This window comes from Nelumbo lutea, chromosome 7 (genome assembly GCF_056320005.1).
Source record: "Nelumbo lutea isolate HS-2025 chromosome 7, American lotus-T2T, whole genome shotgun sequence".
NCBI lineage: Eukaryota > Viridiplantae > Streptophyta > Magnoliopsida > Proteales > Nelumbonaceae > Nelumbo > Nelumbo lutea.
The window spans coordinates 18,625,566-18,697,654 of NC_142690.1; the positions used below are offsets into that span (position 1 = coordinate 18,625,566).

The window sequence follows — 72,089 nt, forward strand, 5'->3', positions numbered from 1 at the left end:
AAGTACTAATTTAGTATAAAAATAGAATATTAGGGGATAAATAATGATAGATTTTATTCTCATCAATTTCGATTAACATGAATTATCCAGGGATTTTAATGCTTTTAAGACTAGTGATAATAAGTGGGGAGGAAGGAAGGTCTCTCCTAGCCAAACTAAAGATTTCAATGATTGTATTAACCATCGTGGTCTCATTGACTTAAATATGAGGGGTATGCAATATATGTGGAAAAACAAGAATGTGAGGGAGCGTTTGGACTGGGTTCTCACGAATGTTTTATGGAAATCTTATTTTCCTGAGGCTTCCCTGTTTCTTGGCTTCGGATCACTCTCCCCTAATCCTTCAAACTAAAGACTCCATGAATTTAGGGCCTAAACCTTTTCGCTTTGAGGCCATGTGGTGTCTTGACCTCGAATTAGAGCATGTGATCCAAAGGGCGTGGAATCTTGAGTTTGATGGTTCCAAGGCCATTCAATTCATAAAAAAAAAAAAAGAAACACGTTGATTCAAGATTTGAAAAAGTGGAATAAGAATAAGTATGGTAATATATTCCCATTAAAAGAAAGCATTCTAAGTCAATTGGGAATTTGGGAGAAGTCCAAGAGAAGATTATTAAAGATCCAAGTAATATAATTTTAGTGAATTGTGAAATGGCCCTCCATAAGAGGCTAGATACTGTTTTAGCCCGTTAGAAAATATATTGGGCCCAGAAGTCCATAATTGATTGGATTAAGCTTGGGGATAGGAATAATTCCTTCTTTCATACCTCAGCAAGCATCAAAAGGTGTCAAAATAAAATAGTTAAAATAAAAGATGATAATGGCCAATTTTTTGTATGATCAAAAGGAGATTGCGGATCATATCTATAAGACATTTGAGGAAAGATTTCAAAGTTGTGGATGAGGAGGGAGTTGATAACTTTGTTGGGCTTATTAGTCCATGCATTTCGGTTGAGCAAAATTGTTCCATCATCCGAGAGGTGATTGATGAGGAGATTAAAGCAACCCTCTTCTCAATGAAGGATATGAAAGCCCTGGGTCAGATGGGCTCAATGTTCTGTTCTTTAAAAAAATTTGGCCCATCATTGGTTGGTCATTTTGCGATGTGATTAAAGCTTTTTTTTTTTTCACTCGGAGAAAATGAATAGAATTTTAAACAAAACATTTATCACTCTCATCCCGAAATCTGAGAATGCGGACTCGATTGATAAGTTCAGACCTATAAGCCTTTGTAATATCATTTACAAAATTATTGCTAGGATTCTTGTTGATAGAATCAAGCCCTTCTTGTAGGACATCATCTCCCCTTTCTAGAGTGCCTTCATCCCTAGTAGACAAATCACTAACAATGTTCTGATAGCCCACGAATTTTCCATACTATGAAAAAGAATAAAGGTAGTTCTGGGACTATGGCTTGCAAGATTGATATGGGGAAAGTCTATGATAGACTTGATTGAGTTTTATTGAGGCTATTCTTAGGAGATATGGCTTCCACCCCGAGTAGATTGGCTGGGTACTAGAATGTGTTAAGTCAGTTATGTATCAAATCCTAATTAATTGCGTGCCCACCAAGGAGCTAATTCCCTTTCGTGGTATTAGACAAGGAGACCCACTCTCTTCTTATCTTTTTGTTCTTTGTGCTGAAGCCTTAACAAGGAATCTGTAGGATGCCACTCATAATTAGAGTAACCTTATTGGGTGTAAAGCCTCGAGATATGGTCCGTTCATCCCGATCCTTCAATTTGCAAATGATTGCTTAATCTTTGAAAAAGCCAACTTTCAAGCCTACCAAATAATCAAGGATATTTTGGACAAGTTTGCAAAGGCCTCAGGCCAGGCTCCTAACTTCTCTAAATCAAGCATCATCATTTCAGGAAATATTCATCTAAGGTTACAACGAATCTTGTTTAGAATATTGAAAATTCCTCTAGGAAATAAGAATGAGCTTTATTTATGGGCCCCTATCTTCTCTAACATGTACTGTAAGAAGACATTGAGAAAAGACTTGCTGGGTGGAAAAAAAAACTCTTTATTGCTTGTAGGAAAGATCTCACTTCTCAAGTCTTCGACAAGTATGATCCTCCAATGTATCATGAGGACATTCAGAATCCCCAAAAATTCCTTAGAGGAGATGGACAGGAAGCAAAGAGAGTTCCGCTAGAAAAATAACAATGGTAGGAAACCCATACATCTTGTTGATTGGAACAGAGTTTGCACCTCAAAACATTGGGGAGGTATGGGCCTAAGGAATCTTTGGTGGGCTAACCAAGCCAACTTGGCCAAACTTAGCTAGAGAATTTTAAATGAAGAGGATAATCTATGGATCCAAGTTGTAAGACAGAAATATCTAAGGAAGAAGGAATTTTGGGACCAAGACAACAACAAAGGCTATTCTTGGGCTTGGAAAGGTATTCTTTTAGCCAGAGGCCTTATTAAAAGTGGTATTGGTGTTACCATTGGTGATGGTAATAATACCAAATTCTGGTTGGATAATTGGGTTGAGGGGGGTCTCCTTGTTAATGAGGTTAATAAAGACACTATTGTTGATATTAACATCAAAGTTAGCGAGGTGATTGATAAGGAAAGACTCATATGGGATAAAGCAAAAATTTGCAGTTTGGTCCCTGTTTCATCTTGGAATAAAATTAAGACTATTTTTATCCCGACTAGGGATGAGAGGGACAAACTTATTTGGAGACCCAACCCAAAGGATAGATTTTCCATTAAATTAGCCTATAATGAAGCTTGTATTATGAATGGAAATATCCTTGGGCGTTGGTTTGAGTCAAAGAAAGTGTGGGGTTTGAATACCCCTCCTAAGTTCAAAATTTTCTTGTTTTTACTCCTCAACCTAAATCTGTTTACAAAAAAAATGCTAATTATGAGAGGGATGGATATAGATGGCTCCTATGTAATGTGTGGAGAGGAAGATGACATGGACCACATTTTTATAAGCTGCCCTATTGCTAAGCAAGTATGGAATATTGCTAAAGACTGCTTCTAGATTCCCAACGACTTAGGCAATAATATTTGCAAATGGTGGAACTTTATCTCGAGTAATAACGGTATGAATCCGGGTGACACCTATAATAGGAGTTTGGAAGAATAACAATGAATGTGTTTTCAATAATAGGAGTTTCCCCCCTATATCATCATTGAAAGGGCTTATAATATGTTTTTGGAGATCCAAGGGGTGAAGGAGGGAGATGATAGGTGTTCGAGAAAGAAGGATGTTATCCCTATTAGATGGAAGAGCCCTGATTTCGAGGTTATTAAAATTAATTTTGATGCATCGTGTATTAATGGGGATTGCTCAATTGCTTGTATTGCCAGGGACCACCTAGGTCATATTTTGGATCTCAAAGTCTACAAGGAAGGTAAAACTACAACTAATGTTGCTGAAGCATAGGCGGCATGGGAGGCCCACAATCTTAATCTCAACTTCTCAAACAGGTACATCATCATCGAAGGAGATTCGAAGCTTGTTATCTAGTGTTTGAAGAAGAGCTACAGTACCACATGGAGAGTTCACCCAATTATTGAAGATTGCTACACCTTAACAGAAAGATTAGAGGAAACGATTGAGTATCATCACATCTAGAGAGAAGGAAATGTAATTGATTGTTTTGATTTATGGAGACGTGCTGCCCCTCGTTCCGTGTCATTCTGGCTTTATCAAAAAAATGGTTTTTCGGATTAGATTAATAAAACCATAAAAATAAAAATTGGAGATGCAGGGGATCGAACCCTGTGCCTCTCGCATGCAAAGCGAGCGCTCTACCATTTGAGCTACATCCCCTTTTATTATTTTGTCTCTTAATAAATTAAATACAAATCAATATAACCGATAATCTCCTCTCTTAAACCTTGGCCTTTTCCTCAGTCCTCACAACCCTCCAGTTCTTTGCTGGTTCATTTCCTATTACCATATTAGTCATCTTTTCTTGTATTGTTTTCCATTTGGGTGTTTACTCTTCTCTGGCTTCCGTCTGCAATGGACTTCCAAGTGGTCGTCCTCGCCGGCGGCACTTCGAAGGAGCTCGTCCCTCTCGTTTCCAAGGTGTTCATCAACTCCTTCCTTAACAGCCCAGGGGAAGAAGGAACAGATTCTGTTTAATATTTGCTTTCCCACAGTTTTATTCACGTTTTGCTCTCTCAAATGCAGGAAGTTCCAAAGGCGCTGCTTCCCGTCGCGAACCGGCCGGTTCTATCTTACATTCTGGAACTCTTGGAAGCTAGTAATCTCAAAGATCTCATTGTTGTACGCTCCTTTCATCCCAATTATGCCCTGATTGCGCCCCCTGTTTATTTGGCTTTCTTTGCTTGATTTCTCTCTCAAATTTGATTTTTTCCCCTTAAAAATAAGTACATGTTTTGTTTCAATAACAGTTAGGATCTTTGGGTCTTTATTTTTTATCCCTTTTAATTGCTGGGTAGGTCGTTGAAGGAGAAGAAGCAGCTGTTCGGGTTGGCGGTTGGATTACTGGCGCTTATGTAGATCGTCTCCACGTTGAGGTTCTGATTGACCTAGTTTTGTTTGATCAAAAGTGCAAATATGTTCTTTATAGTTTCTTATTGCTTTCTTGTTCAAATTTAATTTGAAGCTATTTCTACATTATACAACTCCATGAAAATGAGGATAAGTATATGTTATCTGCGAGTGTTTGATACCGCCTTGTTAGTTTTCCTGATAGAAGTTCATAGCTTGGAGATGCAACCAACAATGGCAATGCATTATCAGCTTCATCTGCTTAGCTGGAGCCTGGTCATTAGTAATGCTGATTGGATTGAAATGGGATAGATTCAATAAAGAAGACCTGATGTAACATACTGCTCTATTAATTTATTAATTAATAAAGTTCAAAAGAATCTGTTAATGATAAAAACAAAACTGATTGTAATGTTATTTTGTTTCTGAATAATCTTTTTGTGGAGTAACTATTAATTTTGGTCACCTTCCTTGCATGATTGTACTGTTATTCTTTAGCCACCTAGTTACCAATTTTGAATCACCTTCAATCTCCACATTTATCAAGCCCAGTTCACTTGCAATCTGTATCACATTTATCAGCCTGGTTCTCTATCCTTATTATTGGCTCCTTCCATGGTTACTTAAAAGCCTCTAGGGTCCTTTGGCAAGGTTGCTCCTCTTCCACTTATCATTTGCGATGACTGCATATATTTTGGATGCCCTTTTGAGCAATGCAATCAATGTCAACCTCCAGGGTTTTAATGTGGGGAGAGAGAATTCAAATTTCTCATTTACAGTATGCCAACAACACTATCATCTTCCTTGAAAAAGTGTATAACTTAAGACTTTAAGAAGAATTTCGAAATGTTTTGAGGCTATCGCAGGACTTAAGTGTAATCTAGCTAAGAGTAGCATCATAAGGGTGAACCTCTCTTAGGTGAACTTGGAAGAGTCTGGAAATATTTTAAATTGTAAAGTGGAAAGTTGGCCTGTAAAATACTTGGGGTTGCCTTTGGGAGGAAGATTTGATGCTTGGAAGACAAATTATCTTTCCAAAGGAGGCAGACTTGTAGTTATATTCATTAAGGAAACTCTGTCTAACTCGCCTTCATACTTTCTACCTATATTTAAGATTCCAATTAGAGTAAGGAAACTCTATCGAACTCAGAAACTGTTGTTTGGGGATATAGGGACATCATCAAAAAAGTCAAATGGCTTACAAGAACCATGTCAGTTGCTTTCAGTGGGTTAGTAGATCAGCAAATGCTTTGGCAGATTCTTTAGCTAAACAAGGGGCTTCAAGGGATTCTCTGTTTTTGGCTAATTTGTAACTGCAATCTGAAAAGAGTTGGGTTTGGAACCACCTTTAAGAGGAGGTAACACCTCGCGCCTCCTCTTAGGGTGCTTCATGCTTGTACTATTTCTATCTCTATTTAATAAATACAATTCGTTCATAAAAAAAAAAAGGGATTGAAGAGTTACAAAGAGATTTCCTTTGGGATGGTGGGGGTGACAGGAGGGATCATTTAATTAATTGGAAAATGGTATGCAAATATAAGTCGGAGGGTGGACTAGGATCGGCACATATTCTGGATTGTGTTTTTGGACAAGTGGCTGCGGAGATAGTCTCTGGGCTACTGTCATTAGAGTAATTACAAAAAGAATAGGAATGGATGGAATAGCAACCTGTCTCTGTATAGAGCCTTCTCCAACAGCCATTGGAAACACATTATTTCTTACTTTGACCTTTTTGTTCCTTTCTTGAACTCAATTTAGGCAATGGTAATCATATCAAATTTTGGGTTGACCATTGTATAGGACAACCCCTTTGTTCCTCCTACCCCAACCTTTTTAGTCTCTCCTTGGATTAGTAGGCCTTAATCTCCTAGGTAATTACTAGAGGGGAGCAATGCCTCTTTTAAAACTTCAATTTTTGTAGAGCCTTTACTGGTGCAGAATCTCAGTCTATCTCTGCTGCTTTTCTTGCCCCTCACCCTCAGTCCCCGGACAAGGTGGTGGTAGGCTTAACAACCCTCTCTTTTCCTTTATAAGAAATATTTTGGATTCCAATGGCCCTTCCTGGAGTTTGCTTCTTTTTGTTGGAGGCATCTTGTGGAGGAATCAATACCTATGACAGAATTTTAAGGAAGAGAAAGGGTTGTTGGTACTTAGGTCCTCATTCTCCTTATCAATTGTGAAGTTGCAACCTTTGGTAGTTCTTCTTTGGAAGTAGCTACTATCTTTGAAGGGAAAAATTCTTCTTTGGAAGACCTTAGAGGGAAGAGTTCTTCCATTAATTAAATCTCGGATGAGTGCAAACCAGTCGTTTAGAGGCATATCTATGGGAGACTTGGAGAGGAATTTATTGCAGGTCTGTACTCTTGCATGGCACCCCCTACAGAGTTTATACTTAACTTTGATGGAAGCTTTAGAAGTTCATTGAATCACAGGGTTCAAGCTGGTATTGGGGCTTGAAGTATTAAATCAAATGGGGACCTGATCTGGGCCTTGAGTGGGCTAATTAGTGTAGCAGATGCTGCTGAACCAGAAATCTGTGTCTTGTTGGTGAGCTTGACATCTGCAGTGGTTCTTACCTCGTTGAGTGGTGGTGGAAGGTGATTCCAAGAATGTAATCTGCTGGACGAAAGGTTATAAGAAAGATGCTTGGAGATTCATCTGCATTTTTCATGAGATCTTGGATGGCAAGTCTACTATGATCTGTCATTTTAGATGGGTTCCCAGAGAGATGAATTGTGTGACTGATGATTTGGCCAAATCAGGGGTGGGGACTGGGGAGGGATTTTTGCATAGTGACTCCTTAATGCCTTTGTAAATTCTAGGTGGGTCTTTTTCAGCTTTTGGTCCTGTTTGGTATTGCTGTACATCTCCTCATGTACATCCTTTCCCTCCTTTTTTGCAATGAAAGTTATCCTTTTCTTAAAAAAAATCTAGAATAACCAATCTACTTATGAAGAATAAAGCCAGAAGTTCAAGGATAATAGCTAGCCAAGTGGTTCAACATAGGTAGGGATCTGCTACAAACAAAATGCTACCAAACCCTGTCCCAAGTCCCAACAGGTCACTGCAGCCTTACATAATATCTCCCTTGTCATTCAGGGGGAGATGTTCCTGATGCACGGCTGCAGAGGCTGGTTGGGAGGTTGTTGGCACTCCGTGTTTGTAGCTGATTCGAACTTGTTCAACACTACCCAAGTTGAAAAGATGTAAACTCAGAAATGGAGGATGAATGGTGAATGAAATACAATTGGAGGCTAGTATTTGGTTAGGTTGCTTATGATGAAAGACTAGAAATTGACAAATAGTGAATGGATTCAATTGACTGCAAGAAGTCTGTAAAAATGGTGTTGGTTGTTGCTGGTCTGTGTGATGTTTTTAGGTGTTATTGGATACAATGCCAACTACTGCATAGATATATCTAGATGTGGTCTATAGCGTTAACACTTCTTAAATATATAAAGCGGTATAGTTAAAAAAATATATTAGAAAAATATCTCAACAAGTTAGAAATATGATTAAATTTGTCAACACATAAGTCTTGAGAAATGACATTTAGCTTCAAAAACTAGATATAAGCGCATGATACATGCATACTGCATGGAATACGTGTACCTGTACCCATATCTGTGTCCATGTCTGTATCTGTATCTGGGCATCATAGGAAATGAAAAACATTTGGAAATTGATGCTCTATGACATGGTCATATCTGTTCAGGCAGACTTTAATTTTGAATGAAGTGGTTGCAATAAGCATGATGAATCTTGTATTAGACTGCAATCGTTGCATCTTGGGCTTTGCATCATTAAGGAGGTGTACTTAGATGATGCAGTTATTGGACAATTTTGGGTGCAATTTCCACAGGAAATGCTCAATATTATCCTAATGCTTCAGACTGGCTTTTAGCCATAGAGTACTATTGAGGAAGTTTGGAAGGCTTTTACCTTGAATGAAACAGGATGCACATTGGGGTCTAAAGGGGATTGTATTTGTCAAAAAAACAAAAAAAAAAAAAAAACATTTGGCTTTATTTCTAATTCCTACCTTGGCATGGCATCTGTGCTAGTGTTGTCTACTGAAGACAGAGAAAAGAAGATGCACTTTTGATCGTGTCTTTTGTTTTTTTTTTTTTTGATGAATGAAAAAAAAATGGCATTACTGTTATAGTAGGTCATTAAGAAAAACGGCATTTTCTTCCTTGTAATATGAGTGGTGCTGCATCTTGCTTTGCTAATTTATTCTTTGGAGGGAGGAGGGATTGCATTATTATTTGGAGTCCTTATTTCAATAGGATTTTAAAAGGACAGCAGGTAAACAAGGTTCTTCATACATGGGGTTATGGGGATTTCGTGTCTTGTCCATTTTTTATTTAAGGTTTACATGGTGCTCACCCCTGTTTGCTAACATTGATCTTCCTTAAGGTCATTGGTGTATATTTTTTGTGGATATTTGCTAGCATAGTCTTCCTTAAGGCCATGATTTCTTTTTGATCTGATCTTCTGAATTTTCCTCCTACTCCTGATGTACCATGACCCCCCGAAGAGCAACTGCCAAAGCTAAGCTTGATAGGGGGTAATCGTTACTGAGTCACAGATCATTTGTAATAATGAATTTGGTCCTTGCTTTCTATCTTCTAATGATCTAATCAACTGAGAAGCCTTTAAACCAATTGGATTTATTGTGTCGATTAGGAATCAATTGGAGTTCACGTTTTTGTTGAACTTGAGTCCCTTAATGCCTTTGAACCTATCCAAGTAAATCCCACTTTAGTCAAGGCTCCTTTGAACCTGTCAAATCATGTATTGGGAGACTTTCAAAACATACGATGACTTATTTAGTTTACGCACCTTTTCTTTAGTAGTGCCTCCATAGAACCACATTGAGAGAACCATGTACACTTCATTTATGTCACTTTTCAAAAAGGAAATTTTCATATCAAATTGATAACTCAACCATTACTAAGAAGCTGCAAATGGCAGTAAAACCTGTATAGAAATCATCTTGGCAATAGGCACTAGCATTTCTAGGTAGTCTATACTAAATGTTTGTGTATAACCCTTAACAACTGGCCTTGCCTTGTTATGTTTCAATTGTGCCATTTGCCTTGTACTTCATGGTAAATACCCATCTACATCCATCCAGTTCCTTTCCATCTTGAAAATCAATCTGTTCCATGTTTGGCTCTTTAAAAGGGCATCCATCATGGTTTGCATTACTTCTTCAATTCGGGCTTAGAATGCTTCAGACACATTCCTAGACATAGACTTAGAGGACATAGCGACAAGAAAAGACTTCTAGGTGGGTAAGAGGAAGTCATAGGACAACTATTGTGAAATGCTATTAGTAGTCGAGGATTTATGCTTTCCCTTCTGTAAAGCAATAGGAACATCAAGATCGTTAAACTTGATTTATTGAGGAGATGACAAGGGAATACATGTATCAGAATTTCTTGAGGCAACATCGTTACTAGGAAGAGGCACAACTTCATTACTAGGATCAACCCTCTTCCATCTCTAATAAACCTACAACTCCTTTAGGGTACTGCAATCAGCACTAGTGAAAGGAGAAAAAGTTGGGTTAGATAGAGAAACTGATCAACAGGCATGGGAATAGGAAGAGAAATGGCTCTAGAGAACAAAATCTTTCCACCACTCTCCGAATGACTAGAATCATGAGTAAAATACAGAACAAACTCAGAAAATAATTGCTATATTAATAAACCTAAATAGGGGTGATGACCTCTATATAGTGGATTGACAGCGGGATTTATGTAGATAAACCTAAATAGGGGTGCAAACTGTGCAACTCAAACTTGAATCTTGCTTGACCTAACTTAGGCACTTTCACATGTCGGACTGTTATTCTTGGTTTACTGGTTGGTAGCCTGAAAACTAGAAGCCAACCTGAGATGAGGTTAGTCTTGGGTTTAGGCCTTGGATAGATTGATCCAATATGATCTTCACTACTTCACCATAGATATGTGGATATACTTTCATCTGTACTTGTATTAACAACTTGTGGTAGGCCACCCTGGGGATATTCAAATATTCCACAACCAATGGTGTGAAATGTGAAATATGTATGCAGATCTTCAAGACATCCTCTCTCTTTATTTGATTTTCTCCAACTATTGCACAAATGCCTGTAACTCTGTAAGTTGTAAGTTCTCTTTGTCTCACTACTGTCCAAATTGAAACTAAGCTTCTTTGCATCTAATAGTAAGGTTTTCATGATTTTTAATATGTTTCATAGAATCATAGGTTGATGGACATCTTCTAGTTTCTTTGTCCATCTCTTTAGCATATTCACTAGATTCATTGTGGTATATCTCATAAACTTGATGGTTGATTTTATCTAGCTTCTCTGCATTTGTTTTTGTTGAATTATTGGTTTAGTTTTTAGTTATTATGTTTTTTTTTTGGTTTTGTTCATTGAATATGGTGGCAGATGTATTTATGCCATTCCCAGTCTAGAGTCTTTATGTAATTCTCAGTATGTCCTTTCGGAGAGAGTGGTTCTTTGCCAAAATGAATTTCTGGTTTGAAAAAGGAACGAGAGAGCAGGTATACTGGTGTTCATGGTTGGTTTGGATTGAAAACCACAAGGAATCTTGTATTGATTTTTATTGTTTTCATAATGAAAAGCAAATTTATTTCTTTTGTGGATATATGTAAAAGGCTGAGACATGTAAATCTGTCTTCTCTTATACTTCTTTATTGTTTTTGTTGTTTTCATTGTGGATTGATACAGGGATATCATTTGAAGCCAACGGTATCCCAATAAGTGCTATTTTAGCTAGGATTGATCAAGGGAATTGTTTAGTTTTTGATTTGATGTCAAGGAGTCGTTAGAATAATATAGATCTAATGACAGGGTGTTGCCATGTTGATTTGGTGACAACACTATTATATAGGAAGGATTTAAAGAAATAGAAAGAAGTTGGAACATCTCTCCTTTTTAGTGAGATCATGAGGAAGGCCAATTATGAGAATGGGCAAGATATTGCATTACTTGTGCAAAGGATGAATTGGAAAGGAAGGTCATCTGACAAGGGGTCTAAGAGGGGTAAGTCAAGCTCTAGGCTTAGAGGTAGGAGTAAGGTAACTATGAATGTAAGGAATTTGGCCACATAAATAGGGATTGTCCTTTATGTCTTGACAAGAAAAGGAAAGGTGATAAACCTAACAGTGTTGCAATTGCATCCAAGGGCGAATTCCAGTTCTTTTGTTTGTGTGTATGTTATCAAGGATACATATAATCTAATATTTCTAAGTTGGTTAGAGCATTGTAGTTTTTAGCTATGGTTTGAGTCATGAAATCCATACCTGCCTATGTGATTTTGATGAAGGGTTAAAAACTTGAAGGTTTGTATCATTTGATTGGGAGTAAAATGGTTTCCAAGACCTTGATGAATTTTTAGAAATGGTGTGCATAGAGTTTTTAAACCATACATAAGGTTTTTTTTTGCAGTCAGGGTAGAACAAGAAATACAAGATTTTAGGTTACAGATGATGGTGAGATAGTAATTTCTGCTGGTGGTGAGGAAGGACTTAGGTTCCTCTCCGAAGTTAATTAAAATAGTTGACTCAGGGATAGCCATACATGTGCGTTGGTTGTATTGTTCACATCAAGTGGAGTCAAGATTGGGTGTTTCGGGTTATGTGTTACTCATTTTGGTGCTTTACGATGCCAATTGATTTGTTTGTGGTAGTAGCAGATAAATAGGTTAACACATTGCAGATCTTAAAGGTGGCTGCAAAACAAGTCAAGATGGAGATTGTTGAGATATGCCTTATTTTGACTGACTAGTATGATAGTTGATGGCTGAAGAATTTGTTGTTTTGTAGCTTCTTGAAGTGGTGTAAGTCATTTTGATGAAGACTCCTCACAAAAATAGGGCCAGAGAGAGGTTCACAGCATATGGTTTTTTGGCAGATCTGGGGTCTTGGGAGGTATGGACTGGATATAGGCCCAACCTTCGGCATTTTGCACATAGTGGCCGCTCTCAGATTTAAATTCACATTTTCATGCTTGTCAACCTGACATTTTACCATTACACCAGGCAGTGGCCCCTATCATTTATAGAGTTCCTTAAAAGATCTGTTGTTTTGTAATTTCCTGAAGTGGTGTAACTAATTTTGATGAAAACTCTTGACAAAAAAATGTACTCTTTTTATCTTTTAATGAAAATTTCTGATTGTACCATTAAAAAGAACAGAATGACCTGCCAAATCTTCTCATACTTTGCATTAAAATAAAAGAACTCCATTTGCAATATGATGATACAAGGAGTTTTAAGTGCTTCATTATTATTTTGCTACTAGTGTTTGGCCCTTGTGTGATGTTTCTGTCCTAGATCACAGTGATCAATCTAATTTTGATGCATTATTCAACATATTGTCTTGCTTTTCCAGTAAACAAATGAAAATGTTGTTGCCTTTCTATTCTTAGGTAGCTCGAGTCCCTGAGGATGTTGGAACTGCGGGAGCACTTCGGGCTGTTGCTCACCATCTCACTGCAAGTGACATCTTGGTAAGAGTCCATATTTTCTATATGATTTATTTCAGATGTATTTGTTGCTTTACAGTTGCAAATTCCATATTCTTTGTAGGTTGTGAGTGGTGATCTTGTTTGTGATGTGCCTCCTGGGGCTGTAGCTGCTGCTCATAGAAGACATGATGCTGTAGTAACAGCACTGCTGTGTGCTGCCCCTGTTAGTGGACCATCAGAGACGGGAGCCTCTGGTGGAAAGGACAAAGCCAAGAAACCAGGACGGTACAACATCATTGGGTTGGACCCAACAACGCAATTCTTACTATATATAGCAACAGGTTTGACCTGTCTAAAGTTCTTTTGTATGCCATCTCACCTTATATGCTTGCTTATTTAAGTTTCTATATTTCTTGTTAGGTGCTGAGGTGGAGAAAGATATTAGATTCCAAAAAAGCATTCTTCGTGCTGTAGGTCAGGTATAGATTTTGATGGAAATTCGAGAGTTCAGTTATAAGGTGAAACTTATGTCATCTGTCCTCCTTAGATGTGGTCTTTTTTTTTTATATCATCTGAAGGGGCTACACAACCGGGGGGCGGGGGGGGGGGGTAGCCCATCCCCCACTCCAGGTACAGGCAGGATTCGATCCCAAGTCTCCTTGGATGTGGTCTTGCTGCTTAAAATTAATTTTCTTCTCCACCATGCCCAAACCCTAACTTTGTTATTTTTTATTAGTAACCAGATCCAAGAATTTATTAATGTTTGATACCTTTTATTAGTAAAAAGACGAAAGAATTTCCTAATGATTAATGTGCAAGATAACATGCTCAAACCCCAAATTAGGGATGTAAAAAATTTGAAACTAGTCTTGTTGTTTTGATGGTTTATATTTTGATACTGATTATGTAGATGGAAATCCGAGCTGATCTAATGGATGCACATTTATATGCATTTAAGAGGTTTGAGGTTTCTCTCTTATTTTCTGATGATCTTCCTCTGCCTTAGTCTCTCCATTCTGACATTTTTTTCTCTCACTATATCAGATCTGTTTTGCAAGAGGTTTTGGATCATAAGGATACGTTTAACAGCATCAAGCAGGATGTGTTGCCATATCTTGTTCGAACTCAGTTGGTTAGTCATAAGAAATATATCCATGCGTTATTATTTGGCTCTTATTCCATTTCTTGGATTATTTAATTTTGTTACTCTTCTTAAACTATAGAGGTCAGAACTGTCATCCAATGGTATGTCACAAGCAGAAGATAATTGGAATGGGAAGGTAGCTTCCCAGGATAACCAGGCATTATCCTCTCAGCAACTGCCTCATGGCATGATCCCTACAGTCCCTAGCTTTCATGAGCTCTATGCTTTTTGTCCTAATGGTTCTTCTCCTCCAAAAAGGACACATAAATGCTGTGTTTATATTGCCAGCAAGGGAAAATATTGTGCACGTTTGAACTCTATCCAAGCCTTCAGTGACATAAATCGAGATGTAAGAGCCTTTATATACTGTAAGCCTGTAACTTTTTGTCATTTGTTCTTGTTTTATTTTTGGGTTGTTAAAACTGATTGTTTCATTTATAACATGTGTCAGGTCATTGGAGAGGCAAGTCACCTCTCAGGCTACTCCTTCTCTGCCCATAACAACATCATCCACCCATCTGCAGAGCTTGGATCAAAAACTACTGTGAGTTGGATTCTTTTCTCAGTCACGCTTACTTTTTTGCGCTGCTGATAGCTGCTAATGCAGCTATAGTTGTTGCTGGATGGCCAATATAGTTTCAATAAATTATTATTTTCATTAGGATTTCTTTCAAGAACTTTGGATTTTTAGAACCATGTCAAATTATGGGAACCACAACATGAATGTTACTACTACTAGATTTCCTTTGACGTTCTGTTGTGGAAATATGCCTTTTGGGGTCAGATTTCATGTTTCCTCACCCAAGTGTTCTGTTTGATGTTTGTTCACCCCAAATACCAAGAATTTTGATTTTTCCAGGATATGAGATTACACCCTTATACGCTTACCAGGTAGTTTTGATTGTTCTAGGTGGGACCACAATGTATGCTTGGAGAAGGTTCACAACTTGGTGACAAGTGCAGTGTCAAGCGATCTGTCATTGGTCGTCACTGCAGGATTGGTTCCAATGTAAAGGTAAGCTGAAGTCACTGAGAATGAAAGGTAGATAGTCTGATGTCCTGAAGATTTTTAATGTTTTATTTAAATTTGGTTATAGCTAGCTACAACTCTTGGGCTTCATCTTACCTTACAAGAAATCTTAGAAACTGATATTTGTATTTTGTAAACCTATTGCAATCTGACATGGTGAAATTAATCTTTTTCCTTTGTTATATCTACAGGTTGTGAATTCGGTTATTATGAATCATGTTGCAATTGCAGATGGGTGTTCAATCCAAGGTTCTGTTGTTTGTAGTAATGTGCAGCTCCAAGAGCGTGTGGTCTTAAAGGATTGCCAGGTTCTCTCTCTCTCTCTCTCTCTCTCTCTCTCTCTCTCTCTGTAAACAAATCAAAAAACAAACACATGTTCCTTCTGAAGTTCTTTTTCGGTATTTTATTTCTTGCCGTGTTTTGACTCAGGTGGGAGCCGGTTATGTTGTTACTGCCGGCAGTGAATATAAAGGGGAGTCCTTAGCAAGAAAAGAGAAAAGTCAATCTTAACGAAAACTTTAAATTGCATCACTTGCATTTGTTTTGTATTTTCTGTTTTCTTTATTTGAGTAATGCAGGCTCATGTAATCTTTTTGGTGCTTGAGGGGGATTTCAAAGGAGCCCAGTTTTATCAAATCTAACCCTCCAATATACAAAATTGCTAAGCTTGTGTAATCAACTTGTTTTCTTATTCTTATTATTTTTTTTTCTCAACAGTTTGAATACAAGCCACCTTTTGTAAAAGTCAGTCTTATTCTCTTCTTGTGGCCGCTTATATAGTTATAGCTGGTAATGATCATAAAAAAGACTTGTATTGAAGGTGAAGATGAAGTGCAAAGAGCAACAGAAATTCTCTCAGATAGCCTTGATGTTTTCAAAGAGGACTTAGACTAAGGCTGTGTTTGGTTTCTTGGTGTTGTATAGATGTGTTTATACCAATGTTTTAAAAACCAACCCGGAAACGAAGCTGTTTTTTGTTTTGGGTTCCGGGTCAGCAGTTCTACTGTCCAGGTTGAACGGGTTCATAAATACAGCATGAAAGACAGTATTGAAATGCAGGGTATAGAGAAGTGTTTTTCAAACAGGTAAAGGGAATGTAGGACGGTAGGGCATGCAAAAAATCAGCTATTCTGAGCTTCATTCGATTAATGATTTCATTCTATAGGGCTTGGAATGAAGTCTGAGAAGAATTATGTAAAAAAAAATCCATCAGACTTGGAACTAAAAGTCCGACAAAAGAACAAAAACACCCTTGGATTTATTCTCTTAAATCAAGAAATCTCATAAGATGAACAACCTACAAATTAATCAAAGTGAAATCCCTTTGTCGTTCTGATGGATTTTGTGAAAGATAAAATCCCTTTGTCTTCAAGTAATTGGAAGTTTGGAACCCCTTTGAGGAGAAAAAAAAATCCTTTCATCATTAACCTGCAAATTAATCTGTAAATCCTTTTTCTTTTTCATATGTTAAATTTTGAGTAGAGGTAAAGTGAAACCCCTTTGTCGTTTACTCCCTCTATCTCTCTGAGTTCATATAACAAAAAAAAAAAAGAAAAACATGTAATAGGGGAGGAGAATTAGATCGAAATCCTCACCGCCTTTCCCATCTTACTCTAGGAAAAACCTTGAATGCTTAGAAACCCAAACCCCTTTCTTTTTCACTCACCTGAGTTTTTTTAGTTCTTGTTAAGAGAAAAAAGTCATAAGGTGGAGAGAAATTAGGGAGCTCAGCGGTTGTACAAACTAGAAAAGAAATGAACGAGGTTGTTACGATTTCTTGACATCAACATCCAAATTGCTACCTGGGTTGAATAGTTCGACGATTCAACCGCATGGATCAGTGGTTTTATGATTAAGGGGGTGTTTGGTAATGGATGAAAAATTGGTGGGTGTGGATTGGTCCACACCACACCCTGTGGTAGGGACCAATCCACACCACACCATAGTCCACAGTTGTTTTGAATTGTGGACAAACTGTGTGGACTGGACCAGTCCACACCCACAATAGCATTTTGTAGTGTAGTGTGGACTAGTCCATACCACACTTTTTTTATTCCATGTATCTCATGTACATTTTATAAATGATCTACACCAACATTTTAAAAAATGACCCGAAAATGGAACTGTTTTGGTCATCGGTTTCCATGTCGATGGTCCAATTGTCCGATTCGAATGGATGGCCCATTTTGACAAACAAATTAAAAAAATAATTAAAAAAAACGGTAAAAAACCATTGAACATGTTGATGGTTTGACTGCTCGAGTCAACAGCTTGTTGAATTTTTCAATGGTTCTTAGCCAAAAATTGGGTTTCGGGTAAAATGGAACCGGTTGCCTGGACGGTTCCCGGGATAAACCGTACGATCGTCCGGGTCAATGGTGGTTCAAAACCTTGATCTACATAGTTAATCATAAATATCTAATTTTTGGATTTTATATGATAAATATATTGAAAAATGCATCAATGAATTAATATTAACCAATAAACATTATTTTTTTTTATAAACAATAGTAAAATAATTAAAATTTTCAAAAATATATTTTAAATATCTAATATAATTTTATTGATAAAACATTAAAAATAAAAATAAAATAAAAAATTAAGTAAAATAATTTATATTTTATTGACAAAAATATTAAAATGTGAAATAGACAATAGGGTAGCCTGTCAGGGAAAGTGTGAAGTAGGGGATCAAAAATCAAGTGTGGATGGTCCCCAACCACGAGATTTTACCGTGGATGAGAAATTGGGGTGTGGACAGGATCTGCCCCATCCACACCCAGCCGAATGTGACCAAATCCCATGGATGAGACCGTCCACGATATTTAAGCGGTTCCGAACACCGCCTAAATCAACATTTTTTTTTATAAAACAACAGTCTCGACTTTAAATGGAACAGGAAACATAACCAGTTTCTGAATTGAACAGTTCGACCGCCTGGATCAACGTTATATTTTGTAGCAAACACTAATGTGGACCCCACTAAGGTGGTCCCCACTATTCGTATGTCAGCAATAAATTATGATTAGGATTAGTCTTTTATGATTTCAACTTTATCTTATCTTGCCATGTAAGCAATTCAGTCATTTTATAAGTGTGATACTATGTATATAAATTTAAGAGTGGGGCGGCTGTTTCAAAACAACCCAACTCTCTCTTTTCTCAAAATCTCTCTCTCTCTCTCTTCTCCCACTTCTTTTCTTATTCTTTTTCTTCTTCTCTTTTAAGTGTCTATTCAATCTTGAACGACTACTTGGTATCAGAGCATTCGATTTAGGGTTTCTCATGCGGAATTAATTCATCCGACCACGTGAGAATTATTTAGGGCTGAAAGATTTTTTTTATTTGACTGATTCTTTGAGATTACGATAAGTCTTCAACAACACCTTCCTTGTAATCAGGAAGAGTTAGAGAAGAATTAAGTGATCAAGGTTAGGTTTTTGATCAAGATTGGAGTTGCTAATAAGATTTTTTGGTTCTCTCATCAAGATTGAAGTTTTCAAAGAAGATTTTCTCAAAGATCAATTATGTTTTCAAAAGTTTATATGGTTGATCAGAATCAAGATTAGTTTTGAGCAAAACTGAAGTTGGTGATCAGAATTTTAGGAAGATTTTTGAATCAAGATCAGTTTTTTTAGAAATTTTCAGGTAAGGTCTTATTCCTTCTTGAGATCAGCAGCAAGGATAGCTTAATTTGTGAGGTACGATTATATAGAATTTTTTTTCTTTTCTAAAAAATCAGAATTGTTTAGTAACTTTTTTCCCGGATCGATGTGTTTTTCAGGATCTAGAGACAAGGAAGGTGATTATGACTGGCCGTGAGGCAAATGGAGTCTATCTGCTTGGAGGGAGTTCTCATTGGGAAGATAATGAGACTAAGAGGTCTTGTGTTTCTTAGTCTGTTGATCAGGCTATGCTTTGGCATAATAGGATGAGTCATTTGTCTTTTCATGCTTTGAAGAGTTTGTTTCCAAATTTATTTGAATCTATCTAAATGTTTATTTTGAAATGTAAGAGTTGTAAACTTACAAAATACTGTAGGACAATCTATTCATTAAGTAATAATAGAAGTAATATTCCATTTGAAATTGTGCATACTAATGTTTGGGGACCTTACGATACCACTGCCATGGGGGGGTATAGATATTTCCTACTGTTTGTTAATGATTATACTCGTTTTTCATGAGTTTATCTCATGCATTCTCGAGATGGGGTTCCAACATTGACCTAGATCTTTCATGAGATGATTTTTACCCAATTTGGGGTCAAAATCAAAATTTTTAGATATGATAATGCAAAAGAATATTTTGCAAACCTATTAGCCTCCTATTTGCTTGAACATGAGATTATCTATTAGAGTATATGTCCTCATACACCACAGTAGAATGGGGTTGCTAAAAGAAAGAATAGACACATATTGGAGGTGGCCAGAAGTATTATGTTTACCTCCAATGTGCCTATACGTTTCTGGGGGAATATTATTCTTACAACAGTATATCTCATCAATATGATTCATTCACGGGTTCTTGACATGAAACCTCCATTTACCCTCTTATATCCTGATACAGAGTTTTTTACCATTCCCCTTAAAACCTTTGGTTGCACATGCTTTGTTCAGATTCTTGGCCCTCATCGTTCCAAGTTTGATCTTAAGGCCTCAAAATGTATTTTCCTTAGTTATGCACAAACTCAAAAGGGATATTGCTGCTATGAACCTATTTCTGAGAAAATATTTATCTCAATAAATGTCACTTTTCTTTGAAGATGTACCCTATTATCTAAGGGTTTCTCCTCAGGGGGAGAGTAGTAAGGTTGGGATTAACTCGTCAAAAGTTCATTTACCTGTCCCATTAAGTGAAGAATGGTGTAATGGGGAGGGTTGTCAGAGGTGCAGGGATGTGAGAGTCTATCATAGACGATGGAGGCATGTTGATTTTGGTCATCAGCAGTCCTGGCCAGCCCCAGTTCCTTCTACATATCCAAATCCAAGTACCACAATCTCTTCACTAGATACTATAGATGAGAGATCTTCCACCATGGAGCCTTCACTTTCATTGAATGACCTTGACCTTCCCATAGCAGTTCGTAAAGGCAAATGTTGTTGCACCACATCTACAACTCATTGCATTTCTCAGTTCTTGTCCTATGAACATTTGTCTCCCTCTTACAAGTCTTTTCTTGCATCCATTGCTGAAATTCCCATTCCCAGAACAGTACAAGAAGCCTTGTCAGTTCCTAAGTAAAAAAATGCAATAAAAGTAGAAATGGATGCCCTCATCAGAAACAATACCTCGGAGATAGTTAATCAGCCTAAAGGGAAGAAACCAGTTGGATGTAGATGGGTGTTCAATGTGAAACATAATGCTGATGGTTTCGTTGAAAGGTATAAGGTCCGATTAGTTGCAAAGGGATTTACTCAGACATATGATATTGATTACTTGGAAACTTTTGCACCAGTAGCAAAGATGACCACTATCAGAGTCCTATTATTTCTTACAACTGATTACTCTTGGCCGTTGTATTAGATGGATGTTAAAAATGCATTCCTTAACGGAGACTTGCAAGAAGAAGTTTACATGAAGTTGCCTCCTGGATTTTATGGTACAGAGACAGGAAAGAAGGTTTGTCGGTTGAACAAAGCCTTGTATGGACTAAAATAGTCCCCTAGAGCTGGTTTGATAGATTCAGACGACCCCTTGAAAGGTTCGGATATGTACAGGCCTAGTCAGACCACACCTTGTTTATTAAGAGAGTGGATTCTTCCTTAACCTTGCTTGCTGTATATGTGGATGATATTGTAGTAACAGAAAATGGTAATAGTGAGATTGGGTCCCTTAAGCAACTCCTTCATCAAGAGTTTGAGGTAAAAGATTTGGGAGAAATACGATACTTCTTGGACATTGAAGTAGTCAAATCCAAGCATGGGATTTTTGTTTCTCAAAGAAAGTATGTTATTGACCTATTGGAAGAAACAAGAAAGTTGGGTGTTAAGCTTGCTAACACACCTATTGAACAAAACCACAAGATCAGTGTAGAGCTTGAAGATAAAGCTATATTTCAACGGTTAGTTGGGAAATTTCTTTATCTTTGTCTCACTTGACCCAACATCAGTTATGCAGTCAATGTGGTTAGTCAGTATATGCACTCTCCTACAACTACTCACCTCCTTGCAGTTGAGAGGATACTAGCATATTTGAAGAGGTACCCAAGCAGAGGCATTTTATTCAAGAATAATGATCACATGAAGATATAAGTTTGCACAGATGCTGATTGGGCTGGGTGTGTTGACGATAGAAGATTTACCTCTAGATATTGTGCTTTTGTAGGAGGTAATCTTGTCTCTTGGGGGAGTAAGAAACAAAATGTTGTTTTCTAGTGCTGAAGCTGAATATAGGTCCATGACAAATGGTGTACTTGAGATTCTATGGTTGAGATCATTATTTGAGGAGTTAGATATTGTTTATGAGAAACCCTTGATATTGTACTGTGATAATTAGGCTGCCATCAATATAGCCCATAATCTGGTACAACACGACAGAAATAAGCATATTGAAGTGAATCGACATTTTATCAGAGAGAGGGTTACATCTCAAGAAATATACCTTCCATACATCACCTCCAACATGCAATTGGCAGACATTTTCACCAAGGCGGTTTCAAAGAAGAAGTTAGAGGCAGATCAATGCAAGTTGGGAATGACAAGCATCTATTCCTGACTTGAGGGGGAGTGTAATGAACACTAAGGTGGTCCCTAATGTTCGTATGTCAGCTATAAGTTATGATTAAGATTAGTCTTTTATGCTAAGATTAGGATTAGTCTTTTATGATTTCAGCTTTATCTTATCTTGTCATGTAAGCAATTCAGTCATTTTATAAGTGTGATACTATGTATATAAATTTAAGACTGGTGCGGTTGTTTCAAAACAATCCAACTCTCTCTTCTCTTTCTCTCTCTCTCTCTCTCTCTTCTCCTACTTCTTTTCTTATTATTTTTTTTCTTCTCTTTTAAGTGTCTATTCAATTTTGAACGATTACTTTTTTTAAAGGGATTATAGCTGATAAGGGCAACTTTTGGGCCCTAATATCAATAAAAATAATACTTTTAATAAAATTTAAAAAATATGTTAACTTTTTAAAAATAATATCAAATAAGGGCAAAAACACTGCTCATCTTCTTCCTCTTGTAGATCATTCATTAGAGCTGCTGCCCATCACCCTCTCTGGCAACGCCTCCATCCACCTCTGCCAAACGCCACCACCTCCATCTCTGGAGGTTCTTAGAGTGATGCTGCAGAAGCCCCCAATCAATGACAAGGTCCCAGTATGTGGTTCCCGCTGCTGAAATGGCTGAAGTTGTCACCGCCAGGATTTTATCAAACACATTAACCTGGCGGTGATGACTTCAGCCATTTCAGTAGCGGAAATGGCTCACCACCAGGATTTTATCAGCCATTTCAGCAGCGGAAATGGCTCACTGCCAGGATTTTATCAGCCATTTTAGCAGCTGAAATGGTTTCTGATTTGATATTTTGAGCCTATCACTACTACTGTATCTTCATATTTTCATGAATTGGAGAAAATCCTAGATCATCAAACGTTCTAAACCAAAGGATGATGTAGCTACAACTGAATTTTACCTGGGAATTGGAATTGCAGTAAATTTCTTAAAAAAAAGATTGAAATACTAGGACCTTGTCATTTCAGCAGCGAGTACTGGGACCTTGTCATTAATTGGGGGCTTCTGCAGCATCACTCTAAGAACCTCTGGAGGTGAAGACGAAGGCGGAGGTGGGCAAAGGTGGCGGCATTGGGCAGAGGCGGAGGCGGGCGGAGGTGTTGCCGGAGGTGGATGGAGGCGGTGGAGACAAGCGAAGGCATTGCCGGAGGTTGCCAGAGGCGGCGGTGGACGACAACGCTGACGAATGGTCTACAAGAGGAAGAAGATGAACAATGTTTTTGCCCTTATTTAATATAATTTTTAAAAAGTTAACCTATTTTTAAAATTTTATTTAAAATATTACTTTTATTGATATTAGGGCCGAAAAGTTGCCCTTATCAGTTATAATCCATCTTTTAAAACATTGATTTCTACTTGATAAAAGCATTGAAAATTGGAAAAAAAAAGAAATTAGTACAAAATCCCAAGATTAGATTTTTATTATTTATTACATGCGATCGATTGCACTAGATGCTATTAGGTGTCACATAGGAGAAAAATTGTCTAAATGGTGTTTTTTTTTTTCCTTTTTGAAAGCGATTTTTATACGGTCAAACAAGATAATGGTTTGGTGAAGGGTAATTGCCAGTACATAATCTTTGTATTTCAGCTAACCAAACAAGATAATGGATCGGTGAAGGGTAATTGCCCATGTGGCATTGATGAAAACATTTGTACTTGTTCAATTAACCAAACAGCGTAATGGTTTGGTGAAGTTTAATTGCCTATGTGGCCTTGATGTCAATGCAATGTATCAAATACACCCTAATTGAGATGGGGCTTAAGGTTCAAACTGATTGCATAGATTTGATATACCTAAATTTAAATTTGATTGTTGAATGACGTATTTTATTCATTTTATATTGATCGGACTTTGATAAGTGCACATAAAATTATGGTTAACGGTTTGCTCTCGTTTACACTACAAATATGTTCAGTGCAAAACTTTATGTATGGTATTTATTGTCCTTAAATTTGTACTGTATATATTTATATTTAAGGTTCAATTTGAAAGGAGTATAAATATAAATTTGTAGAGTGTAAAATCTTGTATTTTGTATTATTTTGTATATATTTATACCATATATATTTATATTTTGTATTCAGCTTTAGAAAGAGTACAAATACAAATATGTATAATGCAAACCCTTGTTTTTTTTTGTATTATTTTGTATGTATTTGTATTATACATATTTGTATTTGTACATCCTCAGAATTGAGACTTAAAATAATACAAAATACAATATATATTTGTATTTTGTAAAGTGCAAATGCATCTAAAATATATAAAATACAAGGTTTGATACTCTACATATTTGCATTTGTACTTCTTCCAAACTAAGCATAAGGCTTAATTGGGAAAGAGTTCCAATACAAATATATACAGTTTAAATACATACAAACTACAAAGTAATGCAAAATACAAGGTTTTGCACTCTACATCTTTGTATTTGTATCCCTTCAAAACTGAGCCTAAAACTTTGAAAAGAGTACAAATATAATATGTACAATAATAATATATTTAAAATTTCAAATAGTACAAATAATTTGCAACTGAGCCTTAGTATCTTTGTGGAAACTGAAATTTACATCTTAATTTGTGTTAGATCCTAAATCCTTCGATTTTAAAGGGTTTCATGCATGTCTATGAAAGATGTGGAGATGTTCTATTATATCCATGGTTCCATCAATAAATTCCAATAAAATAGATTTTTCTTAACTTTCTATTTTTTCTAATAAAAATAAACAAAAAACATTTATTTTATTAATTAGTAATCAAGGTTGATTATGGTTTAATTTCTCAAAGTTTCAATTATGTAGTAAAGCATTTTCGAAAAAAAAAATTATGTAGTAAAAATAAAATAAGTACTTATCAACTCATGCAATTGGTATGCATCAAACAAGATGGGTCAAATTAATTTGGCAATGCTGATTTTTTATGTGGGCCCCCAACCAGCTAACGCCCAACTGAAATGATGGGTACTGGGCCGCAAACCACAACTACGATCGACGATTTCAGATCTCTGCCCAACTGTCATGGGGTAGATCTAGAGTGGAAGAAACCCGTACAGCGTCTAGGCCAAGATAGGTCAGGACAAGCCTTTCTGCGCTTAGAGGCTAGGAATTGCCCGATGGGATGGCTCCACCAAAGTCAGTAGCACTGGATCAGGACCTCAAGTCTAATGACCGAGACACTCGACTGGCTCAGACCGGTCCATGGGAAGCACCACTTATATGCTAAAGGGGGACAATCATAATGCAAGGCGACTGTGCGCCGAAAAGGTAACTGGGCCCCGATGTGAAGGGTCTCCTGTATGTCGATGATGACAGGCACCTGTGTACCATGATGATAGGCAACCACTTGGGCTGGAACACACCCATACGCTAGGGGCAACGAGATAGCTCAATCAGTTTGGGCAAAAGGCTGGCGAGGTGAAGGGTCATGCTTGAGCCAGGCCCGCATGCCAAGTCTCCCTTGAATGTCGACAGCTCAGTGCCGATCCAACACTGTCTCCATGAGCATGTGTGCGCCCATGATGAATCCTGGTAGTCATGCTAGCCATTAACTAGGGCCGCCCCGCAAGGGATGAAGGTCTAGGAGTGCCAAGGTTAGGCACCCAAGGAGGTCGACCACCCCTCATCAAAGAGTACGTTAAGCTTTTGATAGTATGCCTGAAGATAACATCAATTCTCCCAAAAATCTTACAGACGAAAATGACGGTGATGTCCCTTAACGTAAGCCTACCAAGCGTAGGCAAGACTAACCTGTGTTAGACCGTAACACCACGATGGGCCGCAAACCCCACTCTGACTTGTATTGGAAACATCTCCCAATGATAAGACCATCATCTCTGAAACCTATTCAATACATGGTGGGGATGTGCTGTGGGATATTGTGGGGCCTAGATTTGAACTCACGATGACAAGACAAAATTCTGATATTATTCTGTAATTTATAATTTTATATACAGTAACACACACTTAGTCGGTTCTAACTCTCAATCTTGTCCACACATCTCTGCTTGATCCTCACCCTCAGCCCTCCCTTTATCCTAAGCGTCAACGAGAGCAGATGCTCTGGACACTTGTCTCCATCCACCACGTCCACGTGGAATCTCTCTATTGCAGACGCTGCAATCGACTTCATCTGTATATACGCCATATCTTTCCCCAAACACATCCTCGGCCCGGCATGGAAAATCGGATACCGAAACGGGCTCTCCTGCCGATACGTTCCGTTCTCCAGCCAACGCTCCGGCTTGAACTCCCTGCAGTCCTTCCCCCATATCGCCTCCATCCTCCCCATCGCGTACGTGTGGTACGTTATGAACCACCCCTTTTTGATGAACGAGCCGTCCGGCAAGACGTCGTCTTCCCGACACGCCTTTGTGTCAACCGCCACCGGAGGATACAGTCTCAACCCTTCTGAGAGCGCCGCTTGTAGGTACTGCATTTCTCGTAGCTCATCGTAGCTATACGTATCGCCGATACATTTCCCTTTCCGAGCCCGAACCGATTCGAGTTCGTCTAGTATGTTTCGCTCTATGTCGGGTCTGGAGGACAGTATCCAGAAGAACCAAGCAAGTGACGACGATGTCGTGTCGCGTCCTGCAAGTATAAAGCTTATGACAATGTCACGCAGGAACTCGGCCGAGTTAAACTCGTCTTCCATGAATCGCGAGAGTAGATCCTCGTTGTTTTGCTTCTGTCTTCTGTTTTCCATTCTTGACCATATGATCTTGTCTGCAAAATCATGAACGGTCGAGATGGCTTGCTTCAGTCTTCTCTCGGATCCTATATTCAGCGCTTTCTTTACCTTCCACAGGAAGGGGAACAAGTACATGAACCGGCCGGCGCTCAACGTCGCGGCCTCCTCAAACGCTTGAATGAACTCGCCGCTGGTGGTGCCGTCGCCGCCGAGACAAACGGGGTCGACATCGAATGCTAATTTACAGACGTTGTCGAACGCGAATCGCTCTAGAATGTCTTGGATATCAAGAATTTGGTTCGTCTCGCTAGCTCTCTTCAGCAGAGGAATCAACCTGGTCTCTATCTCCGCCTTCACGTTCTCCATGACGAAGCTCCGGAGAGACTTTGTATTGAATTCGAAGCTCGCGGTCTTCCTCTGGACCCTCCACAGATCGCCGTCGGAGTTGAAGATGCCTTGGCCGAGGAAGTCTTTCAATAAGGCGATGAAACGGTCGCCTTTGGGGTAGTTCTCGAAGTTGGCCTTGAGCATGTGCTCGACGTTTAATGGGTTTGCAGTGATTATGCCGTTAACCTTTCCGGGGCGGTAGAAGGTAGCGGTGTTAGTGGGGGTGCGGCTGAGGACATCGGTGGTCCAGTCGAGGAAACGGTGACGGTTTTTTATGAACTCCGGTAGAGTTCCGATGAGAGGATAGATTTTGAAGCCTGCGTTGGAGTTGGATTTCTTGCATGAAGGATGGAAGTGGAGATAGAGATAGAGGGAGAGGAGAAAGAAGAGCAGGAGAGACTGGAGAGAGAAGAGATCCATAGAATCTCGAGGGTTGAGATTCGTTTGTGGGTAGAGTTATCACTTATCAGTGATATTAATGGTTGCAGTGGGAGAGAAAGAGCAGGAATTTTGATGGCCACACAGATTGAGGTTCAGACAAGCTAGATAATGATAATCCTTTGATGTCATGTCAAGACCGTGGACGGTTTGAAGGAAAAGTGAATAGAAAATCCCGAGTGGTTTGATAGCGTGTGAAGAAAGAAGTCTCAATGAAACTGTTTGTATTTTTAGGTAAAATTCTCGATCAGTATCCGTATTTTGGCTCGAGTAACAATTACTGCTGTAAATCTCGAAATTTCAAAATGTAATAATCCACCACCTGAACTTTTAAAATGTTACAATTTAGTATTTAAAATACCATTCAAATGCTATCTGATTCTTTTTATCAATTATCCTAACATTAACAAAAATCTTAAGTCTTAGCCTTTTTTATTTAAAAAAGTTGGAAGAATCTAAAATTTGAGATTGTGTTCATTTTATTGTTAATGTTTGGATGGCTGATAAAAAGAATTAGATGGCATTCTTAAGACATTTTTGACTTTTCAAATACCACTTAATGACCGATTAACAGAAAGGTTAAAGATAAGTATTGGATTGTCACATTTTGAAAGTTTGGGTACTAAATTGACGCATTTTAAAAGTTTGGATCCTGAATTATTGCATTTTAAAGTTCGGGGACCAAATTGTCACTAGCAAAAGGTGGCAAGTGATGATGCACAGAGAGAAAATTTTGCTAGGGCAGCTGTTTGAGAGTTTCATCTAATGCGTCAATCCATTTTCTTACTCAAAAAACTATTCAAAACTGGTCCGGTGTAATGGTCTCTTAAACAAATTGAGGTAAAAGGAATATGACGATATTTTCGATTGACTGACATTTTTGATTGAGCCAATTATTATTAAATTTCAATTCAATTATTATTTTTTTTTCGAAAAATTGCAATGCATCCGATTGTAGAATTCTGGATTTCACTGCAAATTTATACAAATCAAAGTAATAAATACCCCCACCTTAAAACAATAATACCCACCCATGAATTGGCATCAATTCTAAGCTGGCACCTACCCCAATTGTACGATGGGGCTAAGAATTCTTAGGGTGTGTTAACAGTCATTCTAGTGGTGTTTAGTTAATCTAAGTTGAATCTCCAATCAGATTGGTCAATTTTCTTTGTTAATTATTTTATCTTAGTATTGATTTTCATTAATAATATTTTTTTATTATTTTTTAACATCATTAATACGTTTATTGATTTCCATTAAATTTTAATGGAGTTTGAAATTAATAAAATTATTTTTATAGCTACTAAATGATTATTATTTTATACTAATTTCTGATTAACATTTTTAAATAATTTTTATTAATTTTCTTAATAAGATCAATCGAATTCATTTTTTTTGTTAAATAATTTTGCATTATTTTTTGTTACTAATAAATGAACTTTAAATTAATAAACATAATTTAAAATTAATAAATATTTGATAATTATAACTTTTATTAATAATTTTGTTAATGAAGCTGATAACACATTGCAATGGAAAAATCTATGATGCCTATGAGATATGATACCGAAAAGGCTTTAACTAATCAAAGCTCTTCTGATCAAAACCCACTTGATTGGTTACCAATCAATGCTCCATATTCTTTTTTTCAGTATTATGTTTTTTCTGGTATCATAGTCGAATCCCATCACAATAACTTGTGGATACATTAAACCAACTTGCATACAGGAGGCAAACAAATAATGAAATGAATTAAAGGCAATGGAAAACTCATAAATGTTTTGAATATGTCCTTTAGTTTAAAGACTCACATGTCACTTAGGCTTCGTTTGGGAAGAAAACAAAGTCCAGTTCAATGGAAATATGCACCCCAAGTCAGTTTTCCTGCTGTTTGGTAATGCTGTAAGTGAACCCCAAAAATTGAGGAAAATATGCAATCTTGTCAATATTTTCCTTGATTTTGGGTTGTAAATGTACATTGAGAAAATGGAAGCTAGCAAACCTGTCTTCCATCAATGGAAATAGAACACTGATTTGCTCTCTTCATTACATCTTCTCATCAAGGAACACCACACCAACGGTTACTTTTCATCAATGGCTACTTATCATCTTCTCGACCTTTGACAATGGAAACGAAAAACTTGAACTGCTATTTCGAGCTCCGACGGACTTCAAATCGACATACGGCATTGCTAGCTATTCTGAAAACCTAAGAACATCTCAGGTATGTTATCTGTCCTCCTCATAGAAATTCACTAGTGATGGAAAGCCAATAGACCTCAGAACATTACCGTATTTCATAGTACTAATAAACATGTACGTGCATTTTTACGTGACAGTATCTCCAAAATAAAACTATTTGCAATTTATATATGGACAGTTATAAATAGGTAGTTTCTTAACTGTTATAAGTGGATAGTTTTTGAACAGTTATAAGTGGGTAGCTTCTTAATTGTTATAAGTAGATAGTTTTTGAACAGTTATAAGTGGGTGGTTTCTTAATTGTTATAAGTGGACAGTTTTCGGAATGAGAGTAAAGAACATATATGCCATTTTTATGCCCATTGTATATTACTTAGATAAGAGGTAAAGATGTCTAATGAAAAATCCAGAAAATGGTGTTATTTGCTCTTTTATTAGTAGTATAGATTTGGAAGGAAAAAGTTGTTGCCAAAAATAGGTTTGGGAAACACCAGAACATATAGAGGCCAAGTTCTATTAGGGGTTTCTTCTACTTTCCCCTTGGTTCCCGCATGTATTTGGGAAAAATTTTCTACTACAACATGTCTGAATGTATCCTTACTAATAATAATGTTTGTAATTTTTTTTTTTTTTTTTATGTTTTGCAAGCAACAGGGCTTCATAGAGGCCAGATCTCATTTGTTTTCACTTGTTATTCTAGCTAATAAATAGTCGATTCTTGATACTCGAGGGTACAAAGCCTCTGACTCTAGGTTTGCAACGTAAAAAAACTCCTAAACAACATCTAATTTGCATTCTTAGTTTACTTTCTTCCAACCAAACAACCATGGTTGCAAATGACTATAAAACAGGTTTGACTTTTGCATTACCTGAATCATGTTTATTTGCATTTACCATCTTCCCAAACGGAACCTTATGCAATATGATGATATGTGAGCATTGATTGTATGATTCACATATACATGAAAATATTAGCAACGTTTTCTGATGTGTGGCTTGGAGCATGAGAAAACAGTGCTTTTTTGTTTGAAATTGTTGCTGTTAGGTAGGACTGTTAGGTAGGACGTTTCTTGGAGCAACAACTTTTTGTATTTAGTACCAATGTTTCAGGAAACATTTCTTGCACTTCTACCCATTATCCATTGCCACATCATTGCCTCGTAGGCAACAATGAGCTACAGCTCCAAGAAATGCTAAATTTAGCATTACTCCAAGCCATGTCTTCCCAATTTCCAAGACAGCTTGAAGTACCGTTTTCTATGAAAAAATAGTTCCAAACAAATAATTGTTTCCTAGAACACCGTTTTTTTCCTACGACGCTAATGTGACACCATTTTTTGGAGCAACAAGAATGATTCCAAACAGACAGTATATGACGTTGTGACTAGAGCAATATTGACGTGCAAGACACATTATATAACTACCAAGTCATTGCTTACATCATTAAACCATGTCTTTCACAAAGAAAGAAAAAAAAAATTACATACCTTGTAGTTTCATAAACAACATTTTTTGATAATTGCATTTAAGTTGGCCCCCACCTAATATAAACCAGATGAATCATTTAGGGCAGTTAATAAACAAGATGCCTATTAGATTTTTGTAATGCCAATTATGCCCTTTACATGTTGCAAACATTGTGCATCTTCTTATTTTGAACCCCGAGGTGTTCATACATTTTTTGAAAGCTAATTAAGTACGTAAAATGGTATTTTCTTCTTCAAATTTTTTAAAATGAAATCCTAACTCTGTGTATGGAAGCGATGTAAAACGTTATCGGTTTAAAAGTTTATGGCAGTTTAGTTTTGTCGGCATTTGGATAGATTGTAAATCAAGATTGATGTAAAATTCTACTTTGGTTTAGATTTTTCGGCATTTGGATAAAATGGATTTTTACATCATAAATCAATATAAAACCTTATCAAAAGTAAATTAAACTTTTATATCAATTATTAATGTAAATTCTACATCGATAAAATCAATGTAAAACTCAATGCTTTTCTCCATGCTTCTCGAAGCTCAATGGTAACTTTTTTTCTTCAGTGTAAAACCTCATCGATGTACTTTTACCTTGCTTCTATAGGAAAGAATACAAATACAAATATGTATAGTACAAACCAATCCATGTCAACATGCCTCCTTTCTCAAAACCCTCCTTGCTTTCTCCTTTAACTCACTCATTTCCCCTTCCCACCACCTTCCATTATGTCAAGTCAGCACCACTCTTTCCTCCTTTACAAGAGTGGCCTATGCATTTAAACTTATAATGTTTCGGAATTTTTAATTTATCTCCAACTCCCTTCTGTTCTCTCTCAAATTTTCAATAAAAATAGGGTTATTGTTTTACTTTTTTAATTGCAAAAATAAATAAATAAATAAATTACACTCCTTCCTAGCTAGCTTCTACAATCTTTCATGTAAATATGTAGAGGCATGTTTCTGTTTTGAGTAAGCATGTTCAGTGGCTAATCTAAATTTCCTATTATTACACTCCTGAATCTACTAGGAAATGAATGATTTAGTTAGACTATTCCATGGTTTATAACTTTTCATAGGAGGAGATTATTGCAGTTCAAAAACACTCTGGTTTTTCATCGTCTTTCTCATGAAGAGATTAATGTGGTTCTTCAGAGTGAGGATATAGAATGAGAAGCCAACAAAAAGATTTGAGGTAGCGATGGTGGCGGCAGCTCAGTGAATTCTATGAAACAGAACGGAGAGGGAGTAAAGGTAAGAGGAAGGATGGGGAGAAAGTGAAATTGAGCCAGGACAGACGGTTGGATTGAGGGAGTTTCTTCAGAGACTAGAGAGATTGCATTTGAGAGAGAAAGAGAGTATTTGCAGAGAAAGAGGTCAACAGATTGAGGTTGATTGTTTGGATGAAACAAAAATATCTAAGGGAGTTTTTTTTTTTTTTCTTTTTTCTAAAACAAACTTCATGAAGATAGAACCCCTGTCTTTTCGTTTCCATTGTGCAACCTTTTTTTCCATGATTCAATAGGCTTCATAAATAAACCTCATAAACTGCCAAAAAACATGCCAAGAACTTCTTGGCCTAAGAAAGAGTCTAGCATCTTCCATCTTGAAGTGCAGAGAAGATAAAGTTAGGCTTACCAAGACTAAGGAGAAAATTTTGGAGGATGTTCAAAACCTTGGGAGGTTTCTGCTACAAGAACTTTTCTGTAGGCTCAATTTGGAAAGATTACAAATACAAATATGTAAGTACAAAGACATACAAAGTTATACACTCTACATATTTGTATTTATGGCTCAATTAGGAAGGAGTACAAGTACAAATATCTAGAGTGCAAAACCTTATAATTTATATTATTTTGTATATATTTGCACTCTACATATTTGCATTTGTACTCCTCCAAATTGAGTCTATTATACTCCTAAACTGAGCCGTAGGAACATTTTTCAACTAAGCCAAACATCCAGAAAGAAATAGCTTTTTTTTTTTTTCGGTAGAAAGATATTTCATTTAAAAGGCCAAAAAAACAGCATCAAGAAAACAACAGGCAAACAAAGAAAAACTGCTGAAACAAATAAAGACAAGAAACCCAACAAGAGGACAAACATAAATTAAGACTGCATTTGAAAATGATGCAAATAAATGTGAATGCAAATATGCAGAGTGTAAAACGGTTCATATAAATTACAAAATTGGGTTAAAATGGATGCAAACATAAATTCCACCAAAGCATATGCTTTTTTTTTTAATCAAAAGCCCATTTGAATGCAAATTTGCTTCTTTTTTATTGATATACTTTTACATCTTATTATCAATGTAAATATGTATTGATCTGTCATTTATCAATGCATAAATGTAATGTTTCCAAACACAGACAAAAATAAACCAAAGTGCAAATTTACCCTAAACCAAGATTTACACTCCATTTGCATTGTTTCCAAACGCAGCCTAAAGAAAATCACTAAATCTAATCAACTTCTTACTGGTCCAAAGCTAAAGAGGTTGACAGGTAAAGACAGGGTAGCACCATTTGCATTTCTAAGACACTTGCAAAACCTGAAAAGCTTTCCTATCGATCGGGCCTTAATATCTTCACAAAATATCCACTAGGATAAAGTAGTCTGGTTCAAAAATTATCAAATTCGTATCATTCTCTACCGCAAAAAGAACTGCTTTCCAAGAGGGCTTTCACCTCCATCAAAAGAGGGAGTTTGCAGAGATCTGCCCAAAACCAGCTCCCCAGCAAGCAGCATCTATCAGCATCATACACCACAAACTTAAGGAAGCTTTATTCTTCTTGTAGAAACCTTCATCTATGTTGATCTTTAATCAGCCTGGATTTGGAGGACACCAAAAAGTTTGATTTTTCAACATGTTAACCTTTGAAGATCTTTCCAATTACTGCTGCAAAGTTTGATATTTCTCCACTATTGACCTGCAGATTACATTTAACACAACATAGGGATTTGCATCATTATTTTCAAAGGAAAAACTGTTTCTATCTTTTCAGATTTCCCACAAGGTAATAGAAACATTAACAATTTGAGATAAGTTACACTTTCCCAAGGGTATCAGGCTGTTACAAAACCAGCCTTCAAAGGTACTAAAAGACCTTGCATGCTTGGGGTTCCACTCTTTCGGATTTTATCATCTACCGTTAAAAGCGATTGTACCTACAATTTAAATGGACCGAATGCTTTCTCCTCAGAAAATGTCTTACATGGAAGGAATGATACCAAAGAAAAAAAATTGCTGATTTCTTAAAAATCAGCGACTTCTAAGGAGGGATCGGCAATAAAATCCCAATTACATTTCCTATGGGGTCTGACTTTGGACAAATTGGATCAGGAAACCAGGACGGGTTTCTATTGCTTCTACCTGATTATTGATTTATGTATTTTGGAATCATAAAAATACATGTAATTCAATGAGAGGAATACATGTATTTTGGAATATAAAACATCACGGTTGACTTGTTATGTATGGAACTTAATGAGAGGAAATAGAATAAAAACTTATTATAGTAATTGAAATTATGATTTTTTTCCTCATAATAATGAGAGGACATATTAAAAAATAAGGATATTTAAGTCTAGAAAAGTCTAAAAATACAACTACTATTTCCATCCATTATGGTAGTATAAATATAGATATAAATTTATACTTATGTTTAAATATTTATTTGGTAGCTGGAAGTTAGTGATTTTGCAAATGCCAAAAGCACTTTATGAAGTAAATACTATAACAGCTTATGCTTACATTTTTTACTGGATTGACAAATATGAATTATATGAAAATTTAAGAGACCATTCATACTTTTTATAATATAGATATAGATATAAATTATATGTGCTTAGTTGTTTGTGCACAAGTATTACCCTGGATTGATCACATACTACAGAGTGTCATATTAGTATCAAATAAACCAAGGCCTCAACCCAACCTACCCATGTTGAATCTAAGCCCATGTTTTGAGAGGCACAAGTCTATCCATAATCCAAATATTCATACCAAACCCTGTATTAACATTTGGATTAGATCAGATTGGGCTTTATCAGGCCAGCCCAAGTTGCAGCTACCCGTGACTCAACTTGATTACTTGACAGCAATATATGCTATTCTGCCTGTTGAAGGAAATGCCAGGCTCCTTGAATTAGGACGAAATTCAGTTGGAGAAGAGTGTCTCAAAGTGTAAAAGCGATCATGTTCTCTAATATGTAACTGTAGGGGCTTTGCTTTTTCTATTGTTCTGGACCTCACTTTATTCTCAAATTTGGGAAGGTATACATGAAACCCCTAATGCTCTTTTTTTTTTTTTTTTTTTTTTCCTTTTTTCTTTTGGGTTGGTTTCACGGGTTTGGTCAATTTTTTGTCAGGTCTAGTGCTAAGTTGGTTACCCAATTTGAAGATATTTGATAGTATCGAGTCTGGGCTTCCCAGCAGGACCCATTCATTTTTATTGAATGGTAGTTGGCATTGGTATTGACATTTATTGCATATGAAACAATATAAAAAACTGCTTGTTTTATTGCATATGAAACAACTATTTGGTTTTACCGTTTATCAAATAAATAGTAGAAAATTGAAACACTTGGATTTTTATGCATGGGGCATTTGGGGAAACGTCAAATTCTTGTTTTCCCCAATGCTTTAGCATTTCTTGAAATCAAATGCTGATGTAACACACTTTAAATAAGTATTAATCTGAGATGGAAAGTGAAAATGTTTAAAGTAATACCTAACCAAACAACAAAAATAGAAAATATTTAAAGTGAAAAGTACAAATAAATCTTTAAAGTGAAAAAATACAAATAAATGACCCATCTACAACCAAACACATACTTAATACGACTCCAAGCTGAGCCTGCCCAAGCCCAAGTTGCACTCTTACCTTGTGACTTGTGAGGGTGTCCTGTTGAATCAAAATATCCTTGACAGTATGACTTAGTACCGGTGGACCAGTTTGCCACTTGGCATCCCTCTGTTTGAGGAGGTGTTTGTCCGAACCCACGGAGGGGCAGGCTCTCTTTGTAGTGAATGCTAGTGGGTCTGACATATAATACCCTGCCCATACGGGGGCCAAAGCTGGAAAAGAAAAATTCCCATTTATTTTTTATGATCTAAATCATCTCTTAGGCTGTATTTGGCTAGATGGAAAACAAGGGACGAACTTAAGAACCAACGACGAAAGTAGTGGGTTCCCAATCAATGCCCTTGTATAATTCAAGGCTCAAGTTCATTTCCTGGGAAGGGGATTTGCTACTGTCGGACAAGGTAGAAATTATAAAAACCAACGACGAAAGTAGTGGGTTCCCAATCAATATCAATAGAACAATGGTTGAGTAAGTCAAAAAGGGAAAAATACTAACAACAATTCCACTCCTGCTGTGTGTCAAATTTGCAGAAAAATTAAAGTTTGAAGACATTGATTGAGACAATGGGTTCAATTAATCACTCTAACCAATGAGAATGCATTCCTCAGGATCTAGTAACTATGTCTCGCTCTGATCCAAACTACCCATCCAGCATCCTGATGGATCCTGGATACTGATGCCAGTTCTCATCTGATTAGTGATGCAGGTATTTTCAAAACTCTTCATCAGATAAGATAATGGTGGGGAATGGTCAAAAACTAGAAATATCACATGTTGGATCTGCTACTATTAATACTACTATTGGTTCTCTTGAACTAAAGAATGTTTTGCTTGTTCCCAAACTGAAAAGGAATCTTTTATCTGCTGGTAAATTTATAGAAGATAATTTATGTAACAAGGACCAGGAATAGAGAAAGAAGCCTTTAGTCTTTGGTTCTTCTCTATTTTTTTTTCAAAAATCTGACAAAATGGTTAAAAACCGATATGAGGGGAGAACTTAAGTTTCTCAATATGATGAAAGGGTGAGTTTAATGATATAAAATTTCTGACAATGTTGAATGATATGGGCACACTTAAACAAATATCTTGTCTAGTGAGCAAAATGAAGTGGTAGAGAAAAAACATCATAACATTATTGAACTAACTAGGACTCTCGATGCTCTTTCTTAGCAAAGTGCCTCAAAGACTTTGTTATGAGCCATTCTCTTTAGCTGTTTTGTTCATCAATCGGATTCCATATTTAGTACTTGATATTCAAAGTCCTTAGGAAATCCTAACTGAGAAAGATCTTGACTATACTTCATCACTAAGAGATTTTGGGTGTAGTTTGTTTTCCTTCGATTAGGGATAAATTTTCTCCACCTTAACTTCCATGTGTTTTCATCCCGTAGGGCATTACTTAAGGTTTATATGTCTAGGCATGTATTGACTAGCTCACCCACTTCCTCAATTGTGACAAATACAGGACTTGCACATTGCATATTTAACCCAAGCCCAAGCCTAAGAATTGGGCCTAAGGCCTGAGCCTGAACTGAACCTGAGGTCAAACCTGATCTTTCCAATTCAAGACTAGTCCACATTGTAATTTGATGCACTCAGGCTTAGGGATGCAAATAGATTGGATCAGATTTGAATAAGGGTATATTTAAATCCAATCCGATGAATCGATGGGATCTAATAGGACTCGATTTGAATTCGAATCCTATCGGTAAGTTGGACCTTTGGATTTGATCTAATCCGACTTGTATTCTTAAATTAATAAATTATTAAAAGAAAAATAAAGTATACTAATTTAAATAAAGTAAAAACAAAAAATACAAGTATTTTTTAATTATTTTCATCATACATATACATATTTTTTATAAAATGAATAAATAATATAACAAATTTATAAAAATATAATATAAAAATATTTATAAATAAATAAGTAACACATGTATATGTATTTTATATATATATATATATATATATATATATATATATATATATATCATATTTATAAATATTTAATATATATCAGACTAGACCTTCTCGGATCAGATAGGGGGTGATCTGAATTCGATCAAATAAGACCGGATCGGATCATGATCCGATCCATTTGCACCCCTACTCAGGCTCAGGTCAGGCTTGGATTGGTCAACTAAAATTATACATGTATTTACGTATTTATGCAAAATATGTATCCATACATGTATGTATATATTTAAATATGTGTGCATGTATATATAAATACATATCTATATATGTATGTATGAATGTGTGTAGTTGGGCTGGGCTCAGGTTAAGATGAAGCCAAATCAGGTTTGATCTACCTAAGGGCTAGTTAGGCCTGGGTTTAGCCCAAAATCTTGGGGCGACTGAGGACCAAAAATTCAAGCCTAGGCTATATAAAATTTTGGTTTGGGTCGGTCCAGGCTCGCACAAGTTGCACCCCTAAAAGCACAATCACCATTTGAATTTGTAGAAGCATCAAAATAGTATCTTGGTTTGGCGCTCTTTAATAGTAAATGTATATTTTGTTATTACAATATCTTAAAGTTTTCCTAAAATTGTAGCAATATTATCTCTAATATCTTTATTGTTGTTCTTGTTCAAATCTACAACGCCTTCCCATCAATTAAGAATATCATCATCTTCATCACAACTCACAAGGGCATGGGATATACTTGGTTCTAGAATAAACCATGCTTAGTTAACAAATGACCACTTTAAGAACTGTGATTAGTGTGTTCAATTAATTTCACCATAAAAGGTGTTAGTGGAAGCCAAAATTTCAAACCCAAAACAAGATTCATGCATCGACTAGCATAGCCAATGAAAAATAATCCTGTGGATAAATTTGACATATCCACTTTCACATCCACATCCATGGAGAGTTGTTCACCTAGTTCACATATGCACTAGGTGCTGACCCATCCTATTTAGAAAGATCAAAACTTGACAGTCCTACTCATCATGGACTCCAAGTTCAACTAGGATACAAACTCCCATGCTAGTCTACCATTATTGGATGGATAGGATACACTTATTAGGATAGTTCCATCTTTTCCAATGAATAAGCTAAAATTGATTATAATCCTATATTAAGAAGAGTTTGAGTTGAAGACAAATCCACGCAACTTGATCAACTCTAGTAGAAGGCACTCTCTGGGTCAATATTTATCCATCCCCCTATTTTTGGAAAACTCCTGCACATCTTTCTATACATTAAATCATAGGGTGCCATGTCAGCACCATCTTATGCGCGAATTTCATATGTGCAAGTAGGATTAATAGATGTTTCAAACGCCCTCCACTCTTATCTCGTTTTTAATATATTGAAATTTATACTAAATTTTAAAACTAAATAAATTAAAAACAGGGGTTAAGGGTTTCTTCCTCCTCTTCCTCTTTGTCAAATAAAAAAAAGGGTTTGCTCTCCGAGGAACTGAATATTAGAAATCAGAAAAATAGCGAATAAGATTTCCGACTTCTAGAATTCCTTCACCAACTGCACAACCACTGGTTCCTTGATCTATCGTACAACAGTTTCTCTGGTCCAATTCTGGCTTCCATAGCAAAACTGGAACTTCTAGGCCTAGCATGTAATAACTTCACAAGAACAATTCCTGACTCACTTTGGATATCACAAAATTGCTTCCTACATTTCAACCTTTCACAAAACCAGCTTTTTGGTAAGATCCCCAAATCTCTAAGCCATTTCAATGCAAAAACAATCTATCTTAGTAAGAACAAGTTTACAGGAGATGCATCGGTGTTGTTCAAAACAAACGGACCACTGTTGCGACTGGACTTGTCATGGAATGAGTTCGACTTTAATCTTTCCAGGGTGATGCTTCCCGAGAGCCTAGAATATTTGGACTTATCCCATAACAAGATAAGAGGGAGTATCCCCAAGGAGGTTATGGGATTGAATTTGTATTGACTACACTTGAGCTATAATCGGCCATACAGAGAGATTCCATTCGATGGGAAGGTGAATAAGTTCAGTGCCGACTCTTTCTTCCATTACCACTGTCTGTATGGTTAGCCACTCCCCAAGTGCTAGTAGCTTAGTCGGTTCACCGTGGATGACTTACGTAATGGACTCTATTCGTTGAGAGCAAATCCTCTTTTTATTTGACAAAGAGGAAGAAGAAACCCTTAACCCCTGTTTTTTATTTATTTTAAAATTTAGTATAATTTTTAATATATTAACAATGAGACAGGAGTGGAGGACATTGGAAACATATGTTAATCCCACTCGCACATGTGAGATTGACGCATGAGAGGGTGCTGATATGGCACCCTCTGATTTGATGTACAAGAAGATATGCAGGGACGAATGTACAAGAGATCCGGACTCTTGGTAGCGAGCTTATTTAGAAAGAGAATGAAGAAGAAGTTCTTAATCATAGTGTTTTAGTAGGGCAGTACATCATCTATCTCTTTATAGCATTGATCCAAAATATAGAAATACGACCAAATCCATCAAAACATGACAAAACCCCAAAAGTCATTTTTTTTTACACCATCCACACATCAAACACTTGATCAAATCACACCATAAACTTAGATACCCAAAAACCCTTGGTATCCAAGTTTCACCTCTAAACACCTCCAAAATAAGAAAAGATACATTCATTTAAACTCCTTTAATCTACCTTTACATTCCCAATCAACAATAATGATCAAATTAACATCTTACACCATATGAGTACTCATATTTCAATTAGGCACAATCCCAAATAATTTAGTATACTAAAAGTTAGTCGCACATCAAATTTCATGACCTTTATTCATTAACGAAATCATAGACTTCAAGGGTATAGATTCCCGACTAGGGGTGATCATTTCAGCCTGGTCCAGCCCAGAAATTCTGGGCTTGGGCCTGGGTTTTATGTTCAGGCCTGGCCCGTGCCCACATCAGGCCCACAAACTTTAGGGCCGGGTTTGGGCTTAATACTTCAAGCCTGGCCCGGCCTACATATATTTAAACTTATACATTTTGTGTATAATGTATACGTATGTATACATGTAATTTAACATTATATTATATATTTTATATGTAAACATTATAACATGACATGTATAATTTATATTATATGTAACATTTTATATTATATAATGTATAAAATAAGTTTAAATGCATATTATGTCATTTAATATATAGATATATAATGTTTTATATATGAGTGATATTGGCCCAGAATCTGGCCTGGCCTGGCCCGGGCCCGTATAGACTTGGGCTAGAGCTTATATTTCAGGCCCGAGCCTAAGCTATAGCCCTTATCATAAGTGCAAAGCCCGGCCCATGATCACCCCTATTCCTGACTGTCTATGCCTTTGTAAGTACCAATTTATTTGACTATTAAAGCTTTGTCCCTATATGAAATCATACTTCAATTTCTTTAGTCGTAATTGATTAGGATTGATAAAATTAAGAAAAAAAGTGACTTAGAACATGATCAAGGAATTCATTTGATATATAATGTAAAGTGTGTGTGTGTGAGTATAAGAAAAGTGTAAACAGTTGCTTGTAATTGATGTACGTCTGCATTTAATAGATTTACATTTACCTAAATCAGGTTTATATTTGTAAGTTTTAAGTAGTTTTTGTGTTTTATAATTTGTAAGTACTCAAACACCTGATTCTCTTAACCATAATTGAAAGGCATCCTAAAATATTTACCAAAATTTAGTGCTTGTTCAACAGAAAGATCCAAGCTGTGTGTTTTCAACGTGCTGCACTTGAAACTTGCAAGCTGAGAGCATGTTCACATGGTTCATACAAGTCCTCGTGGAAGGATATTGCAATTATTGGAATTGCTTATAAATATATCAAGAATGATGTTTTCATGGAGATGTTACATTCAATGTACATCAATTACAAGCAACTCTTTACACTTATACTTACACACACACACTTTATATTATATATCAAATGAAATCATCCTTGATCATGTTTTAATGTTACTTTTTTTCTTAACCTTATCAATCCTACTCAATTAAGACTAAAGAAATTGAAGTATGATTTCATATTGGGACAAAGCTTAAATAATCAAATAAATTGGTACTAACAGGCATAGGTAGTCATGAATCTATAGCTTTGAAGTTTATTGGAATTACTTACAAAAGAGGAATTTAATGAAAAAGGGAGATGTTACAAACATTGACTATTAAGGGGAGTGGGCAGATAAATAGATTTAAGAATGATATTATTAGATAGTAAATATGGATGAGAGACAATAAAGACCCATAAGGATTTTGATTTTGACTTGTTATACTTTAATGATTTAATTTAAAAATAAATATCATGTGTGTGAAAAAAGAGAAGAGGAGGTAGGTGTGAGCTCTATGGTGAGAGGACCCCTCACCTCTCCTTTCCTCTTTCTATTATATATATATATGTCTTCCTAGTCTCTATCGGCATATTGGGCGTATCGGTATTTTGAACCTTGGAAATAATAAAATAAAATTAGAAAATACAATACAATTGGAATACAATTGAAAATAAAAATTTGTATATTAATGTATTATATATAATTTTATAATTATTATTACATATACATATATGCATATATAATAATATCTAATAATATAAATATAAATATTTCTGGATTGTGCCAGGCCATGTTGCGGGTTGGGCCACAGGTCTACGCCAACATAGCCCACTTTGTCGTGTTGTATCATGCTGCAAACCTGAAAATCCAAGCCCAACATGACCTGGAGGTATGGCTGGGCCATAACATGGTCCGCATGCTACAGTAATGAGTTGGAGCCTGACATGGCCTGATTTACACCTCAATGCAAGTGAGTGAAGAATCTTCACCAATTGGTGTTGAATAGATCTATTCATGGGCTGCATTCCATTGGATTTGAGTTGGGCTTTGCCTCTTTATCAACAAAAAATGTTTGGGCCCGAGTTCAAGCTCAACCCATGTATAAAGCCCAAAGCCCAAATTGAACATAAAAGCTCTTATCTATGGTATAATTTTTGTTATTTTTATTTCTATGTTTTTTTATAATATCTGTTATATTTTCCTATAATTTTTGTTATTTTTTTTCTATATTTATTTATAACTTTTGTTATATTTATTTTTATTCTTCATGTTTTTATGTTTTCTATAATTTTTGTTATATTTTTCTGTAATTTATGTATGTAGGATTAATGGGTTGGGCGAATTAAGTTGGGTTAAGACAGTTTTCGGTTGAACGCCAATCCATTAAAAGTTTCCTGATTGGGTCATTAAGGGATGAATTGGGTTGGAGCTTAACCCCAACCGAACCCAACCCAACCTAGCTAATTGACACTCCTACCATCAGAAGACCTTACCAACCCGCTGGTTGGCACCTTGAAAGTGTAACCCGAAATCACGCACAAAGCCTAAACTTTGGGTCTTTGTGCTTTTGGGTTTTAAAAGCACAACTTGAACTTGTTCAAATGCAACCTCAGGTGTCATTCATTCAAACAAAATAAAGCTGTAATCATCACTTAAATATTCAATTACAATTTATAGTTTTAGCCATCCTGCTAGTTGTATTGATGTACCGAGACACTGAAAGGTTGATATAGTTGAATGAAATTTGGCTAGAAAGAAAGAAGGAATATCCTAGTTATAGATTAATTGAGGTCCCCAATCCCAATCAACTAATACCAAACATGATATTGATGTTTTGAGAAAAACAAAACTTATAAATACGGCAACTATTTACATTTTCAAACAAAGCAAAATCACAACATTTTGCCAAACACCCCATAATTGATCATTTCGTCCACTGAACATAACTTATATTGATACCATACCTCACTATACCTACCATGAAACATATATGCATCCGAGATATTTTCTTTTTTTTTTTTTTTTTTTGGGGGGGGGGGGGTATTTTAATAAATTATTACTCTGAAGTCTGAACTCTGAAGATAGGTGGTAAACTAAGCCAGCCACCTGTAATGGCGGAAACATCGTAAGAAATATAGTTTATAATATAAATGCTGTGATCTTCACTTGTAACGCTCTGTTTTGCCCCACATTTACACCTGCACAACTTCTTACATACCAGTATCTTAAATGTATTAATTATTCTGGGTGGAATTTCTCATTAATTTATTCAAAAGGGAACTTACCATAATGTATGAACAGAAACACAATAAATTTATCATCAATCAATCAAGTCCAAACATCTCTCTTTGACCCTCATCGGCAGCCCTTCTTTCATCCTAAGTGTCAATGAGACCACAAGCTCTGGACACTTGTCCTTATCAACCACCTCCATTTGGAATCTCTGTATAACTGATGCTGTGATGGATTTCATCAATATATACGCCATGTCTTTCCCCAGACATATCCTCGGCCCGGCGTGGAACGCCGGAAATCTAAACGGGCTCTCCCGCCGGCACACACCATTTTCCAGCCATCTTTCCGGTTTGAATTCCAGGCAGTCCTTCCCCCATATGCTCTCCATCCTCCCCATCGCGTATGCATGGTACGTCACGAACCATCCCTTACCGACAAATGTACCGTCCGGCATGACGTCATCTTTCCGGCAGACCTTTGTGTCGAGTGCCACCGGTGGGTACAGTCTAAGTGCTTCGGAGAGTGCCGCTTGTAGGTACTGCATTTCTCGTAGCTCGTTAAAACTATATGTATCGTCGATCCTTTTCCCGTTACTAGCCCGAATCAATTTCAGCTCGTCTAAGATTTTACGTTCGACCTCTGGTCTGTTTGATAACAGCCAGAAGAACCAAGAAAGTGTTGTTGACGTCGTGTCTCTTCCTGCAAGTATGAAGTTTATGATGATGTCTCGGAGGAACTCGGGAGAGTTGGACTCGTTTGCAATGAAACGAGACAGTAGGTCCTCGTCGCTTTGCTTCTCCTCTTTCTCTTGCATTCTTGATCGGATGATCTTATCTGCAAAATCATGAACAGTTGATATGGCTGATCTTAATCTTTCCTCAGATCCTATGTTAAGCGCCCTCTTCATCTTCCACAAGTAGGGGAGAAAATAAAGGAACCTCCCTGCACTCAGCGTTGCTGCATCATTGAAGGCCTTCATGAACTCAGCGCCGGCAGTATTGTCGCCGCCGAGACAACCTGGATCAACGTTAAACGCCAATTTACAGACATGATCGAACGCAAAACGCTCCATGATATCTTGCATATCAACGACAAGCTTCTGCCCACTGGCTTTTCTCAGCAGAGGAACCAACCTGCTGAGGGTCTCCTCATTCACAATGTCCATGACAAAGTTGCGAAGCGATTTTGTGCTGAATTCGGAGCTTGCCGTTTTTCGCTGAACCTTCCAGAGATGACCATCAACGTTGAAGATGCCACGGCCGAGGAAATCCTCCAAGTGAGACGTGAAAAGCTCGCCCTTTGGATAGTTGTCGAAGTTGTTCTTGAGCATGTGTTGGACATTTAATGGGTTTGCAGTCATAATTCCTCTGATATTTACAGGGCGGTGGTAGACAGCAGTGCTGGTGGGGTTGCTGGCAAGGATATCAGTGACCCACTCAACAAACCTGTTCCGGTTTTTGAAGAATTCCGGTAAGGACCCAAAGAACGGGTAGACTTTGAAGCCTACATTGGAGACGGCCTTCATTTTTAAAGGGTAGACATAGAAATAGAAATAAAAGTAGAATAACAGGAAGAAGAAGAGGATAAGGGACTGCACACAGAAGAGATCCATTGTGATTCTTGGGGTGATATGCTCTGGGTGGAGCTGCTTTTTATGCTGATAAAGAGATGGAGACACTTATTGAGAAGAAAAGGTAGAAATACTGCAATAAGTACTCATCCATGAAAAAATATCTAGAATATAAAAGCTTACCATTTTTTGTCTGCACAGTAAAAATTTGCTCTTTTGGGGCAGAATGGTCATAAAATGCTTGTTCTGCTAGCAATATAATCCATTTCCTTCCTTGTTAGGGCTCAAAGCCAAGATTTCCAACACAGTGGTAGTTGTGATTCATGGCTTGCAAAATAATTTGAATAATTTGTGGGGCACAATTAATGGCCAAGAATATTGTGCACCGTCGTTGGATAGAGACATCCCTTCGTTAGCAACCCACCTGTCAGTGTGCTGGCATTGGCTAATCCGGTATGGCTCAGTGAAGCATTGTTGCTGCTCTGTATGCTGCCTCACATCAAGTAATATACCTTTCTTAGCAAATCACAGTGAACTCTTGTGTCCGACTCTGAGAAAGCAAAAGAAATAAGATAAAAGTGTGGCTTTAAATTCTGAAGAGCCAAGGTGTGCTACTTTGCTTTTCTATTCTTAATTTACTACAGTTTTAATTGTTTGAAGAAACAATAATTTCTGAAAAGATACAAAATATAAAAAGTAAAAAATAGGAAGAAAATGGTTTACTTGTTGTAGCACTGGCACCATAAAAGGAAAAAGAAAGAAAGATAGTGGTAACGAGAGAGAACTAGGTAGGGTTTTAGATAAAAGACATGGGCATTTATATGCAAGTGTGGAATCATTTTTTTTTTCAAAGAAATCTTATTGTCTTATAGGGTGGTTTTCCCTTTCGCCAAATGGCAGCACTTTAATATATATATACCACCGGTTTCAAATGGTTCGACCGTTTAGTTTAAACGAATGGCCCGTTTTGACAATATAAATTATAAGTAAAAAATTACGTAACTGTTCTGGCTACTGGTTGTTTGGACGATTCCTAATTAAAAAAAATAAAAAAAAAGGCAATTCGACCATCTGGTTCAACAGATGGCACGTTATGACAATAAAAATTACAAGCAAAAATTTGAGTGTGTGAGGTCCATTAAGCAGTATCATACGTGTCATGTCATTTGAGTGTGTAGCTCATATGACCCAAAAATGAAACCGTTTTGGACACCGATTTTTTGGTCAACGATTTGACCATCTAGTTTGAACAGATGACCCATTATGACAATAAAAATTAGAAAATAATAAAAAATGGCCAAAAACCATTGAACGAGTCGACGGTTCGACCGCCTGGGTCAATGGGTCAATGATCGATTCAACAGTTTTTGGCCAAGGACTAGGATTGGGATAAAATGGAACCAGTTGCCTAGATGGTTCCCAATTAAAAAATAAATGGTCAATGGGTCAATAGTTCAACCGCCTGGGTCAATGGGTCATTGATTGATTCAACGGTTTTTGGCCAGAGACCGGGATTGGGGTAAAACGGAACCAATTGCCTGGACAGTTCTAGGGCCAAAATGTCTATCTGTCCGGGTCAACGACAGTTCGAAAACCATGGTGTTTTGTATTGTTGGATTTTCACTATTCAAAGGTTTCTTCTACTGTTGGCTTTATTCGAGCGTGTGCAAAATGTTCTTTTTTTCTCATTTTCTACTTTTTATTTGTGTTTGGTCATCTTCTTCAAGATCCTCCAAAACGGTCTAGGGTTTACCACGACAGTTCGAAAACCATGGTTTTTTGTATTGTTGGATTTTCACTATTCAAAGGTTTCTTTTACTATTGGATTTATTCGAGCGTGTGCAAAATGTTCTTTTTTTTCTCATTTTCTACTTTTTATTTGTGTTTGCTCATCTTCTTCAAGATCCTCCAAAATGGTCTAGGATTTACCACCATTTTATTTATTTCCTTTTGTTTTTTCTTTGGGTTTTCTTGTGTAGTGTTTTTTTTTTTTAATTTTCTTACAAGACAATGTGCTTTATCTCTTTGAGTGCATGTATGTTTAGCTTCGTCTCAAAGCGGAACTTTGAACAAGATTTTTTGATTTTTTTTCCTTGGGTTTTCTAGTTTGGTGGATTTACTGACATTTTTTTCTATGTTCAATGTCACTTTGGATTAATCTTTCAAGGTTTTAGAATCCCTTGCAATGTCCACCATTCCCATGACTATGACTACAAAGTTATTTCGTCTAATTATTGACATCTAGAAAAAATGACTCAGAAATGGAACCATTATGGCCACCAGTTTCTATGTTGACGGTTCAATCGTTCGGTTCGAATGGATGGTCCATTCTGACAATAAAAATTAAAAAATAAAAAATGGCCAAAAACCATTGAACGGGTTAACCACCCGAGTCAATGGGTCGTTGACTGATTCAATGATTTTTGGCCAGAGACTGGTTTTGGGGTAAAACGGAATTGGTTGCTTGGATAGTTCTCGGGCTGAACAGTCCTAATGTTTGAGTCAACTGGAGTTCTTGATGTGAAACAAAGGACAGCTATGAAGTAGAGCTCAGAACTATCACTATACAATCGTATTAATTCTTTTATATGAGATGCTTTGCTAGAACAATATTTAAAAAACGAGCACATGATGATCTCTTTTAAATCTTTATATGAGTTTCAAGACTTGGTACTTATAGTTGTAAGTTTCTTATTATAAATCCATTATCTCTTTTAATGTAGTAAATAGCAATATTGCAATTCCAGCCCCTGCTTTGTAGGGGCCCCTCCGCTAGTATTGTTATTAAATGAGACCTAGCACAATGTTCCAAGGGGTGAAGGCCAAAGGGCATTCTTGACCACAAAAGGGTAAAATTGGAATAAAAAATATATAAGTCACATCGTGTCACGTGTAAACAGATTGTGACTGAACATTCATAACGGGTTAGCGTTAATTCATTTCTTTCAAATTAGGGGTGGCTTAAGAGATTTTCCCATTCTTTTAATTATTTTTTCAAAATAGTGTTGTGTAAATTAATAAAACCTACCCTGCATTTTATAACCATTTTTAAACCTATCTTGTGTTTTCCAAATAGAAAAAACATCCCCCGAGGTTCAAAGTTCCAACCATTATGGCATTTAAATACTTTTGCTTTCTTTTTAGATTTACACCTAGGCTTCGTTTGGTTTGTGGGATGGGATGAGAAAAAGGGAATGTTCTAAAAAAATATCATTTTCTTTTATTTGTTTTGAGGGAAATAGAGGGATGGGATGAGAAAAATGTAGGGTGTTAGATCCCAAAATCTTGGATTTGGGGTTACACCAAAACTGTGCGACCCTAGTGGAAAGTTTTGAAAAACTGAGAAAACTATGGAGAAGACAATAGCTAAGATAGAATTGATAAAACTATAAAACCATAAGAAAGAGTCAACCAAAAATTGCAGAACTCTAAGAAGAAGAAGAACTTTTAATGGGAGAAATTCTTTCTCATAAACTTGTACAAAGAAAGGGCCGAAGGCTACAATATATATACAAGTTATGGGCAGAAAAATAGTAAGTAAAAGAAAAAGAAAGTCTAACAAGATATTGTATACCTTCCTAATTGTACTTTCCTATTATACACCTTCCAAATTTAGAGGGTAGGATATTATATACTTTCCTAATTGCACTTTCCTATTACTCCCCCTCAAGTTGGAGCATGAGTGTTCGAAATGCCCAACTTGCAAAGGAGAAATTGAAATTGTCGCTTGCCAAGGCCTTTAGTGAACAAATCTGCTAACTGTAAATGTGATGGAAGATAGCACGGTAAAATTTCGCCAGAAAGCAGCTTCTCACATACAAAATGGCAATCTATTTCGATGTGTTTAGTCCTCTCATGGAAAACGGGATTGCTTGCAATGTATAAAGCCGCATTGTTGTCACAAAAAAGACTAGTGGCTCCTGACTGCGATTTTAATAATTCACTCAATAATCTCCGCAACCAGACTACTTCACTAGTAGCCATGGCCATGGCTCTATATTCCGCTTCTGCTGAGGATCTAGACACTGCGGGCTGTTTCTTGCTCCTCCAAAGAATAGGGGAAAAACCAAGTTGGAAGTACAAATCTGTTACTGATTTTCTGGTCAAAAGGCAACTTGCCCAATCTGCATTGCAGTATCCTCGCAATACCATATCATTCTCACCATTTAGCAATATACCTTGCCTTGGGCATCCTTTGAGATATCTCAGAACGTGCACCAGACCATTCCAATGTTCAACTCGGGGTTGCTGGACGAACTGCTAAGCACATGCATAGCATAAGTGATGTCGGGCCTCGTGATTGTCAAGTACAATAGTCATCCCACCAATCTTTGGTATTGATTTGGATCAGAATGAAAACTCCCATTGGCGTACCCCAAATGGTGATTTTGCTCAATTGGGGTGTCTACGGGTTTGCATCCAGTCAGTCTAGTTTCTTTCAAAATGTCTAGAGCAAACTTGCATTGATTCAAAACAATTCAGTAGTGGACCGAGCTACTTCTATTCCAAGGAAATATTTCAAATTTCCTAAGTCCTTTATCTTGAAACAACTGTTGAGATATGCCTTGAACTCTGCACACGTTTCTGAACTGTTCTTAGCTAGTATAATGTCATCAACATACACCAAGAGACCAGTTTCTAGAGGCTTGTTTTAGGCCTATGGAGATTTTTGTAGCTTGCATACTACATTTGGTTTTTTAGAGCTAAAGCCTGGTGGGAGCTTCATGTAAATTTATTCTTTGAGGTCACCATGCAGAAACACATTATTTACGTCCATTTGATGAAGTTCCCATCCCTTTGCAACTGCCACTGCTAAAAAGACACGGACAGATACATGCTTTGTTACTAGAGTGAAAGTCTCTGTATAATCCTCTCCCCATCTTTGAGTGAAGCCTTGCACAACTAATCTTGCCTTGAAACGTTCAATGCTTCAATCCGATTTGTACTTAATTCTGTAGACCCATTTGCATCCGACCACTTTCTTCCCTGGAGGCAAACTCACAATTTCCCATATTTTGTTTTCTTCCAAGGCCTTAACTTCTTTGTCCATTGCCTTAATCCATTGTTCATCTTTGATCGCCTATGTATAATTGGTTAGCTCATCATGAGAATTGAAGGCTGCTAAGAAAGCTTTATGAGTTAGACTAAATTTACTATAGCAAATGTAGTGTGTTAGAGAATGGGCCTTACCTGCAGCCACCTTTTGAACTGGGTTCACGTTGGATGGTGGTAACAACGCGTCACACACATAATCTCTTAAATATCCAGGCCATTTTCTTTCTCGTTGAGGTCGACCTATCGTAGAACAGATTGCTCATTTTCGTTTCTTTGTGGTGTGCTCACTGTAGCTTGGTCAGACGCACCTGTTCCTTGATGTTCTTCCGAATTTGTTTCCTCATCAGTTGTGTGGACGCCTTCCTCATTTGCACCTATATCCTGGTTGTCGTTAGCCCCAACAAGACTCCTCTTATCCCTAAACGGCTCGTTTTCATCTTCCACAATCACGTGCTCCCCTTCACTTGGAAGTTGTTCTCCTCTAAATGCCTAATTGTTGTTGAAAGGAAAGACTTTCTCATAAAAATGTACATCTCGGGATGTAAAGATATCTCCTTTCTCCAAATTATACATTTTCCATCATTTCTTTCCATATGGGAATCCAACAAAAATACACTTCTCGGCGCGTTCTCCAAACTTATCCTTTCCAATGCCTTGCCTATTGGCATATGCAAGGCACCCAAAAACTTTAATGTGAGAGTAATTGGGTATTTTTCCAAATAACACTTCAAATGGTGTGCAACCTCCTAGTACATTGCTTGGAGTGTAGTTAATTAGATGAGCTTCTGCCATAACACACTCCCCCCAAAATTTCAAAGGTAGGTTGGTTTGAAAATGTAAAGCTCTTGCCACATTGAGAATGTGTTGGTGTTTTTTTTCTACTCTCCCATTTTGTTGTGGTGTCCCAACACAGGAGGTTTGATGAATGATTCCTTAGCTGAAAAAAAATCATTGAGAGTCCCTAAGAATTCTGTTCCATTGTCACTATGAACTATCTTGATATCAACCCCAAATTGTCTCCTAACCATAATACAAAAGGACATGAAGACCTTTTGAGTTTCTGATTTATCATGCAAAAGATACACCCACGTAGTACATGTAAAATCATCCACGATGGTTAAGAAATAATGGGCTCCTGAGAGAGATTGAGTATGATACCGACCCCATAAGTCACAATGTACTAATTCAAATGCATGTGAAGCTTTATTGTCGCTTAAAGGAAATGGAATTCGTGTCTGTTTCGCACGATGACATATATCATAGTACTCAACATAATTACTATTACGGTCAAAACCACACACTTCAGATAAGTACGATACTTTTTTTTTAGAAAGATGTCCTAGACGTTTGTGCCACAATTCCTCTGTATTCTTCTTGGTGGCCATTGCATGAGCACTATGTGTGTTTTGCAAATAGTATAGGCCATCCTTGAGATCACCCAGTCCAATCAGCGTCAGCCGGGTGGGGTCCTGTATTACACAAACATTCAAATAGTAAGTAATAACACAACCCATATCTTCACTTAACTTTCTTGAAGATATCAAATTACATTTAAAATCTGGAACATAAAAAAATCTTTCAATTGATATGTCTATCAATCATGATGTCCTCTATTTTATTCACTTTCAAAGAATCTCCATTTGGAATGACGACTCTTTCATCCCTTCCAACCTCTCGAACATTCTCAAAGGCTTTAAGATTACTAGAAACGTGGTGTGATGCACCACTATTAATAATCCAATTTGATAAGCGAACCAAGGAAATTTCTTACCAGACAGTGCATCATGGATCATGTTTTCTGAATCACATATACCCAACAGAGACATTAAATGATCAAGTTGGGCTTGTGTGAAGGACGATATCTATATAGTGTTGTTTGATGCTCCCACTTCTTCAGTGACAGCACCTGCTTGACCCTGGATGGCATTGGCTGTTGCTCCACTATTAAATAAGTTATAGTGGATGCACCACTATTAATATATTAAATAAGTTATATATACATATATATTAATAGTGGATGCACCACTATTGAATAGGTTATATTAAATAAGTTATATATACATATATATTAATAGTGTGATGCACCACTATTAATAATCCAATTTGATAAGCGAACCAAGGAAAATTTCTTACCAGACAGTGCATCATGGATCATGTTTTCTGAATCACATATACCCAACAGAGACATTAAATGATCAAGTTGGGCTTGCGTGAAGGACGACATCTGTACAGTGTTGTTTGATGCTCCCACTTCTTCAGTGACAGTACCTGCTCGGCCCTGGATGGCATTGGCTGTTGCTCCTTTTCCTCCACGATTTCCATTGCCTCATCCTCGACCATGGCTTGCTTTACCTCCATTTTGATTCTTCCAGTGTTCCGGGTACCCAATGATTTCAAAACAGCGGGATTTGTCATGTCCAGGTCTCTTGTAATGAGCACACACTACGGGTAGATCAGCAGAGTCTCGCTCTTCTTTTATTTGACCCTTTTGATCTAATTTACCTTGGCTTGCAAAGGCAGTAGCTTGTATCCTTGGATCTTCGCGTTGCCCTGCCTTTAATTGTAATTCTTCTCTTGATATCATGGTAAAGCAATGAGTGAGTGAAGGCAGTGGGTCCATGCTTATAATGTTTGATCTAACAATACCATATCGATCATCAAGGCCCATTAAAAATTTATAGACCTTTTCATTCTCTCTTTCTTCCAATATATTGATCAATATTTTGCACGTCGATCCTCATACACAAGTGTTGGTTTTAGTATACTGATCTAACTGATCCCATATTCCCTTAAGTTTAGCATAGTAATCTGTGACACTTAGTGACCCTTGCCTGAATTCATTTAATTCCTCTTTCAATTGCCATATTCGGAGACCATGTCCTTGATGATACCTTTGTTGGAGTTCAATCCACAACTCTCTAGCATCATCAAAGGAAATTATAGTGTTTGGTATGCTTTTGTCGACACAATTAAAGATCCATGAAACAACCATAGCATTGCATTTATCCCAAGTATTCTTGTCAATGTCATCCGCCTTAGCTCTTTCTAGAGTCCCATCAATGAAACTCAATTTGTTTTAAGATTTTAGAGCTCTTTGAAAGGCCTTTTCCCAAATATGATAGTTTTCTCCATTAAGAATGATTTGGCTTAGAAGCATACCTGGACTATCAGACGAGCTCAGATAATACATAGACGTGGGATCACTGATCGATGGAATATTGAAAGAGGTGGATGAGCTACTGCCAATCATTGCTTTAGACATGAGGGTACTCGAAATACGGCTGGATTGAAGGAGTGGCTCGGCACACACCGAACCTCACTGTTATGAGTCACACGACTCCTCTTCTTTGATGGGCACACACCCTCTGAACGGATCAGTGGTGAAACTCACCACGGCTCTGATACCCTGAGAAAACTATGGAGAAGATAATAGCTAAGACAAAATTGATAAAACTATAAAACCATAAGAAAGAGTCAACCAAAAACTGTAGAACTCAAAGAAGAAGAAGAACCTTTAATGGGAGAAATTCTTTCTCATAAACTTGTACAAAGAAAGGGTCGAAGGCTACAATATATATACAAGTTATGGGCCAGAAAAATAGTAAGTAAAAGAAAAGGAAAGTCTAACAAGATATTATACACCTTCCTAATTGTACTTTCCTATTATACACCATCCTAATTCAGAGGATAAGATATTATACACTTTCCTAATTGCACTTTCCTATTAAAAACCACTATTATAGAAGCAGAGCAGATAAGCAGCGGCAGCTTTCAAACCCAAATCTGCTACCTCCGTTCAAACCTAGAAGCAAAGCAATGGTGGTAGCTTTTAAACCCAGATTTGCTACCTCCGTTCGAACTCAAAAGCATAGCAGCAGCGGTGGCTCTCTTGAACCTAGATCTGCTACCTCCATTCGAACCTAGAAGTAGAGCAGCGGCGGCGGCGCCACAGCTTCTTCTTCTTTTGCTACCTCCTATTTCGAACCCATATCTGCTACCTTCCTCGTTCGAACCCAAATCAGCTACCTCTCCTTCCTCCCTTTCTCCTCTCTTCTTCGTCACAGTAATTTTCCCATTTATTTTCTCATATCTAAAACCAAATAATGGAAGTATAAATTTTTACACTTTCCCATCCCACCCAAATCTTCCCACAAACCAAACGGAGCCCTAGGGTTGCTAATGGGTCGAGTTTGTCTTGACTTACCTAAACCAATTGGGCTGGTTTTGGTTTCATGACCTGTAATGATGGGTCAAATTAAGTTCCTAATTTATCATCCCAATTATATATATTATCATTTCAGCTTAGACCCTACCTGAGCTATATATTAAGCGTATAATATATTAAATAAGTTATATATTTTAGGTATATATACAATATATATATATATATATATATTAATATTTTAAATACACTAGTATATAAATAATTTCAACAAGTTTATTATTATTGGGTCTATCGGGTCAGACCTTTTATTAGGTTGACGCTTGAAACATAACAAATATATATATATATGATGTCATACTTTCTAAAACTTTAAAATACCTAATGTGCCCTTATATATATATATATGTATATCTTGTTTGCTCTATCGCCAATTCGCCACTACATTGTAGAAAAAATCTCATAACAATAAAATTGAAAGAAGGATTTCAAAAAGCAAGAAAAATCTTATGCAAAATGTTTATTGACGTTTTGATAGATAGACACCACATAGTCAGATATCTATATATTTATATCTATATACTAAAACAAAGCGGTCAAGAAATTTTCTCCTTTTTTTGAATTTTTTTATTCCATGTAATTTTTGAAACAACCAATGAGATGCACTTTCTCAATAAACTAAATAATCTTTTCTCCTAAAATTAGTCTTAAACTACCTCCCCCACTTTCTTCAAAATTATTTGTAGCTAATTCCTATTTATCTTCAAAATTATCTCTAATTCCTATTTATCCTCTCCCCTACTTTTTATCTATATCTATCTAAAGAAAGTTTGGATTAAAAAATTTAAGAATTATTTAAATATCCTAAAAAAACTATACCGTAACTTTAAAACATTTATTAAAAACACAAAACAATTTTATATTTTTACAAAATATATCACAAAATTATATACTAACAATTTAAATTATTTTTTTTTCTGGATTATCAATTTAAATAAATAAATATTTATCATATATATATATATATATATAATAAAACAAAGCGGTCAAGAAATTTTCTCCTTTTTTGAATTCTTTATTTTTTTTATTCCATATCATTTTTGAAATAACCAATGAGATGCACTTTCCCAATAACTAAATATTTATCATAACTAGATTTTAAATAGTTAAAATAACAAAACTATATAATAAATTAAAAAAAAAGTCTTCAAAGTAGAGAAATAATTATAACATAATATTGAAATTAAAAATAATTTAATATATTACAAAATTAATAATGAAATTATGTAATAATAGTATAAATTATGATTTTATGGATAATTAAATTCAACAAATAATTAATATATTAAAATGTATATATTTTACATATTATTTAAGTATTTATATAACTAAATATTTTAAATAGCAAAATATTTAACTTCACTATATTTTGTATAGTTAAAATCAATAAATTATGTAATAAATTAAAAAAAAATCTAAAAAGTAAAAATAACTATAACATAATATTGAAATTAATAATAATTTAATATTTTTACATAATATTATAAATAACTAATTTCAATTGTATCAAGTAGTAAATCAAGAAAATAACTTTCAAAAAAATAATGTTTATTAATAATAATTTTAAAGTCTTAATTTGTATTTGTTATATAATTATATATACTAAAATTAATATTTATTGTATTTCAGTAATTATTTATTGTTTTTTTTTGTGATAAATGTATTTTTAATGATTATGTATAATTTTATTTTGTTTTGTTATTTAATAGAAAACTTTCAATAATTATTAGAGATTAAACTATTGTTATTTATCAGAAATGAGACTATTAATTTAACTGAAATTATGAGTGTTCATGAGTTGGTTTGGTTCAATCATAGGTTATTTGGCCAACCAAATTGACTTGGTCAGTTTGTGGAGTTGGTTGGCAGAAACACTGACATTATATATAAAATATGATATATATATATATATATATATATATATATATATATATATATATATATAATTCATATATAAATTATGAATTATTATTAATTATTTAAAAAGTTGTGAATATAAAACAATTGTATACTCTTATGTTTTTCTATTAGGGTCATTTATTAGAACACACATTATAGTTTTATATATTTACTTAAGCCTATGCTATTTACTTAATCAACCTTTCATTAAGGAGTGTTTGTTTTGCCATTAGACCCTTGATTTTTTATTTCAAAAATATGCTTAACACTTTTTTGTACAAAAAATAAAATTGACCAAATATAGCCAATAGAGTGGCTGCCTGTGTTTTATTAAGGGCAAAAATGATATTTTTATTTTTATTTTATTTTGATTAATTTTTTAAATGGACATTAGGGTCAACACTATCAATTTAAATTCTTTTCAAATATTTAATAATATGTAATAGCCTTAAATAAATAAAATTCAAATAATAAAAAAATAAATATTTTATAGATTATTTAAATATTTGTCATAACTATATTTTAAATAGTTAAAATAACGAAATTTTCTGATAAATGATTTTATATTTTTACAAAATATATCATGAAATTATGTACTAACAATTTACATGGTGTTTGGAAGTGTGGACACTTTTTGGGACCGATTTTCAAGAAAAAATGCCCATGCTTCAAAGACCCATTTTTCACAAAAAAAATGCTTCTGCCATGTAAGCAGTGAGCAACACTGTGTTGTTTTGTAAGGTGATTTGTATCACTATTTTTCATGTATGTGCTGACAGGTACACACCACATAGGATACACATTAGTCAACCATTGGGAGAAATGGTTCACTGATGCATGAAATGACAAATTTTGAGTTTCAAGCATCGGTTGGGTCCTGATGTGGATCCGTGGGCATTTGTTGAAATGCCTATGTGGATCCGACGTGGCACCATTTTTCTGAAAAAGGCCATGGTTCCATACATCTCCTTAAATTATGTTTTTCCTGATCATCAATTTAAATATTTTTCAAACATTTAATAATACGTAATAGCTTTAAATAAATAAAATTAAAATAACAAAAATTTTAAAATATTTTATAGATTGTTTAAATATTTAAATAATTAGATATTTATGATAACTATATTTTAAATAGTTAAAATAACAAAATTATGTAATAAATTTAAAAGTTTCTTTAAAGTAGAAAAATAATTATAATATAATATTGAAATTAATAATTTAATATATAACAAAATTAATAATGAAATTATGTAATAATAGTATAAATTATGACCATGGATAATAAAATTCATAAATAACTAATATTTTAAAATTTAAATATTTTGCATATTATTTTAAATATTTAAATAACCAGGTATTTGAAATAACAAAATATTTAACAAAACTAGATCTTAAATAGTTAAAATAAAGAAATTGTGTAATAAATTTAAAACATTTATGAAAAGTAGAAAATTAATTATAATAGAATATTGAAATTAATAATAATTTAATATTTTACATAATATTGTAATTCACTAATTTCACTTATATCAAGTAATAATTTGAAAAAATAGCTTTCAAAAAATAAATATTTATTAATAATAATTTTAAACTCTTAATTTATATTTATTATATAATTATATATACTAAAATTAATATTTATTTTAATTCATTAATTATTTATTGTTTTGTGATAAATGTATTTTCAACCATTATGTATAAATTTATGTTGTTTTGTTATTTAATAGAAAACTTTGAATAATTATTGGAGATTAAACTACAATTAGTGAAGTTTTTAAATTTAATTTATTGTACATATTGTATTTATTGTATTTTTGTTATAACTTATTGATTAATATTTATTAAAGATTAAACTATTATTTGAGATTATACTCTTTATTGACTAATTTAATATTTTTTTGTACTTATTGTATTTTTTTCATTATAAATATATTTTCAATAATTGTGTATTTTTTCTATAAATTTTCAATTATTATTAGAGATTAAACTATTGTTATTTATTAGATATGAGACTATTAATTTAGTTGAAATTATGAGTGTTGATGAGTTGGTTTGGATCAGTCGTAGGCTATTTGGCCAACCAAATTGACATGGTCTGGTTGGGGTGTTGGTCAGTGAAACCGACTAACATTTTCTAAAAATTGACCCACTCAAGTTGTATCAGTTTGGGTCATTTTTTGGTTTGGTCAGTTGATTCAAATGATTTAAACTTAAAAATCAAAGTGCAATTATTAAAAATTAGATTTATGGTATAAAACATTTTAGACTAAGAAATATGAGAAATTTCCCACTTTTCCATATTAAAAATTATATTTAAAATATAAAATATTAATATATATCCACGGTTAGGTTGTTCGATTTTAGTTGGTTTACAAATGGCCAAAGTGAAAATGATCCAACTTGGTCGAATTGGGAAATTTTTGAACCAAAGGCAACCTAAAATACTAGAAAACCGACCAACTCGGGTCGAGTTGATCGGGATGGTCGGTTTCATCAATTTGATGAATAAACCTAACTAAATTAATTATTGTTATTTTTGTGTTATAAAAAAATTATTAAAAGTAATATATAAAATATGAATAATTATTTATTATTTAAAATGTTGAAAATATAAAACAATTGTATACTCTTATGTGATTCTAATAGGGTCATTCACTAGAACACATCTTATAGTTTTACATATTTACTTAAAACTACCTTCTAATTTTCATTTTATTAAAACATCACATATATTTTACAACTTATTTACTTAATTAACCTTTCATTGAGGAGTGTTTGTTTTGCCATTAGGCCCACGATTTTTTATTCGAAAAATACCCTTAACACTTTTATTTGTACATAAAACAAAACTAACCAAATATAGCCAATAGAGTGGTTATCCGTGTCTTATATAGGGAAAAATGGCATTTTTATTTTTATTTTCTTTTGATTAAATTTATTTAAATGATCATTATGGTCAACATTGCCATTTTCCATTGTCATATAATAGAAGATTGATTAAATATAGGGTAGATTTTAGTAAATCCATGAAACTATAAGGGGTATTTTAGTAAAAGACCTTTTCTATTATTTGGCTTTCACTTAATAAATCCTGTGCATCGCATGGGTCCTCGCTAGTATATATATTAATAGGATTGGTGTGCTCTCTCCACGCAAGAAATGGAATATACTCATGCGAGTAGATTCCCACGTGAGAGCAATACATTTCCAATTAATTATATAAATATTGTTAGATAATTAAATATATACAATTATCTAATTATATAAATATATAATAGTTATTATAAATATTGTTAATAACTAGTTATTGAACCATTTGAACATTTTTTACCATTATTTATTTATTTATTTATTTTTTGTCAAAACAGTCCATTTGTTTGATAATTAGATATATAACATTATCTAATTATATAAATATATAATATTTATTATACATATTGTTAATAACTAGATACCAAACCGTTCAAATGGTTTGGACCATTTTTTATTTTTTTTATCTTTTTTGTCTGAGCGGTCCAACCGTTCAATAATCTTATAAATATATAATAGTTATTATAAATATTGTTAATAACTAGATATCAAACTATTCGAACAATTTTAACCTTTTTTATTTTTTTAATTTTTAATTTTTTTACTTTTTTTGTTAGAACAGGCAGACCATTCAACCTGGTAACCAAATTAGATACCGGTTCGGTCTCTGGGTTGGTTTTAAAAACCATGATGTTATGTCATTCGAGCATGTGACTCATACAACCTGAAAATGAAACCGTTCTGGCCACCGGCTTTTCGGTTACGACCCGTTCTAACAACAAAAATTAAAAAAATAAAAAACCACCAAAAACCATTGAATGAGTCAAATGGGTTGTCAGTTTGACCACTCGAGTCAATGGATCGTTGACTGATTCAATGGTTTTTGGCCAGGGACTAGGATTGGGGTAAAATGGAACCGGTTGCCTAGACGGTTCCCAATTAAAAAAAGAAAAAAAATATACAATCTGTTCTGACAAGAAAAATTAAAGGCAAAAAATTGAGTGTGTGAGGTCCATTAAGTTGTACCATACGTGTTATGTCATTCGAGCGTGTGACTTATCCAACCTGAAAATGGAATCGTTTTGACCACCAGTTTTCAAGTTGACAGTTCGACTCTTTGGTTTGAATGGATGACCCATTCTGACAACAAAAATAAAATAAAAAATAAAAAATGACCAAAAACCACTGAATGGGTTAATGGTTCGACCACTTGGGTCAATGGGTCATTGACCGATTCAATGATTTTTTGCTAGGGACCAAGATTAGGGTAGAACAGAACCGGTTGCCTGGATGGTTCCCAAATAAAATAAATAAATAAAAAAATAGCCAAAAACCATTTTATGGGTCAACAGGTTGTTGGTTTGACCGCTCGAGTCAATGGGTCATTGACCGATTCAATGGTTTTTGGCCAAAGACTGGGTCAACGGGTTGACAGTTCCATTCCAGCCCTAGCGAAGCAAGGCCCCTCTACTAATTGACTATTTTGGTGATTTTTGTGTTTAATCGACCAATTTTTAAGAAACCAACAAATTAATCAAAAAATGATTATGAAAACCAGCCTTAAATATAACTTTTATTTTGGTGTTTTTGGTGTTTATTCGGCCAATTTTTAAGAAATCAACAAATTGATAAAAGTGATTATTAAAACCAGCCTTAAATACAACTTTTATTTTGGTATTTTTGGTGTTTAATCGGCCAATTTTTAAGAAATCAACAAATTGATAAAAAATGATTATTAAAACCAGCCTTAAGTATAACTTTTTGGGTAAATTATGCATATTTATCAAAAAATTATGGAACCATTTTGGCCACCGGTTTTTGGGTCGATGGTTCGATTATTCGGTTTGAACAAATGGTCTGTTTTGACAACAAAAATTACAAGCAAAAAATTGAGTGTGCGAGGTTCATTAAGCAGTATCATACGTGTTATGTCATTCGAGTGTGTGACTCACACGACTCGAAAATTATACCGTTCTGGCCACCAGTTTTTGGGTCAACGGTTTGACCGTCCGATTTGAATGGATAACCCATTCTAACAACAAAAATAAAAAAACAACTAAAAACCAAAGAACGGGTCAATGGGTCAATGATTTGATTGCTCGGGTCAATGGGTCATTGATCGATTCAACGGTTTTTGTCTAGGGACCAGGATTAGGGTAAAACGGAACTAGTTGCTAGGATGATTTCCAATTAAAAAAATAAATAAAACAGCAATTCGACTATCCAGTTCGAACAGATGACCCATTTTGACAACAAAAATTACTAGCAAAAAATTAAGCGTGTGAGGTCCATTAAGCAGTATCATACGTTTTATGTCATTCGAGCGTGTGAGTTGGGACTTATACAACCCGAAAATGGAGTCATTCTGACCACTGGTTTTTGGGTTGATGGTTCGACCATCTGGTTCAAATAGATGACCCGTTCAGACAACAAAAATTAAAAAATATAAAAAATGGCCAAAACCATTGAACGAATCAACGGGTTAACAGTTTGACCACCCGTGTCAATGGGTTGTTCACCGATTCAATGGTTTTTGGCTAGGGGGGATTGGGATAAAATGGAACTAGCTTCCTAGATGGTTCCTTATTAAAAAAAATAAAAAAATGGCCAAAAACCATTGAATGGGTCAATAGGTCAACAGTTCGACCACCTAGATCAATGGGCCGTTGACTGATTCAACAATTTTTGGCCAGGGACCGGGATTGGGGTAAAACGAAACCGATTGCTTAGACGGTTCCTGGGCCGAAATGTCCATCCATTTGAATCAACGATGGTTCAAAAACCATGGTTATTTATAAATTTGGGTTTTCACTATTCAATGGTTTCTTCTACTATGAGCTTTATTCAAGCGTGTGTGGTATATTCTATTTTTTTTTTCATTTTCTGCTTTGTTTTTATTTTTATTTTTTGTGTTTGGTCTTCTTCAAGATCCTCCAAAATGGTTTAGGGTTTACCACCATTTTATTTCTTCCTTTTTGTTTTTTCTTTGGGTTTTCTTGTGCAATGGATTTTTTTTTTCTTACAAGATGATCTGCTTTGTCTTTTTCTTTGATTCATGTATGTTTAGCTCCACCTCAAAGCGGAACTTTTGACTCAATTTTTTGATTTTTTTTCTTTGGTTTCCTAGTTTGGTGGATTTGCCGCCAATTTTTTTTTTTCGTTTTGTATTTAAAGTCACTTTGGATTTATCTTTCAAGGTTTTGGAATCCCTTACAATGTCCACCCTTCCCATGACTATGACTACACAGTTATTTCATCTAATTATTGACATTTAGAAAAAACAACCCAAAAACAAAATCATTCTGGCCACCGATTTTTAAATCAATGGTTTGACCATCCAGTTCGAATGGATGGTCCATTCTGACAACAAAAAATAAAAAAGAAAAATGGCCAAAACCATTGAATGGGTCGACAATTTGACCACCCGGGTCAACGGATCATTGACTGATTCAACGATTTTTTGCCAGGGTCTAGGTTTGGGGTAAAACATATAACTAGTTGCTTGGACGGTTCCCGTGCTGAATGGTCCTACCATTCGTGTCAATTGGGAGTTCTAGATGTGAAACAAAGGATAACTATGAAGTAGAACTCATAACTATCACTGTATGATTATGTTCTTTTATATAAGATGCTTTGCTGAAATAATATTTAAAAAACGAGCATATGATGATCTCTTTTAGGTCTCTATATGAGTTTCAAGGCTTGAATACTTATAATTGCAAATTTCTTATCAAGAAACCATTATCTTAATGTAACAAATAATATTGTTACAATTCCAATCCAGTCCCTGCGAAACAAGGTCCCTCTACTAGTTGAAAGTTATTATAAAAGACATCTTAGCTTCTAGATTCGAATGTTGTATCAAACGGTTTGAAACGTCTGAGTAGTCATGCTTTCAAACTTAGACATCTATTAATTACAAACAAACTAGCCCTTAAAATGCATTTGTGCTTTAATTAGTACAAGGGCTCTGAACCACCTCCACTACTTAAAGCTTTGAACTAAAGTGTACACGAGAATATTAATCAAGCTAAATTCGGGAAAGTGGCTTTCTTGAGTCCAAATGTGCTCCAAATTGACCTCATCAGCATGTTCTAACCATATATCGGGAACATCTCCCACACTTGTTGATGTAGCACAATCCGGTCACTCCTACCTAGCGCTCGTATGGCTCCTGAGATGTACCTGAAACGAGAGGAACGAAGAAGAACTCCCGGGGGTTTTCCGGTAGGAACGCTCCGATGCTTAAGTTAGTATTGTGTACAGGAAGCAAAGAGAGAACGAAGGCTAAGAGTGTAGGTTGCACTAGTGATTCCAAATACCTTGTTCCTTGAGGATAAGTTCCTTATAGCTGAATTTCGTTGCTCCCAGCCCTCTGACTTCTGATAGGGCAGGTATAACTGCCACTGTTAGTCTGCCATAACCGTTACAGTCAGGGCTGAGGTGGCACGTGTGGGGCCATCGTGCAGGATACGTGTCTGTCAGGTGTGGGATGCCTTCCTAAAGGTGGTAGGCGCAGCGAGGGGACATGCCTGCAATTCGCAGGTTTGTCTGGTACGGCAGTCGGGTAGGAAGCCCTCCTATGGTATACCGAGCTATTCTCCTGTGAATTGCCCTGAGTTGGGCCGTCCCTTAAGTGATGAGCTGCCTGCAGCCGGTTATGCCAAGCTAGCCGACCCGAGGTCTTTGTGCCTTGGGGCGTCCAAAGAAGAATCAGTGCATTCTTGCTTGGGAGTGGCCCGAGGTCTATTGGGAGGAGCTTGGGTCTCAAAGGGGTCAGGGTGCCCCGAACTCGGGACCCCCCAAAGTCCCTTGACCCCGGGGAGGAGGTGCGGGCAAGGCGGCTTTCGACGAGTAGTTTACCTGCCGAGTTGCCGTGCTGAACTCGATGGGACTTCCCCACCAAGTTGTGCTCTTGTCTGATGTGCTGTCATGCTGAGTCACTGTTTGAGCTAGGTCATGCCTACGTGTACCTGAGCTACGGGGTCGGGCCAAATCACCCTCCATCAATTGCCCCCCACTCCCTGCGCTAGCGGCAGTGACCCAGCTCGGGGAGGTCATGACGCACCAGGTGGATTTGGCGTTGGTGTTTGTGCTACGTCGTCACGTGTTTCATCCAGCTGTACCGGTCTAGCGCCTGGCTTGACCGAAAAAGAGATTTGAGTTGAGTTCGGGTTACGTGCGGACTTCATGCGACTTGGACTTTGCGGACGTCAAAAACGTGCTAAATCGTTTTTGCCTCAAAGAACCCACGGTTGCGGCTATAAATAGGGGGTCCCTTGGCCATTTTCTTCACCGCAAAGCTTTCATCGTTAGCGTTTGAGCTCGTGCCAGGGGTTTCTTAGCTTAGGTCCTCCAGTTCGTTCTGTTCTTCCAATCTGGTTGCGTTTCTTTGGTGAGTCCTCCCGAGCTTCCTTTTCCCTTCTAGTTCGCTTCTTTCTATTAGTCTAGTATGTCGTCTAGTGTAGACAGTCTCATCGACGAGCCCGAGGTAGGTACCTCAGCTCGGGATCTCCCCTCTACTTCCCATCCATCCGAAGTACGGGTGGCTTCAGGTCATCTGGCGTCTACCTCCCACCGAGGTCGGGAACCGGATCAGTTCGGGCCTTCCATAATGAACTTGGAGAGGCTTCAGGACCTCATACAAAGGTTTCGCCTCCCCAGCGAGTACTCATATAGTCTTCCCACCAGAAACTTCCCATGGGAGCACAATCCCAATGAGATCGTGCTCTTCAGGGAGCAACTGATAGCCGGGCTCAGACTTCCACTTCACCCTTTAATCGTTGAGGTGTTGGTACACTTTAACATTACCCTGGACCAACTCCACCCGAACTCCATACGGAATGTGGTGGGGTCCATTTCTCTTTGTTTTGACCATTCCCTTTCCATAGATTTAGATGTTCTTAGTACGATCTTGGCTATAAAGAAGAGCGCTTTGGGCGTTCTCCTTGGGCATAGGCGGTCTTACTACCTACCCCCCCGCCCGGTTTTAAACTCATGCACAAGATCCCGAGCAAAATCCCAGCTTGGAAGCGGGACTACTTCATAGTCCAGAGCAGCACGGGGTGGCCCCTCCCCACTGATTGGAGGATAGACGTTCAAGACCCTAGTGTCATCTTGAACGGGAAGACCAAGAAGGAGCTCCAATCACTGGCTAAGTTCGGGTTGCATTATAAAGACTTCACTTTTGAGGAGAAGCTCGTCCGAGCGGGCTTGAGTCCGGGTAGGTTTTTCCCACTTCGGCTTTTCCGCTCATATATTTTCTTCGGGTTACTAATGTCGTATTTCACCGCAAGTCCCATGGAGGCAGAAAAGATAGAGAACCAGAAACTTTTCCACCAGATGAAGAGGAAGAAATGCGTGGTAAAGAAGGCGCGTGTTGGGTCCCGCCAGCTCCAGCCGAGCCTCAACCGTCGTAGACTTGGAAGATGGGGATGTGCCCAAGGGGCCGGAGGTGACGGCGGAACCTGCTGTTAAGCCCGATGAGCCCGTTGCAAAGCCTACCCGACTTGCCAGGGAAAGCGTCACCGAGGCTAACGCAGCTACTACCAGGGCTCATCCTGCTGAAGTTGCCGCCAAGACCTCCGAGAGCTCCACTCACGATGTGGAGATGACGGCTTCCAGCTCAGAGGGTTGGGGGAGCCAATCTATCCTAAACCCCAAGTGCAGCCTGAAGAAGAGTACGCTTGCTGCATACCCGGGGGAGGTCAGCGAGTGGGCCGAACTCACTCCTGGTCAGCTTGGCGCCCGAGCTGCCACTCATACTAAGGTGGTGAGTTTCTCTTCTTTTTCTCTTTTTCCTTTTTTTTTGATTGGTTTTCCTTTCGCAGGTGAACACCGCCATTCGTGCCTTGACCCTCCAATCAGATCGGCACCTGAGGCGGGCTCTGAAGGCTAAGAAGTCATCTCGCACAACCCATACTGAATTGAGGGCAGCTCATTGTCAGGTTCACCACCTGGAGAGGCCAAGACCCAAGCCGTCATTGACTATGTCAACTCTTCGAGATTCGACGATGTGATGACAGAGGCCTACTATAAGGGCTTCAAGCTCAATCGGTGGCTGATTAGGCACCTCTACCCCGAGCTAGACACGAACGCCATCACTACTTCACGGATTACTGATGACATCGTGCGTCAGTCAAAAGACGATCCTGATTCCGAGGATGAAGGTCCCGAAGATGGAGTAGAGGATGCCAGTCCAGACACTGCCCCCGAGGGGGTCCCTGATAGAGGCGGTGAGTCCCTGAAGTAGTTTGCTCTTTATATTTGTAACTTAATCTTTTTCCCTTTCTGAACTGTGAATGTACCATCCTGAGCCTTCACTCGGTAAGGACCTTCCTAGTTGGACCCAAGCTTGCCAGCGCCGGGCTCAGGTACCATAACTTTACGAAGGACCAGGTCGCCAATGCGGAGGTTCCGCTTCTTGACCTTGGCGTTATAGTACCGAGCTACTCTCTGCTGGTAGGTTGCGGTCCTAATGTACGTGAGGTCCCTTACTTCGTCGAGTAGATCCGAGGTTGGTACGTAGCTCTTCTTCATTTGTCTGATCATTGTATTCTTCTAGTCGTAGCCTAGGTACTTCGATCTCTGTGGGGATCACTGCTTCGATGCCGTAGGTGAGATTGAAGGGTGTTTCTCCCGTGGTAGTCTTCTCCGTGGTCCGGTAGGCCCACAGGACACTAGGTAGTTCTTCTACCCACAATCTTTTAGCTCGGTCCAGCCGTGCCTTTAGTCTACGGAGGATGGCACTGTTCATGACTTCTGCCTGACCGTTTTCTTGAGGGTGCACGACTGAAGTAAAATTCTATTGGATTCCCATGTCTCGGCACTAGTCTTGAAATTTAATGTCCTCGAAATGCTTGCCATTGTCGGAGATCAATACCGGAGGTAATCCGAAGCGGCACACGATGCTCTTCGAAAAGAAGTTTTAAACATTTCAGGCTGTGATCGTCACGAGGGGTTCGGCTTCTACCCACTTGGTAAAATAGTCCATTGCTACTACTAAGAGCTTCCTTCCACCCATTGTTGGCGGGAATGGCCTGAGTAGATCGATGCCCCACTGCGCAAAGGGCCACGGGCTGGTGAGATACTTGAGGTCGGTAGTGGGTTGGTGGTGAATATTGGCATGTCTCTAGCATTTGTCACATTTTCTGACGAGCCCAATAGTGTCTGCCTTCATTGTTGGCCAATAGTACCCTTGTCGAAGTGCCTTTTGGGCGAGGGCCCTGCCCCCCAAGTGCCCACCGCACAAACCCTCATGGATGTCGCGGAGTACAAGCTTGGCTTCGGCAAGTCGCAAGCAGCACAAGTAGGGGAGCGTGTAAGATCTCCGATATAGTTGTTCGTCTATCATGACATATTTGGTTGTCTGGCGCTGCACCCTTCTAACTGCATTGTGGTCTGTAGGGAGGGTCCCATGTAGTAAGAAGCTCGCAAGCAGGCCAATCCAATTCGACTCTGCTCGAACGACGAGAGCAACCTCCTCTACCCCCCTGAGAATGCTAGGCCGATATAGGTCCTCTATGTACACGGTTCTCATGGTGATGTCGCTGGTGCTGGCTAACCTAGATAGGGCATCAGACTCGGCGTTCTCTGACCTAGAGATTTGTCTGATAAAGTGTGACTGGAAGTTGAGCAGGGCCTCTTTGACTTTGGCTAAGTAGGCGATCATGGTTGGCTTGCGAGCTTCATACTCACCGGTGACCTGGTTGACCACAAGCTGGGAGTTGCTGCAGATAACGATGTGCTTGGATTTTACTTCTCTTGCTAGAGCTAGTCCAGCTATTAACGCCTCGTACTCTGCTTCATTGTTAGATGCCGTGAACTCGAAGCGTAGCGCGTACTCCAGTTTCGTACCAGTTGATCCGTGCAAAACTATTCCGGCTCCGTTGCCCTACTGGTTTGAGGAGCCATCTACGTGAAGGATCCAGGGCTCCTCATCCTAGTTTGGGCTTGGCCGAATTAGGAGAGATGTCACACTAGTTACTAACTCACGGGGCTCGGACTCGACCGGCCTGGGAGCTTCAGGCTCACCTGAGTTGGGAGCCTCATGCTCAATCGGCCTGGGGGATTCAGAGCTGAATGTGCATTCGACGATGAAATCTACTAAGGCTTGGGCCTTAATGGCAGTTCATGGCTTGTAGTGGAGATCATACTCACTGAGCTCAACAGCCCACTTTGTCAAACGACCAGAGACCTCGGGCTTAAGTAAGACTTGCCTCAGAGGTTTGTTAGTGAGAATGATAGCAGTGTGAGCCTGGAAGTACAGGCGAAGCTTCCATGCTGCAATTACCAGCGCGTACGCTAGCTTTTCTATTTCCAGGTATCTTTTCTCTGCTCCCTGCAATACTTTACTAACATAATAGATGGGTCATTGGACCCGATCTACTTCCTTTATTAGTACCGAACTGACCACTTCGTCGCTCGCCGAGAGGCACAATTCTAAAACGTCGCCCTCTTCGGGCCGGGTTAAGATCGGCATACTTGTTCGGATTTAATCTCATGTTAAACTTATGCAAAATTTCAAAAACAGAATGCAAGTCTTGTATTAATTCATGTGAGAATTGAGTTTTGATGAACATGTCATCTATATAGCATTCTACTTTTCTGCCGATTAACGATGCAAACAATTTATTTACAAGCCTTTGAAAGGTTGCCCCTGCGTTTTTCAACCCGAAGGGCATAACCTTGTAACAGTATAGGCCGAACACCGGGATGAAGGCAGTATTTTCTACATCTGTCGAGTCCATCTTGATCTGGTTATAGCCCGAATAGGCTTCCAAGAAACTTAGCAACTCATGCACTGAGGTTGCGTCCACCAAACGGTCGATTCTAGGGAGCGGGAAGCAGTGTTTCGGGCAAGCCCGGTTCAGGTTGGTGTAGTCGACGACATGCGCCACTTGCCGTTGGCCTTCTTTACCAGGACGGGGTTGGCTACCCAGCTCGGGTAGTGGACTTCTCTTATTAAGTCCGTTGAGAGGAGCTTCTCAACTTCCTCATCGACCGCTTTCCACTATTCCAGGGGTAGGTTGCGTTTCTTCTGTCTAACGGGCCTAGCTAAAGGATCAATGTTCATCTTGTGAGTTATGAGTTTGGGGTCTATACCGGGCATTTCTGCCACGGGCCATACAAAAATATCTAAAATTTGAAGTAAAAAACTTACCAGTTCAGATCGTAGGGGCTCCTGGACGGAAGCGCCGAACTAAAGCATCCGAGCTGGGTTTGCTGTTGAGGTCAGGACCGCGACTGTTTCTTCCGTGGGCACAGCTCGCTCTTAGCCTTGCTCCGTGGGTCGTTCCAGTTCGAGGTCATCGGCCACCTTGGTTTTCCACTTTAGGGCAGCAACGTAGCACTTGCGGGACTTGAGCTAGTCGCCCCGCACTACTCCCACACCGAAATCTATTGGGAACTTCATAGCCAAGTGGTAAGTGGAGACCACTACCCGTAGGACATGGGTGATCGGTCGACCTATTATGGCATTGTAGGGAGAGAGGCTCGCTACCACCAAGAAGTTGTGTTCAAATCTGACCACACAAGGCCATATGCCGATATCTACAGGTACTGTTATTTTCCCAAGGGGGCAGACTTCCTCTCCGCTGAAGCCCACTAAAGGGGTGTCCGTAGGCCTCAGATCGCTTCTTTGCAACTGAAGCTGGTCAAACGCAGTTTTGAAGATGATGTCGGTTGAGCTGCCTGAGTCCACGAGTACGCGCCTGACCTCAAAGTTGTTGATTCTTAGCTTTATTGAGTGCGTCATCATGGGGGTAGTGGACCCCGCGTACATCGTCTTCTATGAAGAAAATTGGATCTTCTGTCTTCAGCCGCTTTGGGGGGTTTTGCTCTTCCCGGGTGACCTCACGAACTGACGCCCGAGCTACTGCTGAGGTGCAACCCGCAATGATCAAACCTCCCACTATCATGTGGATGGTCCCTCGAACTAGCCTCTCCTCCGGAGGCTGCCTTTGCTGTTGTTCGGCCGGCCTGCTGCTGGACTCGGGAGCATCTTTACCGTGCTCCCCTTGTCGACCTGTTCTATTGCTATTGTTATTATTTATACTTTGTACGAAGTTTCTCAAATATCCGCGACGGATGAGCTCCTCTATCTCGTCGCAAAGGTTTTTACAACTCTCGGTACTGTGACCGTGGTCTTTGTGAAAACTGCAATACAAATTCTTTCATTGGGATTCCCCCTCAGACAGGGTGGCCACTTCACGTATGGGGCGTCCTTGATCGCCATCGGGATTTTGGCCCACTTCGCGTTCAGTGGGGTTTAATCAGCTCGGTCCGGTGCAGGAGCTCTGAACAATTGACTCGGCTTTGCACCCTGAACTGTTTCCTTTTTTCTTTTGGTGTCCCCTTGACTGGAAGGCTCTCATTCTCTCTTTCTTTTTTCGGGTGTGCCCTCGCCCTTATGGTTGATCTCCTCTTCAGTGGCTATGAACTTATTTGCAAGCTTTAGAAACTCGGTTATGGTCGCGGGTTGGTTGACGACCATGTGCCACTTGAACTCTTTGTGCATCACGCCCTTCTTGGCTGCAGCAAGGCGTACGACGGGGTCCAGGTGCGGTATCTGCATACAAGCATCGTTCAACCGCTTGATATAACTCCGGATGGACTCTCCCTCTCTTTGTGCTACGTTGAAGATGCTTTCTTCTGTTCGCGGACACCATTTGCTGGTGACGAAGTGGGACATGAAAGCTTATGCGAACTGCGCCCAACTTCTTATTGACCGGGGTGCCAAGTTTCGGTACCACATGCGGGTTGCTCCCCTAAAAGTAGTGGAGAAGGCCATGCACATGCACGACTCGCTGGCTCACGCCAGGTGCATCTATGACTGAAAGGCATCTACATGATCATTCGGTCGAATGACCCGTCATACTTATCAAGAGGGGGGAGCTTGAAATCCTTGGGCATCGGGACTACCAGGAGTTCGGAAGATAGGGGGACGGAACCGAGAGGAGGGGAGCTTTGGCTTCGGCTGACCTACCTCTTCTTTGCCCATGAACTCAGGCAAATCACAGGTGACAGATCGATGAGCTCGGTGGCGACGTCTCTACTTCTTGATGGGCTCAGCATTTGTGTTGCTCACCTCCGCGCTATCCAGAATGGTTTGCGTCAGGAGTAGCTCGGTCCGCTGGTGATGGCTATAGATAGAAGGATCCTGCTTGGAATCTGTTGCCAGGATCTTGAACCGGTTTTCAAGGATCGGGGTTCCAAACTTCGACCATCGAGGCGACGTAGACCTACCGAGCTGAGGTCCTCCCGACCTGCCCGCCCGCGGCGAGATCGGGGTAGCCGGTCT

The 72,089-nt window shown here is 37.4% G+C and overlaps 3 protein-coding genes and 1 non-coding gene across 4 annotated transcripts; 1 reads left to right on the forward strand and 3 right to left on the reverse strand.

Annotated features, from left to right (window-relative positions):
• Nucleotides 1-3,726: 3,726 nt before the first annotated feature.
• TRNAA-UGC (transfer RNA alanine (anticodon UGC)) lies at nt 3,727-3,799 on the reverse strand. The gene has a single exon. It is a non-coding gene; the product is annotated as a tRNA-Ala (tRNA).
• A 50-nt stretch (nt 3,800-3,849) lies between these two features.
• LOC148845454 (transferases/nucleotidyltransferase) lies at nt 3,850-15,895 on the forward strand. The gene is made up of 13 exons (XM_088953632.1): nt 3,850-4,060; nt 4,166-4,261; nt 4,438-4,515; nt 12,939-13,019; nt 13,099-13,318; nt 13,398-13,456; nt 13,888-13,937; nt 14,022-14,109; nt 14,201-14,470; nt 14,573-14,665; nt 15,032-15,136; nt 15,343-15,459; nt 15,581-15,895. The coding sequence occupies exons 1-13, from the start codon at nt 3,995-3,997 to the stop codon at nt 15,659-15,661; spliced, it is 1,404 nt and encodes a 467-aa protein (XP_088809758.1). The 5' UTR covers nt 3,850-3,994; the 3' UTR covers nt 15,662-15,895.
• A 9,894-nt stretch (nt 15,896-25,789) lies between these two features.
• Nucleotides 25,790-27,586, reverse strand: CYP94D2 (cytochrome P450, family 94, subfamily D, polypeptide 2). The gene has a single exon (XM_088953221.1). The coding sequence runs from the start codon at nt 27,382-27,384 to the stop codon at nt 25,861-25,863; it is 1,524 nt and encodes a 507-aa protein (XP_088809347.1). The 5' UTR covers nt 27,385-27,586; the 3' UTR covers nt 25,790-25,860.
• Nucleotides 27,587-44,002: 16,416 nt separating this feature from the next.
• LOC148845456 (cytochrome P450 CYP94D108-like) lies at nt 44,003-45,912 on the reverse strand. The gene is made up of 2 exons (XM_088953388.1): nt 45,766-45,912; nt 44,003-45,669 (listed from the first exon to the last, which is right to left on the reverse strand). Exons 1-2 carry the CDS (start codon nt 45,814-45,816, stop codon nt 44,098-44,100), a joined length of 1,623 nt encoding a protein of 540 aa, XP_088809514.1. The 5' UTR covers nt 45,817-45,912; the 3' UTR covers nt 44,003-44,097.
• Between the last annotated feature and the right edge of the window lie 26,177 nt (nt 45,913-72,089).

Excerpts from the sequence above, each read along its gene's own strand:
- CYP94D2 (XM_088953221.1), bottom strand. The coding sequence starts at position 27,384 with ATGGATCTCTTCTCTCTCCAGTCTCTCCTGCTCTTCTTTCTCCTCTCC.
- LOC148845454 (XM_088953632.1), top strand. The coding sequence starts at position 3,995 with ATGGACTTCCAAGTGGTCGTCCTCGCCGGCGGCACTTCGAAGGAGCTC. Across the intron at positions 14,666-15,031 it reads AGCTTGGATCAAAAACTACT|GTGGGACCACAATGTATGCT; the intron begins GTGAGTTGGATT and ends TGATTGTTCTAG. Across the intron at positions 15,460-15,580 it reads TGGTCTTAAAGGATTGCCAG|GTGGGAGCCGGTTATGTTGT; the intron begins GTTCTCTCTCTC and ends GTTTTGACTCAG.
- LOC148845456 (XM_088953388.1), bottom strand. The coding sequence starts at position 45,816 with ATGACCATTCTGCCCCAAAAGAGCAAATTTTTACTGTGCAGACAAAAA. Across the intron at positions 45,670-45,765 it reads TACTGTGCAGACAAAAAATG|CATAAAAAGCAGCTCCACCC; the intron begins GTAAGCTTTTAT and ends TCTCTTTATCAG.